Source organism: Aegilops tauschii, chromosome 4 (genome assembly GCF_002575655.3).
Source record: "Aegilops tauschii subsp. strangulata cultivar AL8/78 chromosome 4, Aet v6.0, whole genome shotgun sequence".
Classification (NCBI taxonomy): domain Eukaryota; kingdom Viridiplantae; phylum Streptophyta; class Magnoliopsida; order Poales; family Poaceae; genus Aegilops; species Aegilops tauschii.
In genome coordinates, this window is record NC_053038.3 from 212,845,182 (window position 1) to 212,917,270 (window position 72,089).

General features: G+C 47.6%; 1 protein-coding gene across 7 annotated transcripts; it reads left to right on the forward strand.

Moving 5' to 3' along the window:
• Nucleotides 1-4,111: 4,111 nt before the first annotated feature.
• Nucleotides 4,112-54,771, forward strand: LOC109742082 (ATP-dependent DNA helicase At3g02060, chloroplastic). 7 transcript variants are annotated; one of them, XR_012181826.1, is made up of 17 exons: nucleotides 4,119-4,814; nucleotides 6,441-6,666; nucleotides 7,259-7,504; nucleotides 8,297-8,431; nucleotides 8,722-8,846; nucleotides 9,036-9,175; nucleotides 20,498-20,568; nucleotides 20,952-21,113; nucleotides 21,221-21,307; nucleotides 30,242-30,415; nucleotides 32,818-32,862; nucleotides 33,044-33,214; nucleotides 33,290-33,475; nucleotides 39,564-39,642; nucleotides 53,796-53,973; nucleotides 54,102-54,184; nucleotides 54,276-54,771. XR_012181826.1 is itself a non-coding variant. In XM_045227785.2 (14 exons), exons 1-14 carry the CDS (start codon nucleotides 4,204-4,206, stop codon nucleotides 54,318-54,320), a joined length of 2,424 nt encoding a protein of 807 aa, XP_045083720.1. In that variant the 5' UTR covers nucleotides 4,119-4,203; the 3' UTR covers nucleotides 54,321-54,771. The 7 variants fall into 7 exon arrangements, 1 of the variants encoding a protein (XP_045083720.1); XR_006662504.2 differs by having other exon boundaries at nucleotides 53,796-54,184; XR_006662503.2 differs by lacking the exon at nucleotides 39,564-39,642.
• The last annotated feature ends 17,318 nt before the right edge of the window (nucleotides 54,772-72,089 follow it).

A 72,089-nucleotide genomic window follows, 5' to 3' on the forward strand; every position in this document is an offset into this window, starting at 1 on the left:
GATAGGATCCATGTATGAGAACAAAGTGTGGACTTGCCCGATGATCGGCAAGCCATTGAGAATAAATGGATCTTCAAGAGGAAGACGGACATTGATGGTAATATTACTGTCTACAAAGCTCGACTTGTCACAAAAGGTTTTCGACAAGTTCAAGGGGTTGACTACGATGAGACTTTCTCACCCGTAGCGATGCTTAAGTCTGTCAAAATCATGTTAGCAATTGCCGCATTTTATGATTATGAAATCTGGCAAATGAACGTCAAAACTGCATTCCTTAATGAGTTTCTTAAAGAAGAGTTGTATATGATGCAACCATAAGGTTTTGTCGATCCTAAAGGTGCTAGCAAAGTGTGCAAGCTCCAGCGATTCATCTATGGACTAGTGCAAGCATCTCGGAGTTGGAATATACGCTTTGATGAGGTGATCAAAGCACTTGGTTTTATATAGACTTACGGTGAAGCCTGTATTTAGAAGAAAGTGAGTGGGAGCTCTGTAGTATTTCTAATATTATACGTGGATGACATATTGCTGATTGGAAATGATATATAATTTCTGGATAGCATAAAAGGATATTTGAATAAGATTTTTTTAAATGAAAGACCTCGGTGAAGTTGCTTGCATATTAGGCATCAAAATCTATAGAGATAGATCAAGACGCCTAATAGGACTTTCACAAAGCACATACTTTGACAAAGTTTTGAAGAAGTTCAAAATGGATCAGTCAAAGAAAGGATTTTTGCCTGTATTGCAAGGTGTGAATTTGAGTAAGACTCAAAGCCCGACCACCGTGGAAGAAAGATAAAGGATGTAAGTCATTCCCTATGCCTCGGTCATAGGCTCTATTATGTATACCATGGTGTGTACGAGACCTAATGTGTGCCTTGCCATAAGTCTGGCTGGGAGGTACTAAAGTGATCCAGGAGTAGATCACTGGACAACGCTCAAAATTATCCATAGGCACCTAGAGAGGACTAAGGAAATGTTTCTCGGTTATGGAGGTGATAAAGAGTTCGTCCTAAAGGGTTACGTTGATGCAAGTTTTGACACTGATCCGGATGGCTCTGAGTCTCAATCTGGATACATATTGAACGTGGGAGCAATTAGCTAGAGTAGCTCCATGCAGAGCATTGTAGACATAGATATTTGCGAAGTACGCACGGATGTGAATGTTGCGGCCCTGTTGACTAAAACCTCTCTCACAGGCAAAACATGATCACACCTTAGAACTCATTGGGTGTTAATCACATGGTGATGTGAACTAGATTATTGACTCTAGTGCAAGTGGGAGACTGTTGGAAATATGCCCTAGATGCAATAATAATTTGGTTATTATCATATTTCCTTGTTCATGATAAATTTTTATTATTCATGATAGGATTGTATTGACCGGAAACTTAAATACATGTGTGAATACATAAACAAATACTATGTCCTTGGTGAGCCTCTACTAGACTAGCTCGTTGATCAAATATGGTTAAGGTTTCCTAACCATAGACATGAGTTATCATTTGATAACGGGACCACATCATTAGGATAATGATGTGATGGACAAGACCCATCTGTTAGCTTAACATATGATCGTTCAGTTTATTACTACTGCTTTCTTAATGTCAAATACATATTCCTTCGACCATGAGATCATGCAACTCCCGGATACCGGAGGAATACCTTGTGTGCTATCAAATGTCACTTCGTAACTGGGTGATCATAAAGGTGCTCTACAGGTATCTCTGAAGGTGTCTGTTGAGTTGGCGTGAATCGAGATTGGGATTTGTCACTCCGTATGACGAAGAGGTATCTCTGGGTCCTCTCGGTAATAGATCATCACAAGAAGCTTGCAAGAAAAGTGACTAAGGAGTTAGTTGCAAGATGATGTATTATGGAACGAGTAAAGAGACTTGCTGGTAACGAGATTGAACTAGGTATGGAGATACCGACGATCGAATCTCGGGCAAGTAACATACCGACGGACAAAGAGAACTACCTATGTTGTCATAAAAGTTCGACCGATAAAGATCTTCATAGAATATGTAGGAACAAATATGGGCATCTAGGCAGACTAAGGCATAGCCTAGTGGTGGGAAGGGGCTGATGCCTTCCCACCCACCCAGGTTCAAGGCATGGTACTTGCATTTGGGTTTATTGCATCAATTATACTGTAAGGGGTTCCCTTACAGTCTTTCTGTCAAAAAAGATGGGCATCCAAGTCCCTCTATTAGTTATTGACCGGAGAAGCGTCTCGGTCATGTCTACATCATTCTCGAACCCGTAGGGCCCGCACGCTTAACGTTCATTGACGATATAATACTGTATGAGTTATGTATGTTGGTGATCGAATGTTGTTCGGAGTCCTGGATGTGATCACAGACATGACGAGGAGCTCCGGAATGGTCCGAAGGTAAATATTGATATATATATATATAGGATGAAGGTATTCGGGTTTCAGAAAGGTTTCAGAATGCACCGAATTATCGTCGGAGTGCCGGAAGGGGTTCTGGGAGGCCACCGGTAGGTTATACCTAGTTGGTGGGCCTCATGGGCCAAAGGAGGGAGGCACACCAGCCCGCAAGGGGCTGGGCGCGCTCCCCCTCCCTTGCCCACGCACAGAAGGAAGGAGGGGGTGCCCTAGGGCAGCCGCCCCCCTTTCCTTCCCCCATGCACCAAATATGGAAGGGGGGTGCGCCTGAGGCAGGGCAGCCGCCGACCCCCATCCTGCCTTCTCCTTCACGCCTAAAGGAAAGAAAGGGGGGCACCTAGGGCTGCCTCCTCTCCCCTCCACCTATATTTATGAGAGGAGGGGAGGGGACAACACATACCACGATTCCAAGCCGTGTGCGGCGCCCCCTCTGCCTCTAGTTCCTCCTCCGTCCATATCCGTTGTGCTTGGCGAAGCCCTGCGGAATAGTTTCACCACCACCGTCACCATGCCCTCGTGCTGCCGGAACTCATCTACTACTTCACCTCTCTTGCTGGATCGAGAAGGCGAGGACGTCATCGAGCTGAACATGTGCTGAACGCGGAGGTGCCGTGCGTTCGGTGCTTGATCGGTACAGATCGTGAAGGTGTACGACTACATCAACCGCGTTGATAAACGCTTCCGCTTAGCGGTCTACAAGGGTATGTAGATGCACTCCCCCTCTCGTAGATATGCATCTCCATGGATATATTTTGCGTGTGCGTAGAATTTTTTTTGTTTTCCATGCAACGTTCCCCAACATTAGGGTCGGACCTTCATTGTCATTGATCATGTTTGACATGAATGCCTCCTAGATGATCATGGTTTGCAATCATTCATCATGTCTGAAATGAACTAGCGGTCTATGCAAAACATTAAACAAGCCATATGCAACTTTGATCGGACAGGAGTAATAAAAAACATATCGACTCTTGTTCTGTCACTCCGTCGAACAGGTCGTGGGCAGCCTGGGCGCCGCCGGTGCCCGTGCTCATCCGCACAACAAGTTGTGCGAGTGACATAGGTCCACCGTCAGTATCTACGTGGGCGGAAAGCTCTCCGGAATGGCCCAACCGGCCGTCGGATCCTCCTGCGTCTCAACGTGGTCCAACGGCGTAATGCGCATCGGCGGACGGATGTAAAGGGTGCGGGGTTCCGGGCGTGACGGGGGCGGGGGGGGGGGGGGAGTGGGGCAACTGCTCGTCCATGTCTGCACCTCCCTGCGCCGCCGCCGCCGCTTCCCTCTCTCGCTGCCGGCATCGCTGCATCTTTCGGGCGACGTTTTCCGCCTTGCACGACGGAGACAAGGAAGGGACACTGATGGATGAGGCGGATGCAGTCTTCATCGCGGCGGCCCGGGACGGACTGGACGACATCTAGGAGGGCGGATCAGGGCTGGTGGTGAAGATGGGAAGTAAGGGTGGCGGACGGCGAGGGCTCGGGCGCGGGAAAGGTAGGACTCGGGCGCGGGAAAGGTAGGAGGGCGGCGGGAGGAGGAGGAAGGATTTGGTGTAAATTGTGGTTGGGTAGGGCTGTCGGGTTTGACGTGACGAAAGCGCCCGGATGCTTTTTATATTTAGATTGGATACGAGATGTGCCGGTCAGTCCAGGCGTTTGAGATCCGTTTAAAGAACTCGACTAGGTCGGATTTTTGAGACGGGTTCGGGGCCGGCTGTAGTAGATGCTCTAAACGCTTAAAACCATGCCGCTCCCGTGCTGTTCCTAACCCACGCCTCCACGCCACATCCATGGCCACCCTCATCCCTCGTGCTCCACCACCAAATCCCCACCGTCACTTCCTTCTCCACCGACCACCGACCCTATCCCCCCAGCTCCGCCTGCGCCTCCCTGTTCGCCGCCTCCGCCTCGCTTCCCCGGTCGCGGCCATTGCCACGGTGACGGCCGCCGTGCCCCCCGACGACATCTCGCAGCTCAATAACCGTCTCCGCGCGCTCGTCCGCCGCCGCGGTGTCTCTTCCGCTGCCACATCTCCCATGGACCCCGCCCAGGCGGACGCCTACCTCCACATGATCCGCGAGCAGCAGCGCCTCGGCCTCCGCCAGCTCCGCCGGCACTCGGCCGAACCGGAATACGAGAGAGACGTCGGAAGCAACGGGGAGGACGAGGAGGAGGGCGCCGGAAGGAGGAAGGGGATGGCGGCCAGGAGCTCTTTGGGGCACCGTGTGGACCCGCGTGAGCTGGAGCCCGGCGAGTACGTCGTTCACAAGAAAGTCGGCGTCGGCAAGTTCGTCTGTATAAGCGGAGAGGACGGAGAGGACTACGTGTTCATTCAGTATGCGGACGCCATGGCGAAGCTTGCAGTCGACCAGGCAGCACGCATGCTCTACCGATACAACCTGTATACCTCCGCGGTTAACCTGCTCACCTCTTTTTTTTTTTTTTTGGAACTTCTTCTCCTCTTGTTTGTAGCGTCTCTTCTAACTAAATTGTGTACGTTGTATTGCACATTAATATTAGGCAAGATATAAATTGTATGTTAATGTTAGGTATGATATAATTATGTGGTTAATGCTGACATCGATATTAGGATATTAATTAGTAGAGGGTGCTAAATGTGTTTAGTGTACTAAACTTGTTTAACGCGGAGTGACGTAGACCTTTGAATATGCTGTTGAACGGTTGAGATTTGTTGGATCTCCGCAACTCACTCCTTTTACTATAGGTATATAGATTGTATGTAGGACTGGAATTGTTGGATCAATTTGCTTGTCCAGACGTGTCTGAGCAAATGCTATTTTAAGTATTAAAGTAAACAAAACCATGTCATTGCCACATTGCAAACTGGTGATGGTTAGCCATGTGACTGGGATTGGTTCCAAACTTACAATTGCCAAGTTTTTTTTTTCTACGTAAAGAACTTTGTTTCTCAGATAATAGTGAGGTCGTTTACAACAAGATGAGAAATAAAGTCCGTTTACAACAAGATGAGAAATAAAGTCCGGGATTGCATTCTCCCAAACCTCAGACGATCTACTGGATAGAGATAATTTGGCTATACAATCAGCTACAGTATTAGCTTCACGGTTCGTCACTTCATATTGGGGGAAATCCAAACCCAATTCTTTGCTCTCAAGCACAATAGCTGATTCCTGTCCGACAAAGACCTCAAGATTGATAGCCTCAACTGCTTGGAGCAGTCAGATTCAATTTGAAGGGAGCTGCATCCTAGCTTGGCTGCTAAATAGAATCCATTACGGATGGCCATCACCTCCGCTGCACATGCGGTATGAACCAAGATGCCACTGCAATGAAATCACCGTGTTCGTCTCGCGCTATTGTTCCTGTGCCTCCAGACATGTTCTCAGTACAGAAGGATGCATCTACATTTATCTTCACTGTTCCTCTTCTTGGTTTGCGCCACATATGATCACATTTCACAGTTGGCTGATTTGGAGTTTAAGAACGGAGGAAGTTCGTCGCTAGAACTTCTATTGATAATGCTGTTCGGTCTGGAGGTAGGACAATCTTCCCCTTGACAATTTGACGCCTCTGCCACCAAATATACCAACTTCCAACTGCTACCATAGCTAGGGCGCCGACAGATTCTTGCTGATTCAAAAGAGTGCTCATAGTGAATGAACCAGCCCGGTCTTGTACTACTGATCTTTGGATTTTTTTCCTTTAGTCCCAGCTCCTCCCTGACCTCCATTGTGCGGGCACATTGAAATAAGCAATGTTGAGTGTCTTCATAACCTATCTTACAATTGTCAAGTTTATGTGAGGTGCATGCCATATTTCCCAGTTTTCAAGTTTGATGCCAATTTAAAAGAATGTGATTCCTGATCCGAGTAGTTGCATGAATTTGCATCTTTTCAGCACTAGACCTAGTTTGCACCTCTTCTTGAGCTACCTGGTATCTGTGATTAAATTTTGATTTACGTGCTATGTTGTGGGATGGTCACTTGAGTTTCATGGAAAACAAAAATGCACGTTGACCATTTATCCAGTTTGAACTTTTATGCAGTCCTCATGAGAAAAAGAGGCCAAGGAATCTAAGCAAGCTGAATGATCCTTCTACATGGGAGAAGAGGAGGCTGAAAGGAAAGCTTGCTGTTCAGAAGATGGTGGTCAACTTGATGGAGTTATATTTACAAAGGATGAGGCAGAGAAGGCCGCCGTACCGAAAGCCTGAGGCGATGGATCAGTTTGCTTCTGAATTTCCTTACGAGCCTACCCCAGACCAAAACCAGGTTTGCTCTCAACTAAAAGCTGTGTTCTTTTCTTCATGCAGTTAATATTCTTGATAAAATTGGTAATCTTTCATGGATATGGTTGGCAACCATATGTTCGCCTGTTGTTTGTTTACATCAAGGGTGAAACATAAGGCAATGATAGTTTGATTGCTTCTGAGGTCAGAAACACTTTGTTTGGGTTACTTCACGTCAGCTTGGAAGCTTAAATTCAGATCTTTTTACATTTTAAACTTGCTTCAGAAATTTGAAATTACCTATTCATTTCCTGTATATGATACTTGTTGTGAGCAACAGATTTCCATTACGCTTTAGGGTGGACAACTTTTAAATTTTGTGTGCCTGTTCTGACACAATAAACGTAAGGTTGTTGAATGATCTTGGTTGACTTGTGTAGAAATCCATCTCAGATATACATAATTTTTGGCACATTACTGATTACTATTTATTTCCAGTCATTGCCAATTTTTTCTTTTGCTTCTCACCTTCTTTAAACTTCTTACCATGCCTGGGGTTTCTTTTCTTATCTACTTACACTGTTATTGAATAATCTTAAAAAGAGCTTTTTTAACGGTGTTCATTCTGATGACAGGCTTTCATAGATATTGAGAATGATCTGACTGAAAGGGAAACACCAATGGACAGATTGATCTGTGGAGATGTCGGGTTTGGTAAAACGGAAGTTGCAATGCGTGCTATATTCATCGTTGTATCTACAGGATATCAAGCTATGGTTCTCGCACCAACTGTAATACTAGCCAATCAACACTATGATGTAATGTCTGAGCGTTTCTCCAACTACCCTGACATAAAGGTCGCCATATTCAGCGGTGCTCAGGTATGCCACGATACAAATTGAGTTTAACCCATAATACAACTCATCATGTAAAATTATCTTTCTTTGTTTATGTTTCCGAACCATAATTTTAGTAATTATTTAACTATTTAGTTTGTGTAATTCATCTTGACCCTAGAAAGCATTCCACTCTAGTTTCGTTGTAATACTCTAATTTGTATATGTGGTTTGTGTTGCGGAAATTGGCAATGGCTCCTAGGTGCATATGCACCCATTTTCTAAGTACACATTTTGAGAAGTTAAAAAATTCCGAACAAAAATCCCGCGTGTATATGCGGACATTTTATGTGCGTGCACAAAGTTTTCGGTGAAAGAATGAGGTTTTTTCTGGCTTATGTAAAAAAGACAATTTCTGATGCTTCATTACAACTATTCATTTTGCATTTCTTTATTTTTTTACACAAGCCACAAAAACGTCGTTTTTCACCGAAACTTTGTTCATGCACAAAGAATGTCCGGATATACCCGCGGGATTTTTGTTCCGAATTTTTCAACTTTTCAAAATGTGTATTTAGATAATGGGTGCATATGCACCTAGGAGCCAAAACACCGCGTTCGTTTGTGTTGTAGCTATACTAAATAATGTTTATATAATCTATACTGCATTATGCAATCTGTGGCAGCGCCATCTCGTTTCCACTTTTCATATTTCACTGACTGTTTAACTCAAATCATGGTTAATTTTGGTAACGCGTATTATACAATGCCAAGTACATTCGTTTGCTGAAAGGATTGACTATCATTTGCATGGCTTGGTATGTGTCTTCCTTGCAGAGCAAGGATGAAAAGGATGAGCTAATAACAAAAATTACGAATGGGCATTTGCAAATAATTGTTGGAACTCATGCTCTTCTTACAGAACGGATGGCCTATAACAATCTCGGTCTCCTAGTGGTGGATGAGGAACAGGTACTCTATAAATCGTAATGTCTCTCTCACGGTGATAGCATATCCTTGCCCTGTATTCATTTGACATCATTTTTGTGTGGTTGCTGGTCTAGTCTGCCAATGATACACATTAGTTTGATGGTTATAATTTGGGTACTAATAACATAAAAATGTTCTCTTTTTAGGGTATATAGCAAGAGAGAGCTCTGTCTTTAGTAATCTATTGAGAAGATTAGAAGATATAATATCTTTGAAGCAAACTCTGCCTATTTTTATATGCACACCTCACAAACTCCCATCTTCTCCAACAGAAGTTCGGTGTACAACAAAAGGAGAAGATTGCATCATTCAAAGCTTCTATTGATGTTCTTACCCTGTCCGCAACACCCATTCCACGAACTCTGTATCTTGCTTTAACCGGTTTCCGTGATGCAAGGTACGATTTTATTGCAATGCTTGCCATTTTTTCACCTTCTCATTTCAGTTGGAAGGGAACTATTGCTCTTCTTAAAAGAGATGATAGTTTTCTTGTGGGCTTTTTGTTCACATAGCTTCTGTACTTCGGTTACATTCAACTTTTGAACTCCTTTTTCTGTTCTTAACAGAACTGTATGCTTGCTTTCAGTTTAATGTCTACACCACCTCCGGAAAGAGTCGCTGTCAAGACCTATGTGTCAGCATTTAGTAGAGAAAGTGCTCTATCAGCTATCAAATTGGAGTTGAAGCGTGGCGGTCAAGTTTTCTATGTTGTTCCTCGAATAAAAGGTCACATCTTCGTTATCTTCAGATGACATTTTGTTTACGATACAACAATAAACCTTCATAATGCATGAACCTGAAGATATAAGTCCAAATTTTTAGTTTAGTGTTTTTTTATGTGTGGCTTGTGACTATGGAAAGTAGTTGACATATGTTTCCAGAATTCAGGCGACCAGATGATGCTTTCATAAAAGTAGGCCAAGCTAAATTTTCAACAGCGTAGACCCTTTTCAGTGATTTGCATAATGGAAATTTTGCTGTAAGTTACATGGCAATATGAAGTCAATGACTCAACATGGAAAAAATATATCATAAATACCCACTGATCGAAACATCATGAGTGAAGGAAACATCATGGATCATTAGCATTATATCGGAAACAAGAGCTTATTATTGTATCTCCTACACAAAAGTTGTACTCCCTCTGTAAAGAAATATAGACGATCTTATATTTCATTACAGAGGGGTACTTGTTTCTTTAGTGTATTGTATTTAAGGAGGTGTTTGGTTAACACATTTGTAACGCAGTCTAACTACAGTGTTAACAAATAACGTTAAATCTAGTTTGGTTTGGTTGGCTCGTAATCTCATCACGCGGGATCAGATCCCAGCCCAATACGAAACTGATTCCGGTAGGAAACCGATGTAAATCTGAAAAACCAGGCTCTCACATAAGCAGCTCCTCTACATGAATCGAACTATCCTCCATGATCTCTTCCCGTAACAGCATTTAAACCAAACAAGTTATGATTTTTGTCGATTACGTTTACAGTCCCAGTGCTTTTCCGTTTTCCATTATGTTTACATTTGCGTTACCTGCTGGGACCAAACACCTTCTAAACATTTGCTTGGACGAATGTTGCATTTGTTGTGCATGAATCATAATTTTATAGTATAGAATAATTTAATCATATTGTATGAAGAATTGTGCTTGCCATAACCATTTGCGTTACCTGCTGGGACCAAACACCTTCTAAACATTTGCTTGGACGAATGTTGCATTTGTTGTGCATGAATCATAATTTTATAGTATAGAATAATTTAATCATATTGTATGAAGAATTGTGCTTGCCATAATCTATCGAAATGAGGGAACTTTCAAGTTTCCTCGCATTCACCGATGGAAGGACAATCGAACAAAAGCAGATGGGGAAAGAAGAAAGAAGGGATGCATAAAGGAAACCGAGCTGACGCAGACCGATGCAACATGGGGCGCGAGGCAGCTATGTTAGGTGCTAGGGCCGAGCCGACAAAGATATGGGGACCTGTGCTAAACTCTAAAATAGGCCCTACTGCTCTAGAAAAATGGAAGTGGTGGACGTTGAACTACTCGTTGATGGACGGAAGCAGGGGCGAGCAGCCTGGACACGACACTTCGTCACGCCAAGATCAATCAACAATTGCGCAGACGAAGAAGAGACGCGCTCGTCCAGGCAGAGGAACTCATACGTAGACATATATGGATCACTCCTCAAAATTGGAAAATCACTTTTATCAAATTGTTTCAAGTGTAACACTAAGAAATTCAAAACCCCGGCCAGTTTGGACCTTCGGGAAACAAGAACTAAAAAAATAAATAGAAGCACTTGAGAAAGATTGTTTACTTGCCTTGCCATATTCGTTTTTTTGTAGCTATCCAGGTGAGTGGGCTACGCCGGCGTTGGCGCCCCGTGATGCTTCGACGGAGTGGCTAGGTGGGTGACAGTGCAAGGAAAAGCATGTGAGAAATCGGGAGGAGGTGAGAAGCCAACAAGCAAAACACACGGTTCTGACGATCAGACCAATTGATCTTGTGTGCCTCCGCGTCAATGTGTGGGCGCGTTGATGGCTGCGTGAGCCTGTAGATGGGCCGTGTTCACTTCCGTCGCTGGCTTCTGGCAGGTTTCCTCCGGTGACCCCGATTGGGCCTCTGTGTCCGGTTTGTGTCTGGGCTGAACTAGGCCTATCTGAATAGCTCTACGAAGCTTGGGCTCTTGTGCGGTTGCACGGGCCGCATGCCTTTGGGCCTGGGTGCCATATCCTAGTCCTCCCTCCCATTAGCCGACGTGCGTAACTATTGGACACTTTTTGCAAAGAGAAGGACAACATGCCTTTTGGTGTCTTTGAATCGGGACGGTCACGGTAGGATGAGACACAATTGTTGTAGGACATGAGGAAGATTTGGTGGTGGCAGCCACCCCCAGCAAAGTGCTGACCAAGTTGTTTGACCACAACCCGCTGTGGGTTGCGACCGTGCCTTGTAGCCATTTGCGGCCCATGAGCTGAATCGGGAGCTCCACTCAACCCATGCCTCATCCACCGAGTTGGGCCTCGTGCTTAGCATTGAAGGCCCACCATCTGCCGGTTGTGCTCTAGGGCACAACTTCGAGCACCACCATGGGCAAGACATCCTTGGATCAATTCAATCTGCTCCTTGGCTTGGCTGAATAACGCGTATTCTTACTGGACCTAGACTCTGAGAACCCATTTGGAGGACTTATGATCTCGACGCCCCTTCCTCCGAGGAGGTGGTGCGTCACTTGAATCTGGCGGATTCACGACTAGTTCCTCCAAACATGTTGGGGCGCATCAAAAGGCAATGTCATGGCCGCCTTCACCAAGTTGCATTCACTTAATGGGCGTGGCTTTCAGGGTCTGAATGAAGCTTTGTTGATCTTTGTGCCCGATCGGCCGGATGCCTCTACTCCGAAGGATTACGGCCCCATTGGCCTCACCCATCTCTTTGCCAAATTGGTGGCGAAGACCTTGGCTGCAAGCTTGTCACCGAGATTGGCTTCGTGGGTTAAGGAGAACCAATGTGCGTTCCTTAAGAACCACTGCATACATGATAATTTCATGTTGGTTCAGCGGACGACATGCTACCTTCACTGGCTTAAGGAGCCTCGTGTGGTGCTCCAATTGGACCAGACGCACGTTCGGCTCCATATCCTAGGCACTGCTCTTTAGGTGCTTTGTCGGGCAGGGTTCGGACCTTGCTTCCGCGAGTTGGTGTCCATCGTCCTTTCCACGGTCAGCACACGGGTGTTTTTGATTGGAGAATCGGGGCTGCTGGTGTGGCACAGCAAGGGGCTGTGATAGGGGGTTCCGCTCTCCCCCATGCTGTTTGCATTGAACCGGCTATGGAGGTCCATATACTCCAATGTCTCGCACCGTGGGCCTTGACGTCCAGTTGTTGAGATCAAGGGCTAAGGAATAGAGGGGGTAAATAGTTCTCCGAAAATCACTACAAATTTTAACCAAGCTGGCGGTGCTTAGAGCAACTACTATTCTAGTTGATCCTTGTGACTAAAGAAGCAAATGAGTTAAAGAGTATGGCAGTGGAATAGAGTACCTTGCAAGAAAGTAAATGGTGATTGAGAGGATGCAAACACAAGGGGCTCAACGATGTTTTTCCCGTGGTACGGATAGTTGGCGCTCTCCTACCCCACGTTAACGGAGGCTTCGAACCAAATGGTTCTAGGATCACTCGGGGATCTTCGGTTGTGTCACCCACCAAGGGCCCACCAAGCACAACCAAATCCACCATGGCTTGCACCAAGAAGCCTCACTAAAGGTTCTAGGATCACTTGGGGATCTTCGCAAAGTAGGTGATCTCCTTGCCCTAAAAAACTCTTGAGTTCTTCACACATTGATGACGAGGGAGTAAAGTGGACAGTTGAATCACTCTATGTGTATTCCAAATGACGGGAATTACAGTGGTGCAAATAGGGAGGCTGAGGCGCTCCCGTGAGAGACGGCACGAGCTGTACATCGTGCTGTTGAGCCTATCTAGATCCTGTTATCTAGGATACAGTTACAACAGAAACGCAAAGCGTGAGAGTACATGCATACACAGAATCTATCTTAACAGCCCCCTGTAGCCGGAACTCTCTCGGGAAGGATGTTCAGGCTGGATCGAAACTCCTGAAAAACAGTGGTCGGTAGCCCCTTAGTGAATACGTCCGTGAACTGTGAGCTGGATGGAACATGGAGCACACGAGCCTCGCCCAAGGCAACGCGATCCCGGACAAAGTGCAGGTTGATTTCGACATGCTTTGTCCACTGGTGTTGAACGGGGTTAGAGGACAAATATGTAGCAGAAATATTGTCGCAATACACCAAGGTTGCACGGGTCGGGGGACGATGCAGTTCATGAAGGAGCTGACGGAGCCAACAGGACTCGGCGACGCAGTTGGCGACGGCACGGTATTCTGCTTCAGCGCTCGACCTAGAGACAGTGTGCTGCCGCTTGGAAGACCATGAAATCAGGTTCGAGCCAAGAAATACACAAAAACCGGTGGTGGATTTTCTGGTGTCGGGACAGCCGGCCCAATCGGCATCTGAGTAGGCAATGAGATCGGTGCTGGCGGAGCGGTACAACTGAAGACCATAATGAGATGTCCCTTGGAGATAACGCAAAATCCGCTTGACAAACTGGAGGTGAGAAGTCCGGGGAGCATGCATAAATAGGCAGGCCTGTTGCACCGCATAGGAGATGTCCGGGCGGGTGATGGTGAGGTATTGAAGGGCGCCTGCAATGGTCCTGTACATGGTTGGATCGGAAAGGGGAGCACCAGTGGATGCGGAAAGTTTAGACTTTGTATCGACTGGTGTGGCAATGGGGTTGCAATGTATCATCTTGGCGCGCTCAAGAATCTCGAGAATATATTGTTGTTGGGAGAGGAAGAGGCCGCACGGGGAGTGTGTGACGTTGACCCCAAGGAAATGGTGGATATCACCCAAGTCAGTCATAGAGAACTCGAGTTTGAGAGCGGTGATGGAGTGTAAGGTAGACGTGGTGGAGGCGGTGACAATAATATCATCTACATAGAGCAAGAGATATGCTATCGTGGAGCCACGACGGAAAATGAATAAGGAATCGTCACATTTGGATGCAACAAATCCAAGGGAGAGGATGAAAGTTTTAAACCGGAGGAACCATGTACGAGGAGCTTGCTTCAAACCATATATAGAGACTTCTTCAAGAGGCACACATCATTGGGGTGAGATGGATCAATAAAACCAGCCGGCTGAGTGCAATAGACTGTCTCACCAAGATGACCATGAAGAAATGCATTCTTGACATCCAGCTGATGAATGGGCCAGGAGTTGGAGGTGGCGAGGCTGAGGACGCGCGAATTGTGGCCGGCTTGACAACCGGACTAAAAGTCTCCGTATAATCAATACCCTCCTTTTGAGTGAAACCCTGCATGACCTAGCGTGCCTTGTACTGAGCGAGAGAGCCATCGGAGTGGAACTTGTGTCGAAAAATCCATTTTCCTGTTACCACGTTCACACCTGCAGGCCGAGCAACCAAACACCAAGTCTCATTCTTTAACAAAGCATTAAATTCCTCTAGCATGGCTTGTTTCCAATGGGTATCTTTAAGCGCAGATTTATAGTTGGAAGGAATAGGGGATATGGGAGAAGAGGAGACAATGAAGAGACGCTTGGGTCGGGCAAAACCGGCCTTGGCACGAGTTAACATTTTATGTGAGTTGTTTGGTGGCTGGATAGCGACAGCGCGTGGTGGGAGACGTGGCATATGGGGAGAGGTGGGCGCAGATCGCGAGGTGGGTTCGGGAGAATCAGATGGTGCAAAAGAAAAGGAAGGCACGGAAGGTGAGGAGGATTTGTTGGCACCAGATACGACGGCGCCAGAGCCGGAGGGCGCGTGATCCGAGGGGGAGGCGGAAGCTGGGGTGGGTGTGCGCGGGGAGGAGGTCGCGTGGCTGTTGGCGGTAGGTGCGGGGGAAGCGGGTCCGGGGGTTGGTGGATCGTGGGTGGAGCGGCCGCGCGTCGATGGGAGGGAAGTGGCAGTCGAGGCGGGTGGACCGGGGACCACTGGGTACAAGGTAGGTGGGCTGATTCTGATGCGGATCTGGTGATCAGGCGGGGGATCTGATGCGGCTGGCGTTTTTGTGGGTTCGGGCGTGTAGGGAAAAAGCGTTTTGTCGAAAACAACATGTCGGGAAACGATCACCTTACGAGAGGAGAGATCAAAGCAACGGTATCCTTTGTGCTCTAGTGGGTACCCGATGAAGACGCACGGGGTGGAACGAGGGGCAAGTTTGTGAGGAGTGGTGGCATATAAATTTGGAAAACACAAACACCCGAACACACGCAGGTGATCATAACGAGGATGAGTGCCCGTAAGGAGGAAGTTAGGCGTGTTAAAAGAGATAGAGCTAGAGGGGCGACGATTTAAGAGGTGCGTGGCGGTGTGAAGGGCCTCAACCCAAAAGGTAGGTGGTAAATTGGCTTGAATAAGAAGAGTACGGACAATGTCGTTGGTAGTACGAAGAATTCGTTCGGCCTTGCCATTTTGGGGGGAAGTGTGTGGGCATGAGAGACGGAAAACAATTCCATGAGTAGAGAGGAAGGAGCGCAAGGAGGTGTTAATGAATTCACCACCATTATCACATTGTAAGCACTTGACGAGAGAGTGAAATTGAGTTGATATGTAAGTGAAGAAACGTTGGAGGGTAGAAGATGTGTCAGATTTCGCACGTAAATGAAAAGTCCATGAATAATGGGAGAAGTCGTCAAGTATCACAAGATAATATTGGTAGCCAGAACAACTCATAACAGGGGATGTCCAAAGATCACAATGAATTATTTGAAACAGTGAAGTAGTAAATGAACTAGATGAAGGAAATGAAAGACGAGGTTAACGCCCAAGTTGACATGCAGTACAAACATGGCGAGAATTATTGGTACAATCAGGAAGAAAATTCTTAAAAATAGAATCTAATGAAGCACGGCCGGGGTGTCCGAGGCGGCGATGCCACAAGTCGCCGGTGGTGGTGGAGAATGTGACGCTGCTGGAAGCTTTATTTCCAGAGAGGGGGTAGAGATCACTGGAGCTACTGGACTTCATGATGATGTTCTTGGTTGCCAGATCCTTCATAGAGAAGCCACGAGGGTTAAATTTGACAGAAATATTATTATCTGTACTAAGTTTACAGACGGAGATTAAGTTCTTAACAATGGAAGGACAGACAAGAACATCATTAAGTGCAAGATTGGATAGAGAGAGGGCGGTGGAGCCAGTAGCAGTAATAGGAAGGCGCTGCCCGTTGCCAACAATAATGCTAGGAGAATTATGCCAAGAAAAAAAACGGGACAAGGAGAGGTTACCAGCGTTGTTGGTCACGCGGGATGAGGCACCAGAGTCCAGAAACCAGTCCGCACCATGAGAAGGCAGACCATGCTGGCTGGAGGAGGCGTTGGAGAACATGGCAGAGTGGTCCCACGCCGGCAGCATGGAGGGTACGGCAACGCGCCAGGCTGCTGGTAGGAGGCGGACGGACCCGCGTACGTGACGGGGTAGGCCTGCGAGTGGATGCTTGGTCGCGGACCGAGGACCCCTGCAGCGTTCGGGGGAACCCAGCCCGGCCGCGGCGATGGCAAGGCCATGCCGAACAGGGCGAAGTAGCCGGTCCAGGCCGACGGGAGCTGCTGCTGTGGATACCCGCGGCTGCCGTGGTCTCCGCGCCCGCCGGAGTCATAGCCACGACCGCGGCCGCGTCCGCGGCCACACCCACGGGAGCGATCACCATGCCCATGGCGGCCGCCCCCCGCACCAGGAGCGCCGCGAGAGCCACGATCAGGGGCGCGGTCACCGCCGCGATCAGCGCCAGGACCGCCAGAGCCGCCAGCGCCGCCGGGCGCCGGAGCCGTTGGTGGTGAGAGTGAGGGCGGAGATCCCTTCGTCAGCAGCACGCAGGGAGAGGTTGAGCTCCGCCAAATCCAGGTATGATCTGGCGACCGTGAAGGGCGGCAGGGGGTTGGTGTCGCCAAGCACGATCCACAGAGTGTCGAAGCGAGGGGCGAGGCCGTGGAGCAGCTGCATGGTTAGGTCCTTGTCGGAGACCTCAGACCCAACGTTCGCCAGGCCATCTGCCAAGGTTTTGAGGCGGCGAGCATATTCGGCGATTGAAAGATCAGCCTGCTTGAGGTTGCGGTATTGACGAGTGAGATGCAGAACCTGGGCACCCTGGTTGGCAAGGAAGTAATCGTTGATCCGCTGCCATGCCGTGTACGCATTCTCAGCGCCGCCCATGATGAGCTCCATGAGAGAGTCGGCGAGGGTGAAGAAGATCCAGTTGGTGAGGCGGTGATCAACCGCGAGCCATGCCTCGTCGGGATGAGCAGGTGGGGGACGATCCACATGGTCCTGCACGCGGTATTGGACGAGAACGAGGCGGAAAAAGCTGCGCCACTTGCCGAAGTTGTTTTCAGCAGGGTCGAGTTTGAATTTGATGTAGTTTGAGATGTGATCCATGTGGATGTTGAGAGGAGAGGGGCCAGTGGGTGCAGCAGCGGTGGCCGGGGCAGCAGAGGAAGAAAGGGCAGCAGTAGTGGCGGAGGAAGCAGCTGGTTGGGTGGCGGACAGAGCAGAGAGAGAGATCCCGGGGGAGGACGCCGGAGAGGAGGAGTGGACGGCCGGAGAAGGAGGCACGTCGAAGAGATCCTCAAAAGCCATGGCGTCTGATACCAAGTAAAGTGGACAGTTGAATCACTCTGTGTGTATTCCATATGACGGGAATTACAGTGGTACAAATAGGGAGGCTGAGGCGCTCCCGTGAGAGACGGCACGAGCTGTACATCGTGCTGTTGAGCTTATCTAGATCCTGTTATCTAGGATACAGTTACAAGAGAAACGCAAAGCGTGAGAGTACATGCATACACAGAATCTATCTTAACAGAGGGCTCTCAAGTGACTCCTAACCGTTTAGGAGGTGCATATCCTCCAAGAGTAACAAGCAAAGCAAAGTCACTTGGTAGTACTTACTCAAAAGATCTTCAATCAAAGTATCTGTCATGAACCCATAGGATCTCTCTCACAAAGGATATGACTGTGGTGAAAATGATATGAAATTGAGGTGCAGGGTTCAAGAAAGGGAGTAGGTTTCAAGTGACTCCTAACCGTTTAGGAGGTGCATATCCTCCAAGAGTAACAAGCAAAGCAAAGTCACTTGGTAGTACTTACTGAAAAGATCTTCAATCAAAGTATCTGTCATGAACCCATAGGATCTCTCTCACAAAGGATATGACTGGTGAAAATGATATGAAATTGAGGTGCAGGGTTCAAGAAAGGGAGTAGGTTTTGGCCTCAAGAATCAAGAAGTGTTCTTGAAATCACCCAACACTTGTCTTCTCGTCTTCTTTATTGCCTTGGAGCTCTCTCTATCTCTTGTGGCAGTTGGATGGAGTGAGGAGTGGGGTGGTTGCTTCCTTGCTGCCACGGAGGGGTATGGGGTTCTATAAATAGAGAGAATTTAAAATCTGCCCGTTATCTTGAAAAGATAACTAGCCGTAAGTAGTAGACGAAAATCTTTGGAACTTCTGAACACGTTTAAATATTTGACATAAAACACAGTACTTGGAAGTACTGGCAGAAAATAGACCTGTGGTTCCGAACAGTAAAAGGTGGATCTTTTCTGCGAGAATAAAACTGGCTCAGAAGTATTGGGTGAAACTGTTTGCTCGGTTGTGCCGCAGTAGACAAAGCAACCCTCAAATGGGAATTGTGCAGAAAAGCCAAAGTCACATCTCAGAGGTACCAGACAAAACTTTCACGGAGGTCCAGGACCTATATTGTGACCACATAGAGAAGCAAACCGAGAGGGCTCGGAAGTTACGGCCGGAGGTGCCAGAGCTAACAGAGAATGTCTGAATCAGAATTGGCTCGGCAATACCGAGACAAAAAAGGTGTGGTAGTTCCGGCCCCTGGATGGGTTATCTCTATGGAGGAGTAACTCTTAAGTGGCCCGGTAGTACCGAAAGAAAATCTTCGGTGGTAGTGGGGCTTAGAGATACTAGAAATTCGAGTTGGCTGATTGGATTTTATAAGAACTTTGGTCTAGGATCTTTTCTTGGAGTTCAATTGTGCCCCTCTCGATAGAATGGTTGTCCTATACTGAACGTGAATCTTGGATTCACCAAAAACCTAGAAATTACAATCTACAAGCTTGTGGTAGACAAAAAGTTATAGGTAGAGGTCACTGTTGACTAAAATCATTAGTCCTCTCTAATGGTTTTGTCATAAATCACCCAAACCCAATAGGTGTATCTGACAAATCTCCCTCTTTTTGGTCATTGATGACAACACCATTGAGTATATATAGCATAAATATGATGAAAATGTGCAGATTTAGGTACTTGTCATATAATTTGAGTTCCTCCCTATTTGTGTGCATTATTTGAAATTTGCTTCTAGAATGCAAATCCACATTCATTAGGTACTGTGGATACATGAAATCTATGACACATTCCAAAGGAGTGCATTGTGTGTACAAGAAAGTTAACAAAATACCACTTGAGAAACAACACAAGCAACACATTTGAATTACATTGATGATAGGATAAACGCATAAAAGAGTAGCATTGCATGTCTCACATAACACAATAGTATAGTTTACAAGACACACAAGAAGATTACACATGATCTTGCAAATAAGAATCAAGTCTTGTAACTAACAAAACACAGCATACTAACAAACCCTCTCCCCCTGAAACATGGAGACCCCAAAAGCCTGTACTCATATCTCCCCCTTTGGCACCAAGACACCAAAAAAGTTTGAGAGAGCAACTATCAAACCCAAAATGCTTCCAAGAAGATACATGGCCACTTCTGTAAGTGACCTGGTCAAGCTTCCTATGGAAAATATGCAATAAGCAAGAATATGGGATAAATGCTTTGGCACAAAACTGGCGTGGTCAACTGGTATTTAGAATTTTTTTTATACTTGGTTCCTTGTATGTGCAGTTCACTAGTGTCAACTGGTCTTTATGGCTTTATCAAACACTTCTTCAACATGTTTAGTTCAACCAGTTAGCCCATGGTTATAGTTATGCATATGTGTCTGAACCTTGAAGACCCAAAACAGCGTAACATGCTGAAGAAGCCACATTACATGTCTGCTGGTGGTTGGTAGACACCAGTTGAGAACTTGAGATGAGAGATGAACTGGAGAGAATAGTTTGATTGTTCTTGCTTGACTCAAAAGCAGATACATGATGTCCTTATATAAAGCATGCTCAGGTTTTTGACCTCTCCTAATACGATTGGGGCTGGTAGACCTTTTCAAATATGGTTGGACTCTTCAATAATCCAATTCATTTGTCACCATCTCTGCTGCTATTCTCTCTCATGATCTCCCATGCTGCTGCTCCTTGATACAGTAGACTCATGTCCACATAATACGATTGCCCTTTTTTAATATGTTATGAACTCATGAATCTGAGATGAGGCGCATTTATTTAAACTAGTTGGTATAGCAATGCACTTTGGTCTTTTAAAGTATGTATGCAGTAAACATGTTTCATTTCTTATTCAAACAGCCATAGACGATGTATTGCAATTTCTCAAGGACTCTCTTCCAGATGTACCGATGGCTATTGCTCATGGAAAGGTTAGTCGGCTAAGCTGATTCAGAATGCAAGAATTCTACATTTACAACATAATATCTTGAATAGTATCTACAGTTGTGTGCACTGCTTTGTGTTAAAGGCCAAATTGCAAGTTTTTACTAATGAAGTTTAGGCTATCTAGTTAGGAAATATGCAACTTGTATTTCCTGGGAGCCATTTGCTGATATATATACATGTATAAGTGGTAAATATGCAGGAAACCCCTCATACAATGGGGAAAATATACAGGCTATACATGGAACATAATATAGCTCTTTAACACATTTGATATTAGAACTTCGATACTTATTTATGTTCTTGTTGCATAGATGAATGGTGCTTTGGCTTCAATGACCAATCTTATTGCTATATGTTTTTCCCACAGAAAGTGTCAAAGAATATACAACTTGCTATGGAAAAGTTTTCTTGTGGGGAAATAAAGATTCTTGTATGCACACATATCATTGAAAGTGGAATAGATATTCCAAATGCCAACACAATGATAGTCCAGTATGCAGAACTATTTGGGCTCGCACAGCTGTATCAGGTGGTTTTAGTTCTCAGTGTTTTACTTTGCCTTTTTTTGGCAAAAAAATTGTTGTATGAAATCTGAGGTCTGGAGCTCAAGTTCGCTGCTTTTCTTTTCAACCGCAGTTGCGAGGAAGAGTAGGAAGATCAGGTAGAGAGGGTTTCACATACCTCTTCTACACTGACAAGTCTTTGCTTTCCAGAATTGCCATGGTGAGCTGCTGCAGCAGTGCTTTATAATTTTTTGTTTTTATCTAATATATTTATGCTCATAGCATTCAATGTACCTGATGCTGATAGCATTCAATGTACCTGATGCTGATAGCATTCAATGTACCATCTCCAGCTTCTCCTTTCTTTCCTGCAGCTTTAAGGCATAATATAATGTTCTCCAGCCCTTACTGAACTTTGCATGAGTATTAGTTCATTGTCTACGCAATTTTCTGACAAGTGGGGTCATCTTCTCTTGGTGGTTCTAGAAGCAGCACTCAGTTTGATTATAGAAAGTTAGAAATGTCTTACATGACAGATTACAGATAACCAATCATAATTATAAACATTAGTTAGCTGGCCTATAAAGATGATTAATCATCTCATGGACCTTGTAACATCCCGGGGTGCTACAAGTGGTATCAGTGCCCAGGTTCTGAAACCCGTAGCCGTTCCATAACGAATGGTTTCGGAGCGGTAGGGTCCGGAAAGCCTGTAGGATAACCTCACTAACAGTTACAGTTGTGTCTAGTGCTATTTTGCAAAATGCGTTGGATGGATCTAAATAGGACTTCTTTTATTCCTCATCCCATTCTACTTCCTCTCTTACCTCCTCGCGAGTTTTAAGTCTGCTCTCTTCCCGTCTTTCAAAGCTTAGGATTCCATCAGGGGTCGATGTTTCTCTTGACCAGTTAGTTTCGAGATTTGTGCAACCTGTTAGATAAAATGAGAATAAACGAGACACGAGACACGGATTTTTACGTGGAAACCCTTGCGGGAGAAAACCACAAACGCACGAAGGCGCAATCACTATGATGGAGGAGTATTACAAGCATGAGACGACATGCCATCTTTAGGTGCAACTACATGAGGTATATATGAGGGGCAATACATAAGTCCTTGGAGGGCAAGTAAACGAGTTGTACTCGTACGCATCGACGTCAACACAACGCCCCACACCGTTTGTACTACGTCTAGTCCAACACGGTAGAATTTGGACCATAATTTAACAATCTTCACCTTGAGCCAAATTCCCTCCAGTAGTTGAAAAAAGTAAATAACTCCATCCGAATCAACATAAACACCTTGTGCGTCAAAGTCCATAGGACTAGTGAGAAATACCAACTAAGCCTGAGCAAAGCTCAAACTTATTGGTAGGAACTGGCTTTGTCATCATACCAGCAGGATTATCATGCGTACTTATCTTGCATACCTTCAAATCACCTTCAGTAATAACATCTTGAATATAGTAAAATCTGACATCAATATGCTTCGTTCTCTCATGGTACATTGGATTCTTTGTAAGACATATGGCACTTCGACTGTCAGAAAATACGATAGGGCAAGATGAATCTCCAAGTATATACATCTCAACCAGATAGCTTTCAGCATAGTAGTGGAACAAGCCACAATAGACTGTAAAGTTGCTTTCCAACTCACAGCACAACCACTAATTGTGAAAACATAACCCGTGAGTGATCTTCTCTTATCCAAATCACCAGCAAAATAAGAATCAACAAAACCAACAAGTCCATCTCCAATTTTTCGAAACTGTAAATAAGCATTAGAAGTACCTCGTAGGTATCTGAAAATCAACTGAACTACTTTCCAATGCTCTTTTCCAGGATTACCATGTATCTACTGACAACACTCAATGCATATGATAAATCAGGACGAGAACAAACCATGACATACATAAGTGAACTAACTGCACTCGAATAGGAAACCCTAGACATGTACTCAATATCGGCATCTGACTTAGGACATAAGGCTGATGATAATTTGAAGTGTGCAGCTAACGGAATACTTACTGGCTTGGCATTATGCATATTAAAACGACAAAGAACTTTATCAATATATCTCTTCCGACTTAGATATACCTTCTCAGACGGTCTATCTTTGGATATTTTCATGGCAAGTATTTTCTTTACTGCACCCAAATCCTTCATCTCAAATTCATTACTCAATTGCTTCTTTAATTCATCAATCTCTGACATGCTCTTTGCAACAATTAACATATCATCAACATAAAGAAGCAAATAAATAGATGAACCATTGACAGTTTTCAAATAAACACAGCTATCATAATTAGATCTTTTGAAACCTTGAGAGAGCATAAAAGTGTCAAATCTCTTGTATCACTGTTTAGGGTATTGCTTCAATCCATAAAGAGATTTCTTTAACTTACAAACACGCTTTTCTTTTCCAGGAATAACAAACCTTCAGGTTGTTCCATATAAATATCCTCTTCTAATTCTCCACGTAAGAATGCAGTTTTAACATCTAATTGTTCAAGCTCAAAATCATGCATGGCAACAATACCGAGTAAAGTGCGAATAGAGCTATGCTTCACAACAGGAGAAAAGACTTCATTATAGTCAATATCTGGAATTTGACTATAACCTTTAGCAACTAACCTTGCTTTATATCTTGTCTCATCATTAGAAAAAACACTTACTTTTCTTTTGAAAACCCACTTGCAACGAATAGGTTTCTTCTCTCTGGGTAATTTTACTAAATCCCAAGTGCCATTCTTTTCAAGTGATTCCATCTCATCATGCACAACAGTCATCCACTTATTACTATCACCAGAAATAATAGTCTCGGAATATGAAGAAGGCTCGACATTACCTTCAATTTCCTCTGCAACAAATAAAGCAAAAGAAACAATATTGCACTCTTCAATTAACCCTGTAGGTTTATCAATACCCCGCTTAACGCTGTCACGTGCAAGATTCCAACTGGGTGGAACAATAGGCTGATTTGGAGTGACATGTTCATCATCAACGACGGGTTCATTATCATGTGCATCAACATTTTCCTTATTAGATGTATCACTGGAATTAATAACATGCTCCACCTGAACAGTAGGCTGCTGAATAGTAGGCCGTTGTTCACTCTCAATAGAAACATTAGTAGATAGAACATCATGTAACATAGTAGATTCATTAAAGATAACATTTATGCTAATAACAACCTTCTGTGTACCAGTATTCCACAATTTAAAACCTTTAACACCGGATTTATAATAAAAAAAGATGCACTTAATAGTCCTAGGCTCCAACTTGCCATTATCAACATGAGCATAAGTAGTGCAACCAAAAACTCTCAATTGTGAATAATCAGCAGGAGAACCAGACCATACCTCAATTGGAGTTTTCTTATTAAGAGCAATAGATGGTGAATGATTAATAAGATAACAAGCAGTGGAAGTGGCCTCAGCCCAAAGCTAACCTCCTCCTCACACCTAGTAGTACTGAAACCGCACATCATGTACTCGGTTTTAGTTTTACTAAGCCTAAACCCTTTCGATTTCAAGGTTTGTCTTCATAACTCTAACTTCCTATTTATCCCCGTCCGACTATCGTCAACTAGCACCACATCATCCGCAAAAGAGCATACACCATGGGCTATCTCCTTGTATATCCCTTGTGACCTCATCCATCACCAAGGCAAAAAGATAAGAGCTCAAAGCTGACCCCTGATGTAGTCCTATCTTAATCGGGAAGTCATCAGTGTCGACATCACTTGTTCGAAACTTGTCACAACATTATCGTACATGTCCTTGATGAGGGTAATGTACTTTGCCGGGACTCTGTGTTTCTCCAAGGCCCACCACATGACATTCCGCGGTATCTTATCATAGGCCTTCTCCAAGTCAATGAACACCATATGCAAGTCCATCTTTTGCTCCCTGTATCTCTCCATAAGTTGTCGTACCAAGAAAATGGCTTCCATGGTCGACCTCCCAGGCATGAAACCAAACTGATTTTGGTCACACTTGTCATTCTTCTTAAGCGGTGCTCAATGACTCTCTCCCATAGCTTCATTGTATGGCTCATCAGCTTAATTCCACGGTAGTTAGTACAACTCTGAACATCCCCCTTGTTCATGAAGATTGGTACTAATATACCCCGTCTCCATTCTTCTGGCATCTTGTTTGCCTCAAAAATGAGGTTGAAAAGCTTGGTTAGCCATACTATTGCTATGTCCCCGAGGCCTTTCCACACCTCAATGGGGATACAATCAGGGCCCATCGCCTTGCTTCCTTTCATCCTTTTTAAAGCCTCCTTGACCTCAGACTCCTGGATTCGCCGCACAAAACGCATGCTGGTCTCATCAAAGGAGTCGTCTAGTTCAATGGTAGAACTCTCATTCTCCCCGTTGAACAGATTTTCGAAGTACTCCCGCCATCTATGCTTAATCTTCTCGTCCTTCACCAAGAGTTGGTCTGCTCCGTCCTTGATGCATTTGACTTGGCCAATATCCCTCGTCTTCCTCTCTCGGATCATGGCCATCTTATAGATGTCCCTTTCGCCTTCCTTTGTGCCTAACCGTTGGTAGAGGTCCTCATATGCTCGACCCTTTGCTTCACTGACAGCTCGCTTTGCGGCCTTCTTCGCCATCTTGTACTTCTCTATGTTGTCTGCACTCCTATCCAGGTATAGGCGTCTGAAGCAATCTTTCTTCTCTTTAATCGCCTTCTGGACATCATCATTCCACCACTAGGTATCCTTATCTTCGCTTCTCCTTCCCCTGGACACTCCAAACTCCTCTGAGGCCACCTTACGAATGCAAGTCGCCATCTTCATCCACACATTGTCCGCATCCCCTCCTTCCTCCCAAGGGCCCTCCTTAATGACCCTCTCCTTGAACGCCTGAGCTACCTCCCCCTTGAGCTTCCACCACTGCGTTCTAACGACTTTGGCACGCTTATCCCGCTGGACACGAATCCGAAAGCGGAAGTCAGTAACCACCAGCTTCTGCTGGGGTACAACACTCTCTCCAGGTATCACCTTACAGTCTAGGCATGCACGCCTATCTTCTCTTCTTGAGAGGATGAAATCGATCTGGCTAGAGTGTTGGCCACTACTAAAAGTCACTAGATGTGATTCTCTCTTTCTAAAGAGGGTGTTAGCTACAATCATGTCGTAGGCTAGAGCAAAGCTTAAGACATCTTCTCCTTCTTGATTCTTGATGCCATAGCCAAAGCTCCCATGCGCCCCTTCAAAACCTGTGTTAGATGTACCCACGTGGCCATTGAGGTCTCCTCCTATGAAGAGCTTCTCGCCAATCGGTACACTCCTAACATGTCTTCCAGGCCTTTCCAGAACTCCCTCTTGGTGTTCTCATTGTGGCCTACTTGCAAGGCATACGCGCTGATAACATTGAGAACTAAGTCCCCAACTACCAGCTTGACCAGGATAATCCGGTCTCCACGTCTCTTGACGTCTACCACTCCATACTTGAGGCTCTTATTGATCAAGATGCCTACGCCATTTCTGTTTGCAGCCGTCCCCGTGTACCACAACTTGAAGCCGGTATCCTCCACCTCCTTCGCCTTCTGTCCCCTCCATTCGGTTTCTTGGACGCAAAGGATATCAACACCTCTCCTCACCACTGCATCAACTAGCTCCTGAAGCTTCCTTGTCAGAGACCCTACGTTCTAGCTACCTAAGGGAATCCTCCTAGGCTCGGCTAGCTTCCTTACCCTTCGCACTCGTCGAGTCAAATGCGAAGACCCTTGCTCATTTTCCACTACATCCGGGCGCCGATGTAGCGCGCCACTAAGGATGTGACGACCCGATCCTCGCTCACTTGCCACCGTATCCGGATCAAGATACGACGCGCCACCAGGGGGTGACGGCCCGGCCCTTGCCTATTTGCCACCACACCCGGGTTCCGATGTGGCGCGTCGTTGAGAGGGTTACGCCCCAACGAAAATCTTTTGGGTTTCATCTCCATAAGAGTGGCTGAGTTTTTACGTTGGCTCGCCAAGCCTATCACAACCCTCCTCCTTTACCCGGGCTTGGGACCGGCTATGTTGAGACAACATAGGCGGAGTTACACTTCAACACAAACGACCCTTTTTAGTGGTGGCGAGAAGTTCCGTTAGATTTCCAGACCAACTCTCTTCCCCGTGGCCTCGCCGTGGATCTCGGGGTAGTGCCGGCGATTGTAACATCCCCGGGTGCTACAGAACTCTATATTGTCTGCTCATCCTGCTTAGCCCTATTGCAGCCTGTCAAGTACTTTCTTTGGGGCCTGCATGGAGAACGTACCCAGTGCACCAGCCCAACTGATGCACCGGCTGCACCAATGGCTTTTGAGCTGTTGCCTGTTGGACATGGAACTGAGGGTTGGGAGTAGGCTGCAAGATGGATTGGTGAAACATTTGCAAAAAAGACCTCATACTATGCTAAAATCAACCCGTGCTTCACTCTCCTTTCCTATCATTGAATCAATGTCATTTCTTTCTCCAAACATAAATATGTTCATATATTTTGAGCCATACGTCTGAATTTGATTTTTCTCTGACCACCATTTTTTCTTTTGACGAGATGTTTGAAACAAGATCAATGTTGAATATATTTTTCAAATTTGACTTTTTTTTTCAAACTTAACCATAACACTTATATTTTTTATATTAAAACTTAGATTTATTTTATAAGTTCTGTAACTTTGCCTCTCCCTCCATACATCGATCCCACGTACATATGCTTAAATTATGTTTCAAAAAGAAAATGAAATTAAATTTCAAAAACATATTCAACACTGATCTTGATTCAAAGATCTCATCAAGACAAAGTTGCCAGTCAAGACGGAATCGAAATCAGACATTCGCTTCAAAATATATCACCATTGTTGTGTTTGGGCTAAAAAAAATTAAACACACAGATTTATTGATGAAAGAGTGGGATGTAAAGTGCGGGTTGAAACTACAAGGTTGCTTCTGCAAATATGATGTGGTCCAACTTTTGACCAAAATCTGATCCGTTGCTTTTTTCATCTAATGGTCCAAAAGCTATTGGCGCACCTGGTTCACAGACTGGGCTGGTGCAGCGGATATGTTCTTGCGTACATGTCCCAAGCTTAATCACATGCACTGTTTGTTCCATTGCTTTTTCTTGTCGAACACACATCTAAATGCTCATCATTTTGTATGAGAAGAACGGCACACTAAAACTGCAGAAGTTGTAGAGGTATCTGGTGGTCTGGCTTGCAACGACAATCTCCAAAGTTCTTTAGTTCCAACCAACTTCTCACTGCTCTGCCTTGATCAATATCACCTCAACCAAAGCCCCGTTAAAGATGCACAAGTAGTGCAGAAGCGGAATCCGCTAGAGTCAGGATGATGGGCGTATGCTCTGCAGCTGTTTCAAGCCATGAATTGAGCTTGTCGTCTACAGGTCAAATACTCCCAATTTTGGCACCATTGCAGCGGCTCAATAGGTTTAAGATTCATTAGCTTTCTCATTCTACTCTTTCACAGAGTAATGCTGAACATCAATTTGAAAGCGATGATAGAAGCAGGAGTTCCTTCAGGCTGTTAGATTTATATACATTTAGCCGTGTTCCCCTTTGTATTTCTCCCTTTCTATAAGGGGTTTTCTGCATATTATACCACATCTGTACGTGTATATATACTGGCCTATGGCCACCTGGAAATACAACAACAACAACAAGAAAGCCTTTAGTCCCAAACAAGTTGGGGTAGGCTAGAGGTGAAACCCATAAGATCTCGCAACCAACTCATGGTTCTGGCACATGGATAGCAAGCTTCCACGCACCCCTGTCCATGGCTAGTTCTCTGTCGATACTCCAGTCCTTCGGATCCCTCTTTACGGACTCCTCCCATGTCAAGTTCGGTCTACCCCGACCTCTCTTGACATTATCGGCACGCGTTAGCCGTTTGCCATGCACTGACGCTTCTGGAGGCCTGCGCTGAATATGCCCAAACCATCTCAGATGATATGCCTAACACAAGCATCCAAGAAAGAAGTAAAGATCGAAATTGACCTTTCCAAGAAGAATGCCAAGTAAACAGATTTCTCAGAGTACTCGCCAGAAGATGTCCATTGTCCAATGCCAAAACAAATGATCCTCCAGCTCTTTAGATAATCATATTTGATTGACTATGGCAGCTAGATTAGGGTACCCCATGATTCCCTTGGACACCAAGCTCGTTTGTGATGTTGTGTACCCATAGGCCTTGAGGTAGATCCTCGCTCTGTCATCCCCCAAACTGTGTGTGTGTGTGCGCGCGCGCGCGTGTATCTGCCAACTGCCCATAGAACCATAGTTGTGAGTGTTAAGGAGTAATAGTATAGGTCCAGATCTCTCTACGTAGTCGTATTAGTCTATATTTCATTTCTTTTACCTCAAGTCTTTTGTTCTATATATTTGCCCCATGGGCTCTGCATTACAATCTGGTATCAGAGGCTAGGTTTCTCTTTCTCATGTGCAACACATGTTCTTCTTCCCCGCAGATCATTTTTTTGTTAGTATTAGTATCGGTATATGTCTCTTTATGTAGTCATATTAGTCTTGATTTCCTTCCGTACCCCAAGTCGATTGTATTATATATTTCCCCCTTGGGCTAGGCAATACATCTAAGTTGCTCCTCTAACATGGTACCAAAGCCCAGGTTTAGTTTTTTTAAAGCACGCCACTGCTCGTGCTCTCGGCCGATTCGAGTCCGTGACCAAGGATAACAGCGAGTTCCATGGTTGATTGCCCATTAATCCATCTGTCCAGCTAGAATCTCATTTGCTCCTCGTTGCCGAAGATCACCGTTGGTGATGCATGTAGCATCAACATGACAATCCGGCTTCAATTCATCCTGAACTACTGAAAGCTACAATTCCTCCACTACACATATTGGGCTTTTGGGGAGAAAGAAACTCTTTACACATCCATTATGCTTTTTCAACAAGAGGTCCCACATAAAACAGTAAGTTTTTTACAAAACCTTCCTTTGGAAGGCCAGGAGATCATCTTACCTTGAACAGTACAAGGCAATGTTCTGTTTAGGACAGACAATTAATTCCAACTTCATTGACCCAAAATATAGCTAACTTTAAACAATGTGTTTTCCCTGCAATCTAATAGATCTTTTCATATCTTCATCTGCAAACTTAATGTTTCCATCTGCAGGATAGACTTGGAGCTATTGAAGAGCATTCTGATCTCGGTCAAGGTTTCCATGTCGCAGAGAAGGATATGGGTATTAGGGGATTTGGAAGCATGTTTGGTGAGCAACAATCTGGAGACGTTGCAAATGTTGGCATCGATCTGTTCTTTGATATGCTTTTTGACAGCTTGTCCAAGGTATCGTCATTTTAGTCAACCGCAAGTTCTGAGAGGTGTGCCTCCCATTTTAATCAATACTAGATGATACCCCCGCGTTGCTGCAGGAATTAGTTGCAATATACTTCAATGAGATTTGGTTGTAGAAAGCATGAATATTAGAACTAAAGCTGAAAACACATATGATTTATTGTACTTGATTATTGTATAGTTATAAAATATTTATTGAATATAAGTACCATACTAGCACAATATAACATTAAATTCCATGCATGGTTGCATGTTGAGGTGGATCTTTTCCATGCATGGTCGGATTTTGAGGTGCGCCTTTTCCCATACATGGTTGCATGTTGAGGTGGCATGCTTGCATGTTGAGATAAATAAGTTAGTGGGGATCATCTATTTAGTTATATACTCCCTCCGTTCCAAAATAAGTGTCTTAACCTTAGTACAACTTTGTACTAAAGTTAGTACAAAGTTGTACTAAGGTTAAGACACTTATTTTGGGACGGAGGGAGTATGATATATGATATATTGCTTTCCACCATCACAAAAGCTACCTACTTGTTCTGTTATAGAAAAAGTCCAGTTTAGTCCCTCAAACTATTCATAAGGAGTGTTTTACCATTTAGTCCATTTTGTGTCTCACCTAACCACCTCAACTTTTAAAACTGCATCACTTCACCTTTTACGATGATTTCTAAGGTGTTTATGCCCTTGTAGCAGCCACTGAACCTGGTTTTGCAGATGTGTCAGCTGCATCATCCTTTCGTCCTCTCCAACTCCCATATCTCCCTCGCAAAATCTGTTATATGTCGCCGCTTATTTTTTTGTCGAGCATGTGTTCTCATGCTCACGTTGATCCAAGCATCTGATACTACATCAACATGCTCTTTGCTGATGGGCCATAGAATTTAGTGCCCTCATGCTCACGTTGATCCAAGCATCTGATACTACATCAACATGCTCTTTGCTGATGGGCCATAGAATTTAGTGCCCATTCTCCAACTAGAAAGGTGAATCCAAGCATGCATCTATCCCTTGTTCTTGGACCCCCTCACTGGTTAGGACAGCGAGGCTGCCTGTGGTGGCCCCAAAGGCACTGTGTTCGTGGGCGCTACTACCTTTAGAAAACCATTATAGTCGGTAGAGTGAACTGGTGTTGGAAGTGGGGTTAAGTGAGATGGAAAATAGTTAGGTGTCAAGTACCCCTCGTTGATAGTTCCATGGAGTAAAGTGGACTTACTCCTATGATCTTCGTTGTTCCATGCTGCCTAGTGGATTTGGCAATCAGTTTATTTTTATATCCTCTTACATAACCAACACAAAAACTGAACCATTTCTTTGAACCATTCACCGTCCAAGTCTTGGCACATTTTATAAGCCATATCCGGTTATGTAAAGTCTGTTCATAATACAAGCTATTATTCTACTTCCCATATATGTATTTATGTATTTGCATCGGTGGTGCTAAACCGCTAGTTCATGTTGGAATTGATCTTGTTATTGGTGTTAAGCATATAGGATTAGATCATGTTTAATTTGTTGTATGGTGTCATAGCCATGTAGAGTTGCATCAGTGTTACTAAGTTATGGTTAGTTGCATGCTCGGCAACATGGTGTAGCAGCTGAATCAGCAGCACAGAGATAGAGCGAGTGCATGCGAGTGGATCGGTTGCTTTAGTTAGCGTGTGTATTAGGTGACCAAGGGACTAGTGCATGTGGAGAGATGTGGCCCACGCGCACATGTATTAGTGTGGTCAGGCTGTGTTGGTGTGAGGCTGCATGCATACAGTTTGTTTGGCCGAGTCGTGTTGCCGTTGAGGAGAAGCCGTGCAAGTGCCGGACGTGTGCGTGTGTAGCTAGCCTGAGAGAAAAGTGGATCAAGCAGTTGTGGGCTTGACCATGTGTGTGCTCGCGTGAGTTATATAAAGCCATGTAACCAGGTTGGTTAGTATGTGAAGAGAGGAAAACGCTCTGGCTAAAAGGCATCAGCCGAGCACCAGATAAATTCCTGCGTGTGTGTTCTTCTTTTGTTCACCACCCTTGTGTTAATCTCCTGGGCTATAAGGCAACAGTTCACCTGGTGCTGTGTTACGATGCTTATTGTGGTAGTCGTCACATGGTTATATATTTCCTTGCGGTTTCTTGTGGCGCATATACATCACATAATGTTTATTAGTGTCTCGTTCATGGGGTCTATATCATGGTGAGCTTTATGTCTTGTAGTTATTCATCGGAGGAAAACCAATGCATTTCCATCTTTGCCCTCATTGTGCGTGCAATATATTTGTATTTCAGTATTGTTATTTTAAAGATGTTTAACTCATTCTGTGAGCCAAATTTCCTTCTAAAAGTTATGTCATGGTGTGTTTCTTGATGTGATTATTTTGAGTCTTGACAATTTTTTTTCCTGCTTTTAGGTTGATCACTTTCGTCTTAAACCCATTCCTTACAAAGATGTTCAGGTAAACCTAAAAAATCTCATTTGTTGTGTCAAATAGCTTCATGTAATCATGACTAATTTCATTCATGAATGTTACTCCTTCTGTAAAGAAATATAAGAGCGTTTAGATGACTACTTTAGTGATCTACACACTTATTTCTTTAAGGAGGGAGTACATCTGATTTGCTATATTCTTTCCACAGCTGGACATTAACATTTCTCCGCATCTCTCTTCTGAATACATAAGTTATCTTGAAAATCCTGTTGAATTGCTCAATGAAGCAGCGAAAGCTGCAGAACAAGATATATGGAACTTAATGCAATTCACAGAAGATCTTCGTCGACAGTATGGGAAGGAGCCCCGTGATATGGAGGTCTGCTGTTGCTAAAATTTCATGTGGATATTAAGTGTTGATGATGTTAAATTTTTGCCCCTTCTTTTTTTGTAGTTGCTATTAAAAAAGCTCTATGTAAGGCGGATGGCAGCAGATCTTGGTATCAGCCGGATATATCCATCTGGCAAAATGATCATCATGAAAACAAACATGAACAGGAAAGTTTTTAGGCTCATGGAAGAAACCATGGCTTCTGAGACGCATCGCAATTCTTTGTCATTCACTGGAAAGGAAATTAAGGTAAATATCAACAGTCTCCACATAGATCCGCTGTGAAAAGTAACGATGTGCTAGGGACAATGGTATGTAATACGGACTAGTATGTGAGAAACCCCACTTGAAGGAATCTGGTAGGGGCTAGGGTCCTACCGGGTCTCTGTCGGAGATTGTACGGGAAGGAGGGAGGCTGACGAGGGCGTGGGCGCGGCGGCCGGCACGAGGGCGCCGTCTCGCACGGGAGAGGAGGCGACGGTGATGAGAGAGGAGGCGGCTAGGGTTAGGGTTCCGGCTCCTCGGGGAGCCGGGCAATAGAATATGTCTTATTGCTTAATTCCAAAAGGGTGTCTTACAACTGTTTATATAATCTCGATGCTAATAATAATAAGATATCTTGGGCTAAGCCCCTAACTAAATGCGCCCATTGGGCCTCCTCCGGCTATAAGTGATGCCGGTCATAACATCTCTCCCCGCCTGCGCAAACAGCTCGTCCTCGAGCTGGAGGTCTGGGAAATGTTGGCGGAACTCCTCGACCTGCTCCCAAGTGGCATCCTCCTCCGGAAGGCCTTGCCACTGGATCAATAAATGCCACACTGCGCGACGCTGCTGGACCTGCAACACCTTCGCCGGTCCTGGAAGAAGGCGCCCGTCGGAGGTCGGAGGTAGCACTGGCGTGGCCGCCGACAGGTCTCCTCGAAAGGGCTTCAGCAACCCCACATGAAACACGTCATAGATGCGGGCACCGACCGGAAGCTGCAGGCGGTAGGCCACCTTGCCTATGTGCTCCACCATAGAAAATGGTCCCGCGTAGCGAGGGCCTAGCTTGCGCTTAGTGCGCGGGTCTAGGGACTGCATGGAGCGGTGAAGGAGGCGCAGCCACACCCAGTCGCCCACCACAAACTCCGCCTCACGGTGATGGTCGTCATAGTACCGCTTGGACAGCTGTTGGGCCTGGAGAAGGCGTTGGCGCACCTCCGCAAGCATCTTGTCCCTGCTGCGAAGAAGGGCGCCCGCCGCCTCCGTCCTAGCCGTCTCAGGGTCAACCGGCAGGATGGGCGGGGGCGGTCGGCCATAGACCACCTCAAACAGCGTGGTGTGCAGGGCGGAGTGATAAGAGGTGTTGTAGCAGTACTCCGCCCACGCGAGCCAGTCCACCCAAGCACGGGGACGATCACCTGTAACACAACACAAATACATGGCAATCACCTTGTTGACCACCTCGGATTGGCCGTTCGTCTGAGGGTGGAAGGCCGTACTCAGGCGGAGCTTCACGCCCGCCATCTGGAAGAGATAGCGCCAGACATGCCCGTGAACACCAGGTCCCGGTCGCTGACGATTGAAGAGGGAAACCCGTGGAGACGGACGATGCTGTCGAAGAAGGCACGAGCCACGGAGGCGGCCGTGTAGGGATGGCCAAGCACGATGAAGTAAGCGTACTTGGAGAAGCGGTCGACCACCGTGAGGATGACGGACTTGCCGCCCACCTTGGGGAGGCCCTCGATGAAGTCCATGGAGATATCGGCCCAGACCTGAGAGGGCACCTCCAAGGGCTCTAGCAGCCCAGCCGGGCGCAGTGTCTCCGTCTTGTTACGCTGGCACGTAACACAAGACCGCACCCAGTCCCGGACTAGGGCCCGATCGCCGGGGATGTAGAAATCGGCGCGGAGGCGGTGGAGGGTCTTCTACACACCCTCGTGGCCGGCCGAGTGTGCCAGCAGCAGAACCTGGTGACGGAGGTCGCCGTGATCCGGCACGAAGAGGCGGCGCCCATGTAGGAGCAAGCCATCCGCCAAACGCCACGGCTCCTCTAGGTTGCCGGCATCGAGGCGCTGCCAAAGGAGCTGAGCATCCGGCGCGTCCGCGGTGGCCCTGTGGATGTCGTCAAGGAGGGCGAAGGAGGGTCCCGAGCGGATGCAGAGAGCCGCCCCGTCGGAGTCGCCAGCGTCCGCGTCGTGGTCGGCGTCGCGGCGGGACAGGGCGTCGGCCACGGTGTTAAGGCGGCTCGGACGATACTCGACGATGAAGTCGAAGCCAAAGAGCTTGCTGGTCCACTGGTGTTGCGGCACGGTAGACAGCCTCTGGTCCAATAAGAACTTGAGGCTGTAGTGATCTGTGCGAATCCGGAACGGCCGCCCCCAAAGATATGGCCGCCAGTGGCGCACGGCCTGCACCAAGCCAATGAGCTCCCTCTCATATGCCGCGAGCTTATGATGTCGCGCGGTGAAAGACCTGCTGAAGAACGCAAGCGGCCCGTCGCTCTGATGAAGGACGACGCCGAACCCCACACCGGAGGTGTCGCAGTCCACCATGAACGGCCGGTCGAAGTCGGGCATCTGGAGGACGGGACCCGTCGTGAGGGCCCCCTTGAGGGCCTCGAACGCCTCCGTTGCCTCCGCATCCCAGGCGAAGGCGTCGCCTCGCAACAGGCGCGTGAGCGGGGACGCGATGAGGCCGAACTCCCGGATAAATTTCCGGTAGTACCCTGCGAGGCCCAGGAAGCCGCGGAGAGCCCGCGGTGAGTGCGGCGTCGGCCAGGCCGCGACGGCCGCCACCTTGTCGGCGTCCATAGCAACACCCTCAGCGGAGATGACGTGGCCGAGGTAGGCGACTGAAGGCGTGCCGAACGAGCACTTCGAGCACTTAAGATGAAGATGGTGCGCTCAAAGCTCGTTGAAGATGATGACGACGTGCTGAAGGTGCTCCGCCCACGAAGCGCTGTAGATAAGAATGTCATCAAAGAAAACGAGCACAAACCGACGCAAGTAGGGGCGGAGGACGTCGTTCATCAAGGCCTGAAAGGTTGCCGGGGCGTTGGAGAGGCCAAAAGGCATCACCAAGAACTCGAAGTGGCCGTGATGAGTCCGAAACGCCGTCTTCGCGACATCGTCCTGGTGCATCCGCACCTGGTGCCCGAATGGAGGTCGAGCTTGGTGAGGAAGCGCGCCCCATGTAGCTCGTCCAGGAGCTCGTCGACGACCGGGATAGGAAATTTGTCCTTGAGCGTCTGGGCGTTCAGGGCACGGTAGTCGATGCAGAAGCGCCACGTGTCGTCCGACTTGCGGACGAGGAGGACCGGCGCCGAAAACGGTGACGTGGAGATTCGGATGATGCCCAAGGCGAGCATGAGCGCGCAGTGCCGCTCCAGCTCGTCCTTCTGCATCTGGGGGTAGTGGTAGGGGCCCACCGCAACTGGCGCCGTGCCCGGTAGAAGATGAATGCGGTGGTCGTACACCCGGGCTGGCGGAAGGCCCTGAGGCTCGCCGAAGAGGTCGCGGTGCTGCTGCAAAAGATGATCCAACAGAGGGTGCTCGGGCCCTGCAGCAGTCGCTGCCAGCTGCAGTTGCGGCGTCGCTGGTGAGGCACCACCCACGCCCTCCCACCGGACGCGGTGACCCAGGCGGCAGAAGGTCATCGTCATGGCGTCGAAGTCCCAGAGAATGGGATCGAGGGTCCTCAAGAAGTCGACGCCGAGGATGAAGTTGTAGCAGCCCAAGTCGATGTCGGCGCACGTGATGGTGAAGTGCTCGTTGCTGATGGTGATGGGCATGTTCTACGCAAGCCCATGGCACCGGAGGCGGTCGCCGTTAGCCATGGTGACCCGGAGTTGCTCCCCGCCCGTCGGCTGGAGCGCTAAGCGGCGCATGGTCAACTCGGGCAGGAAGTTATGCGTGGAGCCCGTATCCAGGAGGGCCACCAGGCGCTCGCCATTGATCATCACCGGCAAGAGCATAGTCCGCTCGTCTCGGATGCCCGCGAGCGCATGGAGGGAGACCACGAGAGCCGTCGCTGGAGCAGGCGGCGGTGCGACCTTCGCAGCAACTGGGGCGGGCAAGTCGCCGAGCCCGTCGGCGGTTGTGTCCTCCTCGACGTAGTCGGCCGCCTCCAAGTAGAATAGGCGCGGGCATACGTGGCCCGACACATAGGGCTCGTCGCAGTTATAGCAAAGCCCCTGGCGATGGCGCTCGAGCTGCTCGGCCGGGGTGAGCCGACGGAAGGGCCGCGTCGCGGCCGGAGTGGTGGCCGCCGTAGAGGCCGGAGGCGGACGCCCCGACGCTGGTGGTGTCGGGGCCGGTCTGCCTGGCTGCCGGGCGCCTCGAGCCGGCGACGCCTGCTGCAGGGCCTGTGCGCGACGCTCGAAGGCGCAGGCGTAATACATGGCTGTCTGGAGGTCCTAAGGTTCCCGCAGCTCCACGTCCACGCGGATATGATCCGGCAGACCGCCCACGAAAAGCTCGGCCCGCTGGCGAGCTGTAACGCCGGGCGCGTGACACGCCAGGGCCTGGAAGTGGTCGGCGAAGTCCTGCACCGTGGAGGTGAAGGTTAGGCGGCCAAACTCTGCCAGCCGGCTCCCGCGGATCGGAGGCCCGAAGCGTAGGAGGCAGAGCTCGCGGAAATGCTCCCATGGAGGCATGCCGCCCTCGTCCTGCACGAGAATGTAATACCAAGTCTGTGCAGCGCCTCGGAGGTGATACGAAGCGAGCCAGGTGCGGTCCGAGCGTCCGTTGACCCCGGAAAAACTGGTCACATTGATTGAGCCAGTTCAGGGGGTCCTCGGTGCCGTCGTAGGTGGCGAATCCCGCTTGGCGAAGCGCGGCGGCGTGTGGGTATGGCCGCCGTGGTGGTACGGCTCGTCGGCGCGGAGCAGTGAAGGGGTCGGCGCCGGGTCGGTGACCATGGAGGGCCTCCCATGGAACGAAGCACCGTCCGGATCCGCGTAGGGACCGGCGAAGTTGTAGGGCCCGCCGTACCGCGGGGGTGCCGGCGGCGGCGACTGGACGTGCGGCGGCGCCGAGGCCGTCGTATATACCGGCTGCAAAGTCCTGGTCACCCAGGCCGGTAGTGGCGACGGCGAGGGGGGGAACCGGACCTGGTGAATAGGGATCCCCGTCGCCGAGGTAGGGACCGGCCCTGAAGTGGTGGGTGGTGGCGACGGCAGCTGCAGCGCCGGCTGCAGCGGCCCGGTGAGCGCGGCGGAGGCCACCAGGTGCGGCGGCTGCCACGACAGCAGCATTGGCCCGGTGAGCGCGGCGGAGGCCGCCGGGTGCGGTGGCTGCCACGACAGCAGCATCGGCCCGGTGGCGGCGGCCCATAGGGGCCGACCAGGTAGAGGCGGATCCCCTGGACCGCGGTGGCGAGGCCGCGGAGCGCCCCGGTGACTTCCTCCGGGGTGAAGACGGCGGGAACTGGCGCGATAGAGGTGACCGGTACCGGCAAAGGCGGGGCGCCTGCCGTGGTGGCCATCGGGGAGGTGGTGGCGGTCGGCAGCGGGAGGGTTGGGGTGGGCGGCGGCGAAGACATGACCGAACCTAAGCTACCTGATACCAAATTGGTAGGGGCTAGGGTCCTACCGGGTCTCTGCCGGAGATTGTACGGGAAGGAGGGAGGCTGACGAGGGCGTGGGCGCGGCGGCCGGCGCGAGGGCGCCGTCTCGCATGGGAGAGGAGGCGGCGGCGATGAGAGAGGAGGGGCTAGGGTTAGGGTTCCGGCTCCTCGGGGAGCCGGGCAATAGTATGTCTTATTGCTTAATTCCAAAAGGGTGTCTTACAACTGTTTATATAATCTCGATGCTAATAAAAATAAGATAACTTGGGCTTGCCCCTAAGTAAACGCGCCCATTGGGCCTCCTCCAACTATAAGTGACGCCGGTCATAACAGAATCACTGTGAAAAATGTTGGTCTGCTAGGTTCATACAAAATGGATTAGAGTCTACAATGCTTTTACATAACGGATTAAAATCCACAATGCTTAATACTTCATGTCCAGGAATCCATTGAATAATGCTCCCTCTGTTCCGAAATATAAGGTATTATTTTTTTCAAAAAGTCAAACTCTTCTATGCTTGACCAAGTTGTTGATATGTTTTCCATAGAAAACTTGGTCAAGCATAGAAAAGTTTGATTTCTTGAAAATAATAATACACCTTATAGTTTGGAAAGGAAGTACTAAATAAGTGAAAATAGTTGGTTGCCGACACGCGATAGCACATTGACTCCATATATCCATAAGTTCTTCTATATTGCCAGTGTTGTACGGTTAATTTGTTGCATATTATTTGACATGTTCTCTTTTGGTGTCATGTTTTATGCATATACTTCATTTCCCCCCGAAAAGGACAACGCTGGACATGGCTTGCATGCTCATTGGTTTTGCTCCCATCCGTGCTCCACACCTACTTAATGAGCATTGGACGGTTGTCTCCCTTTCCCCTCTCCAAACGTGTTTTTCCTTGAAAAAACAAATTGTAATACTATCAGGAATACCGATTGTTCTCGTAATACTAGGACAACATTTAAACTGGAGGGAAATATACATGGTTGAGCGCGCCAATGCATCCAGAATACATGGCCGAATGCCACATCTCTTAATCATTTACTAATGTTAGAGTTATATACATAGCCATGTAACCTTTTCGTATTTACCCTATTGTATAAGGGGTTTACTGCATATATTCCACACATGTACATGTATATATACTGGCCTATGGCCTCCTGGAAACATAAGTTGCATATTCCTAACATGGTATTAGAGCTAGGTCAATTTTTTTGCATGCTGCAACTCGTGCTATTGATCCACTCTGCGTTGCCACCATCCTTCGTGGCCGTCGCTGCCTTCTTTCTCCGCCCCGTTCGCCAGGTCTGCTCCTCTGGATCGAGGTCTCGATCTCTTTCTCTCCGTCTCGCTCGGTCTCCTCGGTTCTCGATCGAGGCCCGCGAGTCTCCCAGGATTGAGGCCCGCTAGTCTCTCCCTCGCTCAAGACGGAGCCGGCCCGACCTGTCTCCCCGTCGCCTGCCTGTCTTCCTATCGCTGGAGCCAGATCTGTCTCCTCGTCGCCCGCCAGACTTCCCGTCGCTCGAGCCGGAGCCAGTTCGAGCCGGAGCCAGTTCGGCAGATCGCCCCTCTGATTCCTTCCGCCTGATCGAGACTCTAGCCGCTGCTGCAGATCGAGGCTCCTGACCGTCTGTCTCAAAAAAAAGGCGCGATGTCTCTGTCCTCGGGCTATGTTGCTGTTCCTCGCCGTCCGCTGAATTTTGATGGTACCAACTACATTGAGTTTGTTGGCTTCATGCGCATTCATATGCGTGGCCTTCGTCTCTGGGGCGTTCTTTCTGGCGAGGTCCCCAGTCCGCCGTGTCCGGTTCCTCCTGTGGCTCCTACTCCGCCGACGCCACCGGTTCTTGCTGCCGACGCTGATCAGGCTGCTAAGGATGCAACTAAGCTGGCTGATGACGCTGCCGTTTGTGCTTATGATGAGCAGGTTCAGACCTATGAGGACGCACTTTAGACTTATCATGCAAATTTGTCTGCTTACACTCAGTGGCTTGATGATGATGCTCGTGCCGCAGCTGTTCTCACTGCTAGTGTTCTGCCTCAGTTTGCCTCTGAGTTTCTCGGCCTCTCTACTGTATTTGAGATGTGGACTCGCCTTCGTCAGCGCTATCAGCCCTCTGGTGATGCCTTATACCTGTCTGTGGTTCGTCAGGAGCATGCTCTTCAGCAGGGTGACTCCACTGTTGATGAGTTCTATGCACAGAGTTCTGCTATCTGGCGTCAGCTTGATTCTCTCTGCACTGCTGGTTGTCGTACTTGTACGTGTTGCCAGGCTATGCGGGTTGATTTGGAGTTTCATCGTGTCTACGAGTTCTTGTCTCGACTCCGTAAGGAGTTTGAGCCCCAGCGCGCTCAGTTGTTTGCTCGTGGTCGTATCTCCCTCATGGAGGCGCTTTCTGAGATCCGTGCTGAGGAGACTCGCCTCCGTGGCGCTGGTTTACTTGAGGTTCCCTCTGTGCTTGCTGCTCGAGTTCCTGCTATGCCGCCTGCTGCACCGACTCCTTCTCGCTCAAGTGCTCCGCCGCTCTTGCCTACTCCTACGGGCGGCCAGGGTCGGTCTCGTCCTCACCGCGGCTACTGCAATATGGATGGTCATGTTGAGTCTCAGTGCTTCCAGAAGAAGAAACACCTGCGTAAGGCGCGATCATCAGCTTCAGGACTTTGGTGTTTCTGTTACTACACCTACTCTGCTCTTATCTGACATTACAGGTGCTATTAGCATTGCACGCGATCCTGTGAAGCATGAGCTCACCAAGCATATTGGTGTTGATGCTTTCTATGTGCGCGCTGGTGTGCAGGATCAGGTTATTGCTCTTCAGTATGTGCCTTCCGAGTTACAGTTGGCGGATTTTCTGACGAAGGCCCAGACTAGAGCGCAGCATGGCTTCTATCTCTCCAAACTTAGTGTTGTTAATCCACCATGAGTTTGAGGGGGGGGGGGGAGGGGGTGTTAAGAGTTATCTATATAGCCATGTAACCTTTTCGTATTTACCCTATTGTATAAGGGGTTTCCTGCATATATTCCACACCTGTACATGTATATATACTAGCCTATGGCCTCCTGGAAACATAAGTTGCATATTCCTGAAAACTAATACATACAAAACCATAGAAAATCTGCCACTAATACAAACAAGAACAGATGAATTAACCAGACGGAAACAGAACAAATTAGCGATCTGGAGGCTGAAGCTCATCAATCAGCGACATTGTCCTTACCACAGCCCGAAGAAGAGGCAAATCCTTCAAATCACCAGTGAGCTGGAGTTGAAGCGAAGTAACCTCTCTTGTTCTCTGATGGCTTCTTCAAGGATTGATGCAGGGAACCATGAGGATCACGCCGAATTCACTCGTAATTTTTCTTCAAGGTCTCATCCAATCGTATCCACTCTTGTGCTTCCCATCCTGCAAGTTGTAACCTATGCACAACTGGTGTTGAATCGGCCGCCAAGCTCTTCCATGATGCAGTATCCTCAACTTGTCCACATATAATTTTACTCTGTATTGTTCGATAATACTCTTGAAGGGGAGCCTTGGCGCAGCGGTAAAGCTGTTGCCTTGCAGAAATGCAGGGAAAGGCTGCGTAGAAAAGACCAAAAGTGGTCGGACCCTACACAAGCGGGAGCTACGTGCACCGGGCTGCCCTTTTTTTTGTTGGATAATACTCTTATAATGCAGGTAATATAATTTTAAACCCTGTTCAATAAATCCATTCAAATCATGGATTGTGAGTGCAATACCTTGTTCAACAATTCAGGTTCAGCAAGTTATGTGCTGTCATGTGTCTGTGCACCTAAAGTCTTACTCGAGTCTTTCTTAGTTACCTACATAAAAACAGATGAAGAAATTGCAATTAACAAAAAGACAACATAACTGTGAACATTAGATGTATGTTTCCTTTGCAAGGGAGATAAACTTGTGTACAGAACCAGCTTTTACTGCATTAAGGTTGTGATCAAAGTTAATACAGATTACTGAAAGGATGATTCTGTAAAGCACAAACCAGCATCCGGAAAAAAAATTCTTGATCAGAGAAAAGTAGAAAGTGAAGACAGATCCTTATAAGACTATAAGGAGAAATGAGTTTATAAACTGGTATCACATCATAAGTCAAAGGTATGACAAGTCAAAGGTGCCATTGTACCAAAGCCTCCTCGTTCTCCAACTCTTCTGACTACACAAATGGCATAGCCACACAGCACACTTGCGTGATCAGACAAAAAGGGCACAATTCTGATTAAGAATTTGATCATCAGCAATGACTATCATCAGACTATAAAGTTTCCATTCTTGCTGGCCATAGCATAATTAAGTTATCAAACGGTTTGGCCACTCCTTTATTATCAAGAATTCACAAATCCAAGAGATTGGATTATCTTAGATCTATATCATCACAAATACAATTTAGTATTCCAAATTGGGAACATGCTCCCCTTGACAAGACTACTCTTGACAAGACTTTTATACTCCACACAAGCAAGTGCAACATTTATTTCCATACCCCATAGTGCTATAACTTTGAGAGATGGAAGGGTCATATATATATATATATATATATATATATATATATATATAAATTCAAGTTGGCGCCTTTGGTTCTTTGTAAGACTGGTACTTTTTCTCCAGCTTCAGCTTAGTTGGTTGGACTACTTTCCGAGAATCAACTAACCGACAAATCCATAGCCCAGGTATGCGCCAGAGTTGCCACAACGACCGTAGCTATCAATGGAGGTGCCGAACTCTAGCGGTTTACGTTTCCATGGTCACACCCGCCACCTTGGCCACCATCATAGCCATTGTAGCCGCCACCGCCGTTGTTTCCCTTGCAACCATCGGCATAGGCAGTACTCTCATTGGAGTGGCCACCTCTGCCTTGTCATGTAGCCTACACCGCAGAGCGTGTGTCTGTCACCTCTTCCTCCGGGTAACTTCCATCGCTGTAGAACTCGCCTCGCTGTTGTTGGTAGGGGAGCATGTTACTATGGTCTCCCTGGCCATTTAAGCCCCCACGAGGGCCATAGCAGCCACTCCGAGAGCTGTCAATGTACGTGTCACCGCGACCCCCTTGTCCATCTATGTCGGGAGCCATGTGAGGAAGGGCCCACCGCCCACAACCATCACTGGCATCTGCAGATACGAGATACCTGATCTGACATGAGCACCGATGCGTAAGCTCGACGATCTACCATTACAGATGTTGAATATTTGAGCAATGTTCTATATAAACTAATCCAAAAATAAAAAGGGCAGCCCGGTGCACGTAGCTCCCGCTTGCGCAAGGTCCGGGGAAGGGTCCGACCACTTTGGGTCTATAGTACGCAGCCTTTCCCTACATTTCTGCAAGAGGCGGTTTCCATGGTCACAAGGCAACAGCTTTACCGCCGCGCCAAGGCTCCCCTTCAAATTAATCCAAAAATGCTATAGATAAATCATGATAAACAGATTAAACATGACAACTGAATGAGCAAAAGTGCTAGACATATAATCAGGCATGTACGATAAAAGCACAATGTCCAGACCAATTGCTAGTACAAATAATCCAGAAACAATCCCTAGCATAAGGGGAAAGAACAAGTGCGGTAGAAGAAGAGTCAGACACATCGGTAACCATGTTGCTGAAGAGGTCGCTACCATCGGGGTAGTAGTCGTGCACAAGCACTGTAGAGAAGAATCCAACAATCCCGCGAGAGCACTCCCCAAAGATTTGATCGCTCCTCTTGTATAGGATCACAAGAGGGCTGCTGTCTCATTTTGTGGTGCACGCTGAGAAGTGAGATGGGAAAGCGGTAGGCAGGCTCTGGAACGAGGCAGACACATAGAAGACGAAGTGGCTATGTCTATGGAAGGGAAGCGGCCTCTAATAGAGTCTGAAAACGGAACTAAAAGTACTAATGAGGAGATGGAGAGAAATATCCCAATAATTGTTCAGTTTAGTTTTCCATTAGTGCAAAATGTTTCGATTTGTTTCTTGCGTGACAAAAAGAAGACAACGCGCACACGTGGCATAGGTCCTAGCATGGCTCGGCTCGATCACGAAACACGACACCCATGCGAGGCGTGGTGAGGCAGGCGGAGGAGGAAGAGCGCGCGTGTATGTGTCCTCTTCTCAAGCTCTTAACGGTGTGTGAGGCAACCAACCTTATATGTTGGTCCAACACACCCTCCGGAACCGGGATGTGACTAAACTTTCTACACTCCCTTCATGCATGAATGGGCCACATTGGCCTATGGAGTTTCCTAGGAATTATTGGAAATAGTGAAATGGGCTTAAAGCTCAATAATCTCACGATAGACGGAGCTTGACCTCTACATGGCGTGCTAAACCCCAGGATGAACAACATGGTCGTTGGCGATGCACACATGCCTCCTGTCGACCCACATCAGATGCGACCAATGAGGCGAAGTTAAGTCGGGGATTCTACCCTGCAGCTCGGCTAGCAGAGGAGGCGTGGGCTAGGCCGTCTGCCCTACCTGAGAAACCATCAAGCTTGGGATGTGCTTGGCCATCTGCCTGATCGAGGGAGCTAGAGAATTCAAATGTACTTGCCGATGGGACGAGATCGTCGTTGACGCCGACGATGAAGCCTCGGTCCTGCACGTTACCCGTGTCGTCTTGCTCCCTTAAAAAATTGTCCAAGTCTCCAGCTCAAGCTCTTCTTCGAGCATTGTCGTCGGAAATACAACATTGGGGATCAAGCCACACCAGCTCTCTGACCAGCAAGGACACGCGAACTAGAGCATGTGCCGCATCTAGCTCGATTGCCATTGACCAAGATGACGATGTGATGAACCAAGCAGGGTCGGACACCGGGATCATGTCCATCATGGCGACATTGGCTGTGGAATAGCCAATTCGCACTGCGTCACACACCCATTGGGAGGGTGCCAGCAAAGATATTGGCGATGCCAAAGGTGAGGAGTGTTAGGAAATGTGCTACTTGTATTCCCATGAGTCCATAGGCCATTATATATACATGTACAAGTGTAGGATATGCAGAAAACCCCTTATACAACGGGGTAAATACACAAGGCTACATGGCTATATAAATAGTACTCTTAACACCCCCCTCAAACTCATGGTGGATAAACAATACCGAGTTAGGAGAGACAGAAGCCATGCTGCACTCTAGTCTGGGCTTTCGTAAAGAAATCCATCAATTGTAACTCGGAAGGCACATACTGAAGAGCAATAACCTGATCCTGCACACCAGCACGCACATAGAAAGCATCAACACCAATATGCTTGGTGAGCTCATGCTTCACAGGATCACGCGCAATGCTAATAGCACCAATAGCAGAGTAGGTGTAGTGACAGAAACACCAAAGTCCTGAAGTAACCCCCATAACCAAGTCACCTCTGCCGTCAAAAGAGCCATAGCTCGCAACTCACCTTCTGCACTTGAACGGGAAACTATAATTTGTTTCTTGGTCTTCCAGGCAATGAGAGAACCACCAAGAAAAATACAGTAAGTAGAAAGTGAACGGCGATCTGAGGTATCACTAGCCCACGTAGCATCCGAATAGGCATGAAGCTGTAAGGAACTGGAGCGAGGAAAGAACAGATGGTGAGAGATCGTGCCCTGGGGATATCGGAAAACACGAAGGAGGTGACTATAGTGAACTGAAGTGGGAGCAGAGACAAACTGACTCAGAATATGGACCGGATAAGAGATATCCGAACGAGTGACAACTAGATAGACAAGACTCCCAACAAGATGACGATAACGTGTCGGATCAGACAAGGGGTCACCATTAGTATCACGGAGGTGAACATTGAGCTCCATGGGAGTCTCAACAATGCGCTCATCGGTAAGAGCAGCACGAGCAAGAAGATGCTGGATATACTTTTCCTGGGAAATAAAAAAGCCATCAGAGGTAGAAGAGACTTTGATCCCAAGAAAGTAGCGAAGAGGGCCAAGATCAGACATAAGAAACTGCTCACTAAGATGGGCCTTCACAAAGGCAATGTACTCGGGGTCGTCGCCAGTGATGATCATGTCATACACAAAGAGAAGAAGAAGAGTCCGACCACGAGCTGAAAGGTGGACAAACATCGCTGGATCAAGAGCACTCGCTGAAAAACCAGCGGCAGTTACCACAAAGGCAAAACGCTCAAACCAGGTGCGAGGGGCTTGCTTAAGGCCATAGAGAGAGCGACAAAGACGGCATACCACGCCATCAGGAACAGAATACCCAGGTGGGGGCTGCATGTAAACCTCCTCATGCAGCTTACCATTAAGAAAGGCATTCTTAACATCAAGCTGAGACAGACCAGTGGCGAACAGAGGCCATGACATGAAGTGTGTGAATAGTGGTCATATGGGCCACAGGAGCAAAAGTCGTAATCACGACCATGCTCTTGCTAAAAGCCACGAGCCACAAGATGAGTTTTGTAGCGCTCAAGAGAACCATCGGAGCAAGTCTTAACCTTGTAGACACAAGTGATTGGACGAACACCGGGAGGAAGAGAAACAAGGTCCCACGTGCCAGTGCGCTCAAGAGCAGCAAGCTCCTCTGCCATCGCAAACTGCCATTCGGGATGAGCAACAACTTGACAATAAGAAGTCGGCTCAAGAACAGCAGCACTAGCGCTTGGAAAACCAAGGCAATCAACAGGCGGAAGCGGACAAGGACGCAAGCCATAAGTAGGCTGGGAGGAGGAAGATGGCACATCAGAAGTAGATGGCTCATCAGTAAATGCATCCACAACATGTGGACGACGAGTATAAAAGTGAGAGAATGACGGAAGAATGCCAGGAGGAATCATCAGGGTAGACTCAGGTGACGGAGACAGAGAAGTCACCGGGGATGAAGGTGCAGAATCATGTGACAAGCGAGGTGAGGAAACAATCGGAGATGGCGATGTCGGATGTCCAATAGTCGGGGAAGTAGGGGCAGTAGGATAGAGAGACAAGGGCTCAATGGGAGTGATAGGTATGTCAGGAAAAGTGAGGAAAGAGACACCCTCCACTGAAAAGGTCGAGGAAGATGGACGCGGGTAGAAGGGACGAGACTCATCAAAAGTCACATCCGGAGAAATACGCATCCGACGACCAGCAGGATCCCAACAACGATAGCCCTTATGCTCATCACTATAGCCTAAGAAGATACACTCGACAGACTGGGTGGACAGTTTGGTGCGTTCACGAGGGGTAAGAACATAGCAAACACAACCAAACAAATGAAGCGCCGAGTAATCAGGAGAACAGCCAAAGAGCCGCTCGGAAGGAACGCCACCCTGTAGAGTAGTGGATGGCTGAAGGTTGATGAGATAGGTGGAAGTGGAGACAACCTCAGCCCAAAAGTGAGGCGGAAGAGAGGCATCGATCGTCAATGCACGAGCCATTTCAGGAAGGTGATGATGCCTGCGCTTAGCAATGCCATTCTGAGCATGAGCACCAGGACATGAGAACTGGGCAAGAGTACCCTGCTCAGCAAGGACTCCATGCAACATCTTGGAGATATACTCTCCGGCAGAGTTAGCACTGAACACACAAATAGGCGTAGAGAAATGAGTTTGAACCATAGCAGCAAAACGCTTATAGATAGATAACACCTCACTACCAGAAGACATAAAATATATCCAGGTGTATCGAGAGAAATCATCTATAAAGATAATATAGTAGCGATGACCTCCTTTCGAGGCAAAGGGAGTTGGACCCCAGATATCATAGTGAACAAGGTCAAAAGGGCGCAGAGACACAATGTCGCTACGAGGATAAGGTAACTGAACCTGTTTACCAAGCCGACAACCCTGACAGACTAAAGACACACCGCTGGAGACGGATCCAAGAAGACCACGTTGAACTAAGGATGAGAGACGAGAGCCACACAAGTGACCAAGGTGATGATGCCACTGTTGAAAAGAGCTGGTAGACAAGGCAACCGCAGGGGAGAGGCTGGCGGCAGTGGCAGCGGAGGGAAGCTGAAGCCAGTCAAGCTCCCACAGGCCCTGAGAGTCACGACGTCGAGGGCCAGCACTAGTATGGTGGTCCAGAACGGAGCAAGAGTCAAAGTTGAGAATGAGACGACAACCAGAGTGAACAATCTGGCCACCAGAAATGAGTTGCATGGTAAGTCGAGGAACATGAGCAACATCAGGAACATGAAAAGATGAAGTGCTAAGAATGCCTCGACCAGTAACTGGGAGAGAGGTACCATCACCAGTAAGAACATGAACAGGGAATCGAGAGGTCGAGTAGAGGACAGAGTGGATGAATCATGAGTCATATGAAAATATTCTCCAGTATCAAGAATCCATGGAGATGTACCTGCTTGTGTAGAAGGTGGTCTCACAATGCCAGACAGTAGCAGAACTAACAGAACCTATCTATGGAGAACAGGAAGATGGAGCTAGCAGACATCGAAGCCATAGAATGTCCTGCTTGGTCAGGGGCTCAACTTAAGAGGTTGACAAGAGAGAACTAGAGGCAATCAGCAAAGCGCGAAGCCGCGCAATCTCCTCCTTAGTGAAGTACTCAACTGAAGTAGTCGACGCAGTAGCACCAGGAAAGGAGCGGCCACCACCACCCGTGGAAGCCGCTAGGTGCGGCGATGTAGCATGACCAGTAGAGTCCACAAGGGCTGGTGGAGGAGACAGCGCCATATGCAGACAAGCACCAAATGCCAAGGGAAGACGCATGTGTGAGGCGCAGCCAATGGAGTCATATGCACCATCACAACCGGTGAAAGTCGCGAGAGGTGTCGGGGAAGAGCGACATTCACCGATGAAAGTCGTCAGAGGAGTCGGTGTACAGCGACAATCACCCTATGCGGAGGTCGCGGGAGGAGCCGCAGAAGAGCGATCGGCACAGCCTGCAGAAGACGTCGAAGGGGGCGACGTCACAGGCGAACGAGCATCAAGCATCGAGGAACGGCGCATGTGCGAGACAGGAGTGGTGAAGAATACACCGCCAGGAGTCAGCGGACAACGAGGGACATGCGGACCCGATGAAAACATCACTTCTTGTTCTTTTTCTTTTTACCGAGCAACAACTGGAGGAACGAGTTAGCAGCGGCTAATGCTCACGCCTCACCCGATAGGACCAAGGGGAGGCAGATGGATCCCTAGGAAAGCTGGCGGCACGAGCAGTAGCAACAGTCTGCACGAGACCAGCGGAACTGAGCGTACAAGCAGAGCGGAGACCTCTAGCGGACATGTGCAGCTGCTCGTGGCCTTGCCCAACGCGTGCAGCTGCTCCTGGCCTTGTCCAACAGAAGTGTGCAGCCGCTCCTGCAGGTAGTGTTGACCTGGGCAGAGGCAACACGGGCGGGATCCAGCGGGAGGGCGGGGCGATTTGACGGAGTTGCCACAGGAAACAGTGATGGCCGGCCAGCGGAGGACAGCGGCGGCGGGAGATTGGATCGGGAGAGCACAAGTTGTGGGTGCGAAAAAACCCCAAGGCTCTGATACCATGTTAGGAAATATGCAACTTTTATTCCCATGAGTCCATAGGCCAGTATATATACATGTATAGGTGTAGGATATGCAGAAAACCCCTTATACAGCAGGGTAAATACACAAGGCTACATGGCTATATAAATAGTATTCTAACAAGGAGGATTCTACAGATGCATGTCAGTGATATTGCTCTCGGTGTTCTTGTCGGAGTCTGACGATAGAACCCAAAATTGCCCGCCCAACCGCCCTGACGTCTGTCTGGAAAATGCGGTCATTGGACACTTCCCTCCGCCGGCCAAGATCTTAAGTTGGGAGAGAATTTCACTTCTCCGGGGCTTTGCACCAACTAGGCATGCACACATGCATCTACTCCATGCCTTAGGTAGTTTTACAATTAGCTACTCCCTCGGTCCCAAAACCAAAGTTGTACTAAAGTTGAGACTTATTTTGGGCGGAGAGAGTATAATTCAAACAAATCACATTACTTGTCTTTTTTAATTAATAAAGTGAGGTTATCAAGACTATATATGCTACAAGCATGGATGATCCTCTTTCTTTGAGGACTACTTTCTATTTGCTTAACTTGCTTTAGGTATTTTGTCCACTAATAAATGCAATGAACATTTTTCTTTTTTGGATTTATCCTACTCCTGTGGCACGTAGTAACTTTCATGGTGAAAAATGTTAGTTTGTTCGATTCTGTTTGGTTTTAAAATCTAGTTCAAAAAGGCCAGCTCAAAATTAGTGCAAATAATAAAAAATAATAAATCGTTGTAGTAGTGGAACCAATCACATTCCATTGTCATATCCTACATGGACCATCATCAACAACAACAACAACAAAGCCTTTAGTCCCAAACAAATTGGGGTAGGCTAGAGGTGAAACCCATAAGATCTTGCAATCAACTCATGGTTCTGCCACATGGATAGCAAGCTTCCACGCACCCTTGTCCATAGCTAGTTCTTTGGTGATACTCCAATCCTTCAGATCTCTCTTTAGGGACTCCTCCCATGTCAAATTCGGTCTACCCTGACCTCTCTTGACATTATCCGCACGCTTTAGCCGTCCGCTATGCACTGGAGCTTCTAGAGGCCTGCGCTTAATATGCCCAAACCATCTTAGGCGATGTTGGACAAGCTTCTCTTCAATTGGTGCTACCCCAACTCTATCTCGTATATCATCATTCCAGACTCGATCCTTCCTCGTGTGGCCACACATCCATCTCAACATGCGCATCTTTGCCACACCTAACTGTTGAACATGTCACCTTTTAGTCGGCTAACACTCAGCACCATACAACATTGTGGGTCGAACCGCCGTCCTGTAGAACTTGCCTTTTAGCTTTTGTGGCACTCTCTTATCACAGAGAATGCCAGAAGCTTGGCGTCACTTCATCCATCCGGCTTTGGTGCGATGGTTCACATCTTCATCAATACACCCATCCTTCTGCAGCATTGACCCCAAATATCGAAAGGTGTCCTTCTGACTTCCGAGGCACCACCTGCCCATCAAGGCTAACCTCCTCCTCACCTCATGTACTCGGTTTTGGACCATCCAAGTGCAAGAGACAAAATAATTTCGTAGTTTGATCATTGAGTGTGAAAGGTACACCGTGGGTTACTGGGCTTTGAAGAAAGAAAATGTTATATTCTAGACTAACATTAGATATGTTGATGGTTAGCCTAGAGTATGGTATCATGCATGACATGATTTTGATTTTCCTTGCGTACATCATGCATGTCTGTAGCTTTAGGGTGTGTTTGGTTCCGAGTCATCAGCTGGAACATAACGGGTCCGTCCCGCCCCCATAGGCTATTCTCGTGTTTGGTTCAGTCGAGGAACGAGAACCCCTTCGTTCCAGAGGACGGCATATTCCCTCCATATGCGGAACCTGCTCGTACCTTCGATTTGATGGAATCACGCGGAACGGCTCTTTGATCTCAACCCCTCCCATGATTCACTCACCCCAAAGGCCCAAACCCCGTCTTATCTCAGCGTCGCCGCCCCTCTCAATCTTCCACCTGCGCCGGCGACTCCCATGGATCTCGCTCTCTCTGACGGTGGACTAGGAGCGCGGCGAGTGAGCAGGTACGGTGGCTGGTACGAGCGAGGTGGGCGGCGAGATGGTATCCGGCGGTGGCGGTGGTGTTTGCCAAGGAAGCCATGACGTGGTGTGAACTACCTCCGCTCCGAGTCCTTCATCACGCCTGAAAAGAGCAGAGCGGTAGATTTTGTTGCCGATTTGCCTCGGATTAGAGCAGCGGCTGCAACGCATCAGAAAGCACAGGAAAGGAGCAGCGGCCCTGGCAGTAGGGAAGAGGAGTAGCGGCTGCAACCATGGAGCTCTCCATCTCACCCATCTGGATTGATTTTAGGGACTAATGCATGCAGTTCATTGAGAAAACCTCCACCCCTACTAGTTCTAAAAGCGTTAAATTTATTTTGTTTCTAACCTTTTCATTGGATATAAAAATCAACATCCTTGTTCCAATTGTACGTCATATGTATATATGAGAATTTCACCATTCTTACAAGAGAGGTGAATCAAATTAGTTTTTGTTCCATTCCTTCAACCAAACAGTGAAACGGAACCATTCCATTCTATCATTTGACTACAACCAAACACACCCTTAGCAGCATAAATGATACTCCCTCTGTAAAGAAATATAAGATCGTTTAGATCACTAAGAAATATAAGATCGTTTAGATCACTATATATTCGTGATCTAAACGATCTTATATTTCTTTACAGAGGGAGTATATCGATTGTATTTCTTTTATAATAGTTTGTGCGGAGTTAGTGATCCTAGAGATGAGGTTGAGCATAGAGAGATATTCATTTGAATACGGACCTAGTACTAATATTTTGAATAATCGAATATTGGTTTTTATAGCAAAAAGAAACATACCGGCTGTTTCAAAATGGTGAAAAATGGCAGAGGGGAAATTCCGAACATCGATGTTCTCAAAGTTGATGCAGAAATGGTTACTGGTGTTGCCGTGGCTGGAGACATAGTTTCGTGCTAGTCCGAGTCATTAATTGAAGACTTGATCATGCTAACCTGCTGGTGAATCGGAAAAAAAACTAGACTGAGGATTATTCGGATTTCCAAATTGCTTCATCTTCGTGAACAGTGAACAAAGAAAAGAGTCGGGAGTTATGAATCTTTAGCTTACCTAATTGTTTGCTGGAGTAATGAAAAGCTTCAGTCGAGCCATAGTACACAAAGACGACACTCATGGGGTGCGGCAGCGTTGCCTGATGAACCTGATTGATACCCACACCAAGAACTTCGCCTTAGCATTCCGCAGAAGTGCATGCGATTTTTGAAGGATTAGGACAGAGGGTATTAATTCGTAGGTGTATGTCGTGTTATTCGAAGGAATACATGGCTATGTTAGCGTAGCACAAATTTAGGATCTTTATTAGCAGTCAATCATTGAGAAAGATGGTTTTGATCCTTTCACATTGGTTATATTGTCTAGGATTAAAGTGCAGGCGTGAAAGTAGCCTGAGCCTCAAAGATAGGGACCTCAGGACTTGAATTTATCTCTACCAATTTAAATATTTTATTCCAGGTATTACCTTATTAACAGGTTTGCTATTTCGTAGGCTGAACTTCTGGTCAATCTGCCAGACACACTACTTCTGAACTGGCTTTTTCATTGCTTAGCGGATTGCTATGCAATAATGCCAGCCCTTGTGAGATACTAGATTCTTTGATTGAAATGAAGGTTATGACAAGCACTATAACCTGGAATGAACTATTCATGTTCGAGAAAATGAAAAGGCAAGACACAGATATTCAATTAATCGGTCAATTTTCAGTTAATTGGCCATGGGACGGTCTCTTCTTTTGTTGGTGTTGTCACTTCAGGCAATTAATCAGCCATTGGTGTGTTGGTATTGTCACTTCAGGCAAATGTGTACCAATAATATGCAACATTGTTAAGAAAATCTGTGAAAGTGTAGTGTGACAGATTATACCTATACGTTAACTGGTATATTACCTTAAAGCTCCAGATTCTCCTCCAGTCCTCAGTACTTTCATATATGGCATTCGATATCTGACTTCCTTGGGAAAATTTTCAGGATGCCCAAATGGAAAGGCGTGAACTGCATTTCTGCATCCACTGACAGTTTTGTTTAGCTAGCAGTGGCTGGTGTGATGCACAATTGATATCCTGAAATGCTGTTCGTCAATGGCGTTAAAGAATTCTGGTTCAGATTCTTATTGCAGGGAAGATCTCCAAGATTCTTCTGAGGCTTTCTGATGGAGAAAATCCAGCATTGTGACTAACAGGTGCATAGGGTTCATGACTGGTAACGTATAGTTTTGTAATCGGAGTGCGCTGTATTAGGTGGGGAGATTGAGTGATTGATTAGTAATCAGAATGCGCTGTATTAGGCGGGGAGATTGAGTGATTGATTACTTTCCCTTTGATTCAGCGAAGGGTTGGTTTCTCTTTTTTTTAGGGGAACTAAAACTTTATTGATTAACTCATTCCAGAGGTATGATTACAGTGTCATGCGGCTCAAGTAGCCACACATGTCTACCTATGTCTAGGTACAAAGAGTATTTTCACTAGACTATCAGCTTCATGATTTCTTGATCTGCTCTCATGACTGAAATTGCACTCCTCAAAAGCTTGTGCATGTAGCCTGACCTCCCTAAGTATAGCTTCATAGGCATCTCCTGTGTTTGCCTTTATGTCATTGACTACCTGAAGACAGTCCGACGAAACCATAATCCTCTTTAGCATTAAATCATCAGCAAGGGCCAATGCTTCACGCACTGCTAATGTCTCCAAAATCGTCTTGTTTGAAATCCCTGCCCAGGTGATCGAAGATGATCCCATAAATTTTCCTTATCATTCCGGCAAACAGCTCTGTTAGAAGGGATAGGGAGGGTTTGGTGGAATTGATGGATTGTATTATTGAGCCTCGAGGGCGAGTATATATTGAGTACAAGACTTGAGGGCAAGACACCTCTCCTAGAGATAAGGTAGGAGACAAATTACAAATCCTAGACTACCAAGTACATGTATCCTAAATATATCTCTAACACCCCTCCACCCCCCGCAGTTGTAGCAGTAGCGTTGCGAACAACAGGAGCGTCGTCGACGGTCAGACTGGAGAGAATAGCAGCCGATGGGTTGACATCCCCTTGCAGTCATAGCGGGAGCGTTGTGGACGGTGTCGCGTCGCGGACGAGTTGAATGTAGAGGAAGCCGACGAGTTGCTCAAGCGAGGTGATAGCCCTTTGTGCCCATGTCGAGGTAGCCGAGAGCGTAGGATGGTGTAGCTGTGGTCGAGGTAGTCGTGCGAAGAATATCGTGGTCAATGTCGAGTCGGGGTAGCCGGTGTCGAGGAAGTCGCCGTGGAGCCGCAGACGCAAGGAGGTGTTGTGTTAGTCATGGGCGCAATGGTGTTGAAGAGGTGGTGCGCTGAGAAGAAGACGTTGTTGACGCGTCGCGCCGGTTTGCCAATCCCGGGGACACATCGTGGACGAAGGCACACATCGGTGTTGCCAGCACCGGGCATACGTAGACGGACGGAGACGAAGTTGACGAAGCGCCGCACCAGGTTTTCAGGCCCGTGGACACGTTGTAGACGAAGGCACGCATCGGTGTTGCAAGTATCGGGTATGCGTAGACGAGGGACCTGCACGACCTGTATGCCATGTCGAGGAGTAGGAGGGGCCAGCAAAGAAGAACTCGATGACGGTTGCGGCGCGAAGCGGCGCGGGGTTGATGTCGCCAATAGTGATCGGAGTAGAAGAAGTGGTCGGGGAAGATGACGGCGACGCTGGTGACGAGCTGGTGCTGGACGAAGACGGAGGGGGTGGACTGGTGGCGCGTCTCGGGTGAACGAGCTGCAGCGGCGGCGGCCTGAGGAGGCGGCGACTAGGTTCGGAGCGCAACGGCGGTGCTCGAAGTAGGCGAGGAGAACCCAACAATGTGACGAAGACAGACACAGATGGTGGTGTTCCCGCGCCGAGGGAGGCGGCGCAACGCGTACCACGGGAAGTCAACGCACGGTGACGGCAAAGTGGACCGCGGGCCGCGGCGTTATGGCACGAAGGGGTGACACAGCGGTAGCAGGCGGGTCGGGGCGACGGCGGGACCGCGGGCCGCAACACTATGGCCTGAAGGGGCGGCGCAGCGACGAAGCACGGGTCGCTGCAACCGCGGGGACGGCCTCAGGGCGGCGGCAAGGACCGCGTGTCGTGGCACTACAACCCGAAGGGGCGACGCAGCAGCGACACGCGAGAGGTGGAGCCGCAGGGAGAACCATGGGGTGCCGGCGCTGCGGCACGATGGGCGACCCGCGGCAGCCCGATGCTCGACCAGTGTAGAGGCAGGCTGTACTCGGGACAATCTTCATGGGACCCGCGGAGGCGCGCGCAACAGACTGGCCAGGTCAGTAGCATGGTGTAGATGAGGCGGATCGCGGCGGCGGGCGGGTGATCAATCCGATCGCGCGCGAGGTCGGGGACGCCGCCTGGTAGAGGCGGGTGGTGGCGGATTTCAAGCTGAAGCCGGCGGCAACAACCGGCGTAGGACGACACGCGGACGAGTGCGTCAGGGGCGACGCGCGGGTGGCCAACACAGTGCCGACGGCACCTAGGCAGCGATGTCCGAGTGGCCAACCCAACAGCGGCACCCGAGCGGCTAGGCCCGAAGCGGCGAACGCAATAGCTTGCACACTCGACCGTACATACGCGGCGAAGGTGGGTTCGTGATGCAGGAGTCCCGGTCGGAGTACGGCGGCGACGGTTGGCGTAGGGCGACGGGCGGGCAGATGCATGGACGACGTAGTGAGAGGCCGCGTGTCGCGCGAGGCCGCCGGGTCGATGAAGAAGCCGGCTGGTCGCACCGGTGTTGGAGTAGAGCCGCACGAGGGTCGACGGCGGTGGCGAGCGACAAACCGATCTTAGATCGGAAGACCAAAAAGAAAACGCTGATCAAGATGACCGGCGGGAGAGATAAAAACCCGAAGCAAGGGTTCAAGAAAAATACTCTCTAGGGCAGTCGGTTAGCATGACCGGCGGACGAAACCTAGGTATGGGCCCCCGGCGGTGGTCATGGAGGCCGACCGTCCCAGGGATGGCGCACGGGGCGGGAGCGGCGGGCGGCGGTTAGGGGTGAATCGGTTAGGTTGATACCATGTTAGAAGGGATAGGGAAGGTTTGGTGGAATTGATGGGTTGTATTATTGAGCCTTGAGGCAAGTATATATTAAATACAAGATTTAGAGGGCAAGACGCTTCTCCTAGAAATAAGATAGAAGATAGATTATAAATCCTAAACTATCAAATACATGTATCTCAAATACAATCGCTCCGGGGTCTCCATGCGTAGATGTAGTTCCATGTACGTTGAATTTAAATATACCCGAAGGCGGACAAACCCAGGAGGGTTGTATCGGTGCCTTGGGAAATCTGGGTGCCGCTTTTGGAGCAAGAGCATCAAGCTCCGCAATGAAGCGTTGGGTGCCGCTTTTGGAGCAAGAGCACCAAGCTCCGCATTTAGTGAAGCGTTTGATGAACGTGTGTTGACAAGGGGGATTGAAACGCATGTTCATAAACTGATTTTCGACGGGCGTGCCAAATCGCCCACAATGTCACGACCATGCATGTTCGTGAAGTCTCACATGTGATAAAGAGTCATGCATTGTGAACAACCATAACTTCGCATTTTCTTCCTGGTCATTATCATATGCTCAACAATCTCTACATTTGGCAACGCCCGAACAGATCGTGAGGATGAGCACTCAATTAATGCGTGAAGCCATGAATCTGGCTAACCACACATCACACACATAAGCGAATCTGTCATATGGTGATGCTCCATAACATCAAATGTTGGAAGCGAATGCCTGGCGAGCCTCCATAAAAATATCTTAAGCTTTGATGGGACCTTACAAATCCACAAATCGGTCCAATCATTTGTCTCCTGCGCAGAATTAGAATGACCACTTTCATGATGCATCCAACCTTCACGTCGTAATTTCATGTTCGGTAGCATTTTGTAAGCCGGTCTCGTGGATCAAAGACCTTTCTTTCGTGTGACCTAGACCAGAAATCATCCATCCTCCATGTACACAAAGAGATGCTCAAATTAGGAGACGCATCTATAGGCAGAAAGGACTCCCGGATGAGAGACTCCCGCCATGTTGCACTAGTCGCATCAATTAGCTCCTTAACCATGACCGGCATGGGAGGGGGGCGCTTTTGGGTGCTCGGAGCGGAGTCTGACGACGAGGGGAGCGGAGAAGGGGTGCCGCTCCATGAGTCGGATGCGCGGGGGCGGCATGGGCGCCGGCTTCACTCCAACTTCGAGGTGGGAGCAGCGGAGGCTCTGGGGGACGTTTTTGCGGCAGGTGATGGCGGGGGTTGGGTGTCTAGGGACGGATCTGTGCCGGCGGGATCTGCTCCGCAGGCAGCGAAGGTGGGAATCCGGGAGGTGCGAGCACCGTGTGGCCGTGAGGCAGGCTCGGGCGGGTGGGTCCAGGTCCGGCGACGCAAGTTCAGCCGCTCCAGCTGGTTGCGTGCCAGGGCATCTCAGGGCTAGGTGGCCCCTTGGTCAACCGGGTCTGCGCCGGTGGGGACGGGGGCCTTGGTACGAGCCTGTCAGGGCGCCGTTGATCCGACATCTCCTGGGGGTGCGGCGGCTCCGGGCGCTCTTGGTGCACCAGAGGTCGGGAAGGGGGGAGGTGCGTCACCGGAGCTCTCGGAGAGAAATCCCCCCCGCTCATCCCATTGGGTGGGCCATCGGGGGAGCGGGGTGGGCCCGGCTTGGGGGTCGAGGGTTCCGTGGTGGGCCAGGTGGGGTCGGCCGGCCTGCGTCTCGACCCGTCTTTTGGTTTCAGCTATGCTGAATTGGTCACCAAGGCGTGGCCTGCCTCGGGTGGGCCGCCCGGGGCTGGTGTGCTGGAGCGGGTCGGCCCAGCCCAGGTCAGCGGGCCAGTGAGGGGGCCGTATAAGAAGTGGTGGTGGGTGAAGAAGGGGAACAACCACTCCAGTTAGCAGGGTTTCCTGCCGCGCTGCGAGATATTAGGTGAGGAAAACACGCGCGTGTCATCCCGTTGGCGGCGGCTCCGGGTCTGGTGGCGGCGGTGATTCAGATGGAGATAGATCGGCGGCTGCAGGTCCACGGCCGCAACAAGCGGCCACGAGAAGACCCGCTGTTTGATGAGGATGCTTGTGCCCTAGAGCACGACCTGCGGTCCCAGCTGCCGACTCGCAAGGAGACGCAGTGGAGGGATGGGCCAGGCGCTGCAGGGGCCCTCTCGGTCGCCGCGGCGCTCGTCGTCCCGTGGCCGCGACTCGCCCTCCGGGCTGCCTCCGCCGGCGCCTGGGATTCCTCCTCCTCCTCCGGGCCAGCCGCGCTCCTTTGGCCGGGATTATGGGGGCGGCGGCTTGGCCGATGGTGGTGATCAGGGCCCTTGGGGAGGGGAGGGTGACCGCCGTGCTCGTGTTGGCGAGGGGGCCAGTTCTGCCAAGTGAGAAAGGCACCTGCTGGTGGGCGCGGGGGCTCCGGCTAGTCTTTGGCTGAGGTGATGTGCTTCAAGTGCAGACGCAACGACCATTACCAGATTGAATGCAAGAACGAGCCACTCTGTTTCTTGTGCAAGGAAGAGGGCCACACTTCCTTGGCATGCCCTTCTCGTTAGGCAAAACCGGAGCTGGTCATGTACGGCTTTGGGGTCAAAGATCAAGGATTCTACCTGCTTGAAGGAGGGGTAGATGAAGAGGTCCCATTCCGGCTAATGCAACCTCGCTGGTGGTCATCGAAGGGGAGGCCACCGAGGAATCGATTCGGGTCGATCTTAGTGACATGTGGGAATCGGTCTGGGATTGGCAAGTGTCGCAGATTCGGAGGAACTGCTTTTCGGTGGTCTATCCTTCGAAGGAGGTGCTGAGGATGGCCCAGAAGAGTGGCACGATCACGCTACCTATCAGTGAGCACAAGGCAGAAGTTGGCGAGCCGTTCAAAGAGCCGCAGGCGGTGTCCTGGCTCAGGGAATGCTCGGTCCGCATTCCGGGCATTCCGGATAAGCTGCGCAGGCACCGCTCATCAAAGATCTCCTCCTGAGTGGTTGGCAAGGCAATTGTGGTGGATGAGTTGTCGATTGTTTGGCCGGACTTGGGGGGGGGGGGGGGGGGGGGCTGCGCGGTGCGCCGGTGCGTGCCAAGATCTGGTGCAGGGATCCTTCTAAGGTCTCGGGCTTGTTCGAAATTTTCGGAAACCTTAGTGGGTTCATGATGCGCGTGGAGCGAGAGTCGGGTGGAACTCTGGCGCCACCGTCCTCTTCCCCTCCGCGTCCGCGCCCCCTACAGATGACGAGGATCCTGAGGGGGATGAGGAATCAGGGCCAAGCCTTAACACTGCAGACTGGGACGCGGCTGGCGCCAAATCTAAGGTGTCCTCGACAGGTGGCACGTCGACGGGGTGGTGGTGTCATCTGGGCCGGCGGGCCAGCAGGCGGCGGATGTGGAGCGGGTTGCTGAGGCTGTCAACACAAGCCGGGCTCCGACTGTGGGGCCCCTGCTCCCTGCGGTGGACACGGCGCAGATGCTTCATCGCGAGTCGGTGCCTCTGGTGCTTGATATGGCTCCAACCTCCCGGATGCTGCCTTATCCCGGAGCATGGTCGCGTCGATCAGCGGGAAGATCCCCCCGTTTCCCCCTCTCCGGGCAGGGAGCTGGAACTAGGTGGTGGTCGTGCGGTGGGCTCAGGTATCATGGCGGCGGACTTCCCCATCCCAAGCGCTACTTCAACCCCATGCTCACCCCCTCCTGTCCGCTCTGTGACGTCGATCACAGCTCAATCCGGGGCTACGCCCACGGCGCATTCCACGGCTATTGCCCCTGTCTAGCTCGCGGAGTGTTTTGAGGGGGAGGCGTTCACAGATAACCTGATGGAGGTGGAGGAGTGTGTGGCGGCCTTCGACAACATCCGGGAGGAGCCGGAGCAGGTCCAGGTTCGGACCCCCGTGGAGCAAGTGGGTCCGGGAGCTTCGCCGACTAGGGCTTCACGGACAAGCACAGGGGTCGCGACATTCAAGGCGGCGAACATGATGGACAAGGCCATGGCCCTCAAAGCGAGTAAGGGATTGCAAGGTGCAATCTCCAAACCTATTATGCGATCCATGTCATCTTTCAAGGTTTTATCTTTGGCTTCAGATGCGCATCTGTTAAGAGTGGCCAAGGAGAGTAATGTGATTCTAGGGACGGAAGATCGGTCTCCTTTAGAGGTGTTGGAGACATTCATAGCACAAGAAGAGGCGCAGGCGGCCATAGCCGAGACCATTGCTCGCCGGGACTTGGCAAGAACCGCTTTGGCTGAGTCCAAGGCACAGGTACTGGGCGACCCTACCAGGGAGAAGGTAGGGCCGTCGGGCCATGCCGTGTCTGGACATGGTTGGGGCCGGGGGCATGGCCGTGGTCATGGAAGGGGAAGTCCAGTAGAGGAGAGCAAACTAGCAACGGGGCGGGGACCCAATCCCCTTTAGCGACACAATGAAGGGCATCATCTGGAATATAAGGGGGTTCGCTCAGAGAGATAGAAGGCGTCAACTCATCGAGTACATCCATGACCAGCGGCTAGACTCCGTTGGCCTACAAGAAACATTTAGGGCTTCCTTCTCTCAGGCGGAGCTGGATTCCCGGGCCGGAGTCGTGCCATTTCATTGGGAATGGGTGCCTGTGGAGGCAGATCGGGAGGGATCCTGTTGGGGGTGAACAAAGACACATTCGAGGTTTCATCTTTCTCTAGGGGTGAGTTTTTGTGGGGGTGGAGGTGCTTCAGAGGAATAACAACATTAATTGGGAGCTGTTAGTGGTATACAGTCCGGGTCATCATGCGAGGTCTTATGATTTCTTGCGTGAAATCTATACCAAGATCTCTACCTCACCTCTTCCTGTTGCGGTAGGGGGGATTTTAACCTGGTTAGATTGGTTGAGGATAAGAGTTACCGGATAATAAACTACCAGGGGTTGGTGGATTCGTTTAATGACTAGGCAGCCGACCTCGCACTCATTGAACTACAACAGGGAGGGGTGAGATATACCTGGACGAGTAACCAGAATAACCCGATTAGATGGGTTTTGTAGAGAGGGTGATTCGTTTTGGGGACCCCGACTTACATAGTCGAAGCCACCGGTTGCATGTGCACAGTGATCCCAAGGATCAATGCTCACTGTACACCACAAATTGAATATCAAGAGTTTACATCCATTACAAACCGGCTTACACAAATGGGACCATTGTGGTCTAGTCTTGAGTATAACATCGCAGCGGAAATCTTCGTCGATAACTTGGAACCATGCCACCTGCCTTAACCCTACAGGCATTCTGACCGGGAAAGCGTCCTAGCTCGCATGCTCGTCACCAAAGAACTCTTCCTCAAATAACTACTCTTCCATGCCTGGCCAAGTAAATAGCCAGGGACAAGCCAGTGAGTACGTTTGAATGTACTCGCAAGCAACCCATGTTTTGGAACAAGGTACAACAATGCATAATATAGCTCTAAGTAGGTAATTTTGCAGAAAGCTAGTTTGAGTGCAATGACATGTCCTAACAACTTGTAAAGCATGCATCATAAAAATTCAGATATCCATGTGAACAGGTTACAGATATCAACATAAATAGAGTTCGGATCAACTCCAGTTTAATCAACATGTCAAGTCATTCAACTCGACTCAAGTAGTTCTCTCCACACAACCACACACACCAGGTTTCATAAACAATGGACGTAGCCAAGAGCGGTTATCCAACTATACTTGACCGTGGACACGGCTATTTGAATATTTTTACACTCTGCAGAGGTCATCCACGATCCCGCGGTACCTCAAGTACTCGGGGAAGCACCCGATCACTATCTTGCCCTAGGCGACACTAACATAGATTCCACTCGTTGGTATGCAACCCTCGTGTATAAACATAAAGATCTTGGGACTCTGCCCTTTTTATCATCACACCTACACGAAGTGACCAATGGTGTGTCCGGTGCCCAATAAAAACAGTCATGGCCGCCTATCCAAGCACGACCCCGTCCCGGGAGTGAACTCACATCACCCCCATCACTAGTAATGTGGGCACCATGCCAGCATCGGACTAGGTAATCAATAATGCCCCGTCCCATAAGGGGTAGTGTGGTTGTACATGTAAGGTTGGAGTAATAGTCGCAACTTAAACCAATCCATTTTAGAAAACAACACACTCACTTGCCTCGGTACACCACTTCGTCATCAAGTGGTTACTTGTCTCAACATCTCCCTCGGGCATTAGTGGCACCCGACGGGGTTTTTGGAAAGTCCTTAAAATGCTTTTGTCTCCATCACCATGCATATACCCGTCCCATTTTGCGTAGCAACTTCTTTAGAATCCTATCTACTCCCACCCGCATAACCCTCATAGGAAGGTAGGGTCATGCACAATGCAAGTATCAACAAGGAAGTAACTAAGGCAACCCACCAAAGTGGTTACCATCTCATCATGATTCCGATTCAACAATAATAAAGTGCTATATGACATGCATAAAAAAAGGGTTTCATAGAAATGCTCAAGGGGTTGCTTGCCTGGCTCAACAAGGCCTTCATCCCTTCTGGTCCATCTCCAAGTACTCTGTGTACTTCATTAACTATCGTCGAAAGCAATCACAATAAGCAACACAACAAGGCAAAAAAAAGTGCTCTAAAAATAGGGATTTGACTTTTCTAGGATAACTATGGTCATATGAAAAATAACCAAAGTGGGTTCATTAGATTTGGATCAATGAGGATGTTTGGACATTTCAATATGATGGAATCCAGGGATTAATGGATCTGCAAGGAGTGTACAGAAATATTATTTTTAACAATGATTAAGGGCACCCATTTAACAAGGCATGATTTTAGAAGCATCTAGGAGTTGGTTTCACTTGATTTGAAGTTGAAATGAATTTCCTAGGGATTTGCAAATTTGGCTATACATGAAGAAATGGACCAATATTTGATGTGGCGCAGAAATTATTGGGAAAAATGTTCCAAAATTAAGTTTTGAACTTAGAAGTATCTAGGAATTTGATTCATGGAATTTGGATAAAAAATGGGCTATCTGTGATTTTCTAAAGTTTATCACAGAAATGGGAAAGTAGGATTTGCTAAATAATTGTGAAGGAAATGTTTCTGGAAAAATTTGCAAACTGCACCATGAGATAGACCATGATTTATATAGTCACTAGGATTTTCAATCACCAAATATGGAGTTCAAATGAATTGTTTATGGATTTTTAACATTCCTGAAAAAAGATAAAGAATAAGGAGTTACCCTTATTATGCGCACTGGGCGCAGTTTAGCACTGCAACACACTGGGACGGCCTAGAGTTCAGCCGCACACGTGCAGGGGGATGTCGGAGGCGTATTCAGGCTGGGCCGTCTTCGCTGTGGGGAGACGGGCATTCGGTCGAGGTTGGGCACGGCTAGGCAAGCACAGGGAGGAGAAAATGGGCCGCGGAGTGAGTTGGCGGTGGTGCTGGTGATGCTTTGGGACAAAGGGGTGGAGAGGAGGGGATCTCGATGGCGCGAATTTAGGCGGAGGCCGGCGGCATTGCTCCGGCCATGGAGGTGCAAGGAGAGCACATGAAGAGGAGTGGGTTGGTCCAGAGGATGCGCGGGAGGGAGAGAGAGTCAGCGGAGTAGAGAAGGGGCCTGGGGGTGGCCTTATATGGGCGTGGCCACGGTGCACCGTGGGCAGCATCCACGGACGCGCTCGGGTGAGCTCGCTGGGGGGAGAGAAGAGAGGGTTAGGAGGGGGCCGGCGGCGTGCCGTGTCCCGGACACCGAGGTGACCTCGGGAGACATGCTGGAGAGGCCCGCGGTGGTCGGGGCGTTGGGCAGTGAGCAGCGATAGTGCGATGGCGCACTGTAGCGTGCTCCAGAGCGCGAGCTCTGCACACCACGGCATTGTTTAGGTGCCCTGGACATGTCCTTTAGTGTCTAGGGGGTCTAGAGGGGTGTAAACTAGGGGGGAGAAGCATTGGATTCTCTAAAGGGGCACTGGAGTGAGAGAGGGTAGAGAGAGAGAGTAGGGTTGTCCAGAGAGAGAAAGTGAGGATTTCACCCCTCAATTATTGGTCCATGGCCTTGCAAATTTTACTAGAGGTAGAAGGTGAGGTCAAAACAGTGGTTTTGGTAAAATAGCAGAAGGTGTTTGTGCTGGTTTTGAGCTAGCCAAATATTTCTTCTTGACAAGAGATTCAGCAGAAGTGAATAGGACCAAATGAGCTTGATCACAAGTTTTGAGCTCATTTAGAGAAAGTTGCCAATGTAACTTTGGCAAACCCTAGAAATCAACAGAAATGAGTTTTCCTAGATCTAGCTATGCAAATCTATTCTCCTTGATACACCACTTGGTGTAGTGTCATCATTTGGGGATTAGAGCATGTCCACAAAATTTGAGATCAAAAGGAGACAGTTGGCAATGTAGAATTGCTCAAATTTGGATCTGGACAGGAATGGTTTTTGGGCACTTTTGTGAACCAAAACTATATTTATTGGGATGAAACCTTGCAAGATCATCACATTAGACATATTTGACTTTCTAGAATTTTCCTGGATTTATTTGACAATATTTCTTACAGAAATATTTCAAATGCTTGAGATATGCACAAATGGTTTTGGAGGGTTTTGCCCAATATTTTGAACAGGACTATGTGTTCAAACTCATATATATGGAATATATATGTCCGTTGAGTTTCCCGAAAGTTTCTTAAATACTTTTGAAACTTTAAAATAATTTTAACCTATTAAAGACCATTTCTGGCCTTATGAAAAAGCCTTTAAATAAAATTGCAAAATAACTTTTAAAATAAATTTTTTGTGGTTTTAGGGAGTCCTATATCTTATAGGATTCAAATATAATTTTTGGAAGATATTACACATCCCAAATTAAGTACTTGTAGTTCAAGCCTCAACTCAGGGGTTTTTGGAAAACCTAATTTAGAAAATACTTTTTGGCCAAATTATTTTTGCAAGAAAAGAAAAAAAATACTATTTTGTCCTATACGCATGGCATGATCATTGGGAAAAGTTTTGGATCAAGGGGAAGGAGTATAAGAGTTTGAGGATTTATTAGATTTTTAGAGCACTTGCAAACAACAAACAAAATCCAAATCAAAGCAGAGACCAAATCAACACGAAAGTTTTTGTTGGACCCAATTTTTATGCTTAATTAATCCTAAATGTTGTGTCATGAAAATCAGGGTGTGACAGACCTACCCCCCTTACAAGAATCTCGTCCCTGAAATTCCCAAACTAGGCGTGGAAAGGAATGTGGATACTTGGATCTCCGGTAGTCTTCACGCTCCTATGTGGCTCCTTCTTCGGCGTGGTTGCTCCAATGAACTTGAAGTACTTGATGGTGTGGCTTCGTGTATGACGTTCTGCTTGATCCAGGTTGCAAATGAGTCTCCTACGGTAATTCAGATCGGGCTGGAGGTGGATGGCTTGGTGGTTGATGTTCTTGTAGGGATCGTGCTTGTCAGGAAGTTGGAAACACTTCCGGAGTTGTGATGCGTGGAAAACATTGTGCACATTGGATAACTCAGGTGGCAATTCTAGCTGGTGGCCATTTACTCTTTGTCTTGTAGTGATCTCGAAGGGGGTCGATAAACCTTGGTGTGAGCTTCCCTTTGACATGGAGATGATTGGTTCTTCTGAGAGGAGTGGCTCGCAGATACACATGGTCTTCGACACGGAAGTTTAATTCTCGCCGACGATGGTTGGTATAGTTCTTCCTCCTTGACATGGCGGTCTTCAGATGTTCTCTGACCAGTTGAACGTCTCTTCTTCCGTTTTTGGATAGACAAGTATTTCACCAAATAAAGATGAAAACCAACTTGTCCAAGTACTCTATGAAGACTTTCCCACGGGGTACATAAAGTAGGCTGGGGTATTAGTGGTGATCACGGTTGAGTATTGGTTAGGGTCTTCTCGACCTAGAGTCAAAGCCCATGGTCATAATACGACCAGGTTGTGGCTTGGTAATGCTTAAGGGTTTCAAGGATTCTAGGGTACGAGTGAACGTTTATCATCTTATCCTTGAGCACAGTTTCTTGGTCTAATCTCCCAATCAAAATCACCTTACACCACTGAAAGTATCATTTCTTATAGGTCAACTCCAATCATTACTCCTATTATTCACATCCTCATGACTCCCGAGGGAGGTCTAACAAAATCATACATGTCAACTATCCCCAAACTCATATGTATGGTTATCTGCTACCTCTTGAGCATGCGTTGGTTTTCCCTTGAAGAGGAAAGGGTGATTCAGCAAAGTAGCGTAAGTATTTCCCTCAATTTTTGAGAACCAAGGTATCAATCCAGTAGGAGACTACACGCAAATCCCTATTACCTGCACAAACAATCAAGAACCTTGCAACCAACGCGATAAAGGGGTTGTCAGTCCCTTCACGGCCACTTGCAAAAGTGAGATCTGATAAAGATAATAAGATAAATATTTTTTTGGTATTTTTGTTGTATAGACTGAAAAGTAAAGAATGCAAAATAAACGGCGACAGAAATAGCTAGTTTGCAGGAGATTAATATGATGGAAGATAGACCTGGGGGCCATAGGTTTCACTAGTGGCTTCTCTCAAGATAGCAAATTCTACGGTGGGTGAACAAATTACTGTCGAGCAATTGATAGAAAAGCGCATAGTTATGAGAATATCTAGGCATGATCATGAACATAGGCATCACGTCCGTGATAAGTAGACCGAAACGATTCTGCATCTACTACTATTACTCCACACATCGACCGCTATCCAGCATGCATCTAGAGTATGAAGTTCATAAGAACAGAGTAACGCATTAGGCAAGATGACATGACGTAGAGGGATAAACTCAAGCAATATGATATAAACCCCATCTTTTTATCCTCGATGGCAACAATACAATATGTGCCTTGCCGCCCCTGCTGTCACTGGGAAAGGACACCACAAGATTGAACCCAAAGCTAAGCACTTCTCCCATTGCAAGAAAGATCAATCTAGTAGGCCAAACCAAACTGATAATTCGAAGAGACTTGCAAAGATATCAAATCATGCATATAAGAATTCAGAGAAGAATCAAATATTGTTCATAGATAATCTTGATCATAAACCCACAATTCATCGGATCTCGACAAACACACAGCAAAAAGTATTACATCGAATAGATCTCCAAGAGAATTGAGGAGAACTTTGTATTGAGATCCAAAGAGAGAGAAGAAGCCATCTAGCTAATAGCTATGGACCCGAAGGTCTGTGGTAAACTACTCACACATCATCGGAGAGGCCATGGTGTTGATGTAGAAGCCCTCCGTGATCGATTCCCCCTCCGGCGGAGCGCCGGAAAAGGCCCCAAGATGGGATCTCACGGGTACATAAGGTTGCGGCGGTAGAAATAGGGTTTCGTGGTGCTCCTGGATGTTTTCAGGGTATATGAGTATATATAGGCGAAAGAAGTAGGTCGGTGGAGCTACGAGGGGCCCACGAGGGTGGGGGGCGCGCCTCCCTGCCTCGTGACCGCCTCGTTGCTTCCTTGACGTCCACTCCAAGTCTCCTGGATTGCGTTTGTTCCAAAAACGATCCTCGCGAAGGTTTCATTCCGTTTGGATTCCATTTGATATTCCTTTTCTGCGGAACACTGAAATAGGGGAAAAACAACAATTTGCACTGGGCCTTCGGTTAATAGGTTAGTCCCAAAAATAATATAAAAGTGCATAATAAAGCCCATTAAACATCCAAAACAGATAATATAATAGCATGGAACAATAAAAATTATAGATACGTTGGAGACGTATCAAGCATCCCCAAGCTTAATTCCTGCTCGTCCTCGAGTAGGTAAATGATAAAAACAGAATTTTTGATGTGGAATGCTACCTAACATAATTTTCTATGTAATTCTCTTTATTGTGGCATGAATGTTCAGATCGAAAGATTCAAGATAAAAGTTTAATATTGACATAAAAATAATAATACTTCAAGCATACTAACTAAGCAATCATGTCTTCTCAAAATAACATGGCAAAAGAAAGCTCATCCCTACAAAATCATATAGTTTGTTCATGCTTCATTTTCGTCCCACAAAAATGCTCTCATCAACCCCGATGACAAGCCAAGCAATTGTTTCATACTTTAGTATTTCTCAAACTTTTTCAACTTTCACGCAATACATGAGCATGAGCCATGGACATAGCACTATGGGTGGAATAGAATATAATGATGGGGGTTGTGTGGAGAAGACAAAAAAGGAGAAAGTCTCACATTGATGCGGCTAATCAACGGGCTAGGGAGATGCCCATCAATTGATGTCAATGCAAGGAGTAGGGATTGCCAAGCAACGGATGCACTAGAGCTATAAATGTATGAAAGCTCAACAAAAGAAACTAAGTGAGTGTGCATCCAACTTGCTTGCTCACGAAGACCTAGGGCATTTGAGGAAGCCCATTGTTGGAATATACAAGACAAGTTCTATAATAAAAAATTCCCACTAGTATATGAAGTGACAAAATAAGAGACTCTCTATCATAAAGATCATGGTGCTACTTTGAAGCACAAGTGTGGAAAAAGGATAGTAGCATTGATCCTTCTTTTTCTTTTTTTGGGCCTTCCTTTTTTATTTGGCCTTTCTCCTTTTTTTCTATTTGGCCTTTCCTTTTTTTGGCCTTTTTTATGGGACAATGCTCTATTAATGATGATCATCACACTTCTATTTATTTACAACTCAATGATTACAACTCGATACTAGAACAAAATATGACTCTATATGAGTGCCTCCGGCGGTGTACCCGGATGGGCAATGAATCAAGAGTGACATGTATGATAAATTATGCATGGTGGCTTTGCCACAAATACGATGTCAACTACATGATCATGCAAGGCAATATGAAAATGATGAAGCGTGTCATAATAAATGAAATGGTGGAAAGTTGCATGGCAATATATCTCGGAATGGCTATGGAAATGCCATAATAGATAGGTATGGTGGCTGTTTTGAGGAAGATATAAGGAGGTTTATGTGTGATAGAGCATATCATATCACGGGGTTTGGATGCACCGGCGAAGTTTGCACCAACTCTCAAGGTGAGAAAGGGCAATGCACGGTACTGAAGAGGCTAGCAATGATGGAAAGGTGAGAGGGCGTATAATCCATGGAATCAACATTAGTCATAAAGAACTCACATACTTATTGCAAAAATCTACAAGTCATCAAAAACCAAGCATTATGCGTATGCTCCTAGGGGGATAGATTGGTAGATAAATACCATCGCTCGTCCCCGACCGCCACTCATAAGGATGACAATCAAAGAACACCTCATGTTTCAAATTTGTCACACAACGGTTACCATACGTGCATGCTACGGGACTTGCAAACTTCAACACAAGTATTTCTCAAATTCACAATTACTCAACTAGCACAACTTTAATATTACCATCTTCATATCTCAAAACAATCATCAAGTATCAAACTTCTCATAGTATTCAATGCGCTCTATATGAAAGTTTTTATTATACCCATCTTGGATGCCTATCATATTAGGACTAATTTTATAGCCAAAGCAAATTACCATGCTGTTCTAAAGGACTCTCAAAATAATATAAGTGAAGCATGAGAGATCAATAATTTCTATAAAATAAAACCACCACCGTGCTCTAAAAGATATAAGCGCAACACTAGAGCAAAATTATCTAGCTCAAAAGATATAAGTGAAGCACATAGAGTATTCTAATAAATTCCGATTCATGTGTGTCTCTCTAAAAGGTGTGTACAGCAAGGATGATTGTGGTAAACTAAAAAGCAAAGACTCAAATCATACAAGACGCTCCAAGCAAAACACATATCATGTGGTGAATAAAAATATAGCCTTAAGTAAAGTTACCGATAGACGAAGACGAAAGAGGGGATGCCTTCCGGGGCATCCCAAGCTTAGGCTTTTGGTTGTCCTTGAATTTTACCTTGGGGTGCCTTGGCATCTCCAAGCTTAGGCTCTTGCCACTTCTTATTCCATAATCCATCAAATCTTTACCCAAAACTTGAAAACTTCACAACACAAAACTCAACAGAAAATCTCATGAGCTCCGTTAGTATAAGAAAACAAACCACCACATTAAGGTACTGTAATGAAGTTATTCTTTATTTATATTGGTGTTAAACCTACTGTATTCCAACTTCTCTATGGTTCATACCCCCCGATACTAGCCATAGATTCATTAAAATAAGCAAACAACACACGAAAAACAGAATCTGTCAAAAACAGAACAGTCTGTAGAAATCTGATTTGTTCGAATACTTCTGGAACTCTAAGCATTCTGAAAAACTAGGAAAACCTGGATAATTTGTATGTTGATCTACTTCAAAAAGAATTGGTATTTTATCACGTTCTGGTGAATTTTAACAATTATTTTCGTGAGCGCAAAGTTTCTGTCTTTTTCAGCAAGATCAAACAATTATCACCCAAGAAGATCCTATTGGTTCTACTTGGTACAAACACTAATTAAAACATAAAAACACATCCAAACAGAGGCTAGATGAATTATTTATTACTAAACAGGAACAACAAGCAAGGGATAAAAATAAAATTGGGTTGCCTCCCAACAAGCGCTATTGTTTAACGCCCCTAGCTAGGCATAAAAACAAGAATAGATCTAGGTATTGCCGTAATGATAAGGCAAATCACGAAAACTCATCTCATATTCCCTACATTCAGCAGCAAGTTTTCTTTGTGGCAAACAAAAGTAATCAAACGGGCTAAATTTGATGGGACAAAAGTCCCCAAGATCAAGCTCGGGAGGTATCCTCCTTTGGCCCCTTATATTGCACAACCAATTCATCATTATAAACATTCTTTTGGCAAAAAGTCATGAGCCTTTGTT

What these genes read in the sequence shown, in the direction of transcription:
- LOC109742082 (XM_045227785.2), top strand. Translation starts at nt 4,204, where the DNA reads ATGGCCACCCTCATCCCTCGTGCTCCACCACCAAATCCCCACCGTCAC. An exon ending in CTACCCCAGACCAAAACCAG is followed by an intron (nt 6,667 to 7,258) that starts GTTTGCTCTCAA and finishes TTCTGATGACAG; the next exon opens with GCTTTCATAGATATTGAGAA. An exon ending in TGTTGTTCCTCGAATAAAAG is followed by an intron (nt 9,176 to 20,497) that starts GTCACATCTTCG and finishes TTATTCAAACAG; the next exon opens with CCATAGACGATGTATTGCAA.